Genomic DNA, 66153 nt, shown 5'->3' with positions numbered 1-66153 from the left:
TCTTCTTGGGACAATCCAACCTCCCTCTTGAGGCCATAGAAATGTCAATAAAGTGCCTTTTGCAGTTTGTCTGTTGTTTGATGTCTCCAATCTTATTTAATAGCTAATGTAACATTTCATATGATTTCCCCTTATACTCTAAACTACTTACTGTCCCTCAGAACCTCCAATGCTATCCTTCCTCTGGGCCTTGCTTGTGTCACACCTTCTAATGGGAATCATCCCATTAGAGATGTGCTGAGCCATATCTAATTGGCCTGTGAGAACTGAGTGTTAAATTTTCAGTGTGGAAGGCAGATAGGCAGCTCAGTGGGTTGAAGGCCAGGCCTAGGGATGGTCTTGGGTTCATATCTGGCCTCAGACACTAACTAGCTGTGCGACCCTGGACAAGTCACTTAACTTCCATTGTCTAGTCATTACTGCTCTTCTGCCTTGGAACCAATACACAATATTGATTCTAAGACAGAAGGGAAGGTCTTAAATTTTTTCTTTTAATGTGAGTGTTTATATCTTGGAAATTGGTAAATGATATGAATCAGAACTTGATTGTTTTATTGATTGTTTAGATTTGAGAGGAATAGAGAAAATGTTAATAATATATATTAAATTTAAAAGTATGGATACTAGGGGCAGCTAGGTGTTACTGGATAGAGTGTCAGGTTTGGAGTCAGGAGGACCTGGCTTCAAATGTGACTTCAGACCCTTCCTAAATGTGTGATCCTGGATGAGTCACCTTTCCTGTTTGCCTGGATGAGTCACCTTGCCCTTCTGTCTTAGCATTGCTACTAAGAAACTAAGACTTGAAATAAAACAAAACTATATGTACTTTAAAAAAAATAGAATTGACTGTTAAATATTTACCAGCACATCACTTTCCCATCCCTTTACCCTGTTTCTGCCTGCTGAAATTATATGTATCTTTCAAGGTTCAAGTCAGCTGTCAATACCTCCATGAAGTTTTCTCAGAATTCCCCAACTAGTAATGATCTTGCCCTCACCTGATTTCTGAGCACCTTGTGTTTGTGCCTCTCATAATCTTGTCATATTTAAAATTGCATCACATCTGATGCAACTTTATTTATATACATCTATCTCATTCCCACTCGATTGTTAACTCTAAGTGCTTCTTTGAAGTCAGGGACCATATCTTGTTTATCTCTTTCTCTTCCATTACCTAGAACATAATGGGTACTTAGTGAACATTCAATTAAGCTATATTTCAGAGTTCTTACTGTAGATCCAAGATATGGCCACTTTCTGAAGCTCTGGCCCTTTTCCCCCCAAGTTAGCAAAATGGAATCCAAAGTGCAAGTACACGAGGGCTTTCCTAGCCCTGCAGTGAGGAAGTGGGTCTTTTCCAGACTGATCCCCAGAAGCAGCATTGTTCATTTTGGTTAAGTGTGGGCTCTGTGTGATGAGTGATCCAGTAGGTGACATTTCCAGATGAATGTCCACCTTCACTCTGGAGCTACCTCTAGAAAGGGTGGGGGGAGGGAGAGGCATCAGTGATGTATACATTGAAATGGGAGAGGAGCAAGACTAGGAGTAAATGCTCTGTGTGGCTCTTTCCCTTCTGTGCCTGTGGACATCTGTTGCACATTATTTTTGTTTCTGGCTAAATGGATTGGTGCTGTGATTTACTTGGATTAAATACTTGGACTGAAGTGTCTCATATATTTCCCCATCAACTTCACGATGCAGCAAATTTAGTTTCAGTCTGGGATGCCAGATTGAATTAAATGCTTTTTTAAAGCCTGAAATCTGACAAAAATCTTTCCCTCGTCAGCTCTTTTAGTCTATTTTTTAATGAGCATCTGCAGAGTAATGGTGTGGTCTGTGCTTTATTTTCTAGAAAGGAATCCAATTTGGCTTTTGAGGATGATGTCATAATTGGTCAGTTAATATATTATGCTTTAAGTGAGGATAATGCTGAATGATGGCTGATAAGCCTGCAGACTCGGGAGCAGCTTAGCTTCATATGTGCCTCCTGTGATATAGGACCTGCCTCAGTGGGTGGAGCTGGTGAATTCTCATCTCTGGGCACCTTTCATTTCATCCATGCTGTGTTTTGGCCTTTTCTTTGATTTCTTCTCAGAACCACACTCTTTTCTGGGTCAGAGGATCCAAGGCCTTTTCATTTATTGTCATTTTGGACTTACAGAAAGGGAGACAAAGTCAGAGGATGACACAGTAGTTGGTGGTATTGAATGATTAGAGTTCTTTGTCCCTTTGAAGGCCTTGGAGGAGTTTATGAAGTAACCAGATTTTTCTACATAAAATTTCATTTTCATTAAAAAACAACAACTTTACCTTCCATCTTCAAATCCATATCGTGTATTGGTTCTAAGGCAGAAAAGCAGTAAGGGCTAGGAAATGAGGATTAAGTGTCTTGCCCAGGGTCACATAGCTAGGAATCCAAGGCCAATTTTGAACCTAGGACCCCTAGTCTCTTGGTCTGGAAATTTCATTTTCTAGAAGCAGAGTCCAAATGGAGTGGGTTTCAGACATGTACAACTAGGTAGACTCATTTCCTGTGACTTTATCCATAAGAAGGCTTTAGGGACAGGTTTTGTTTGCAGAATTGTACTGCCAGCATTCATTTTGATGTATAGGAAAGGTCTCCTCTTCATAATCCTATGGCATGAGTGTGGGCTCAGTGTTTCACTCTGTGGCTCTCCCTTCTCACCTACTCCATACGCACACTCTGTTCCAAACATACTTTCTGCTCACAGACCTAATTACTTCTCTCCACAGATGGACCAATCACTTTTTATGAGCTCCCTAGAAAAGACACCAGGGGATACTCAATATAATTTGATTCTCGTGACTGTTTTGACTTCAAAAAAACCTAGTGAATTGGTGGAACTTGGTCCAATTGAAAACAGAGAACCTGGAAAGAAGTATCTGTGGCCTCCAAATGGGCCAATGAAAATTTGTAACAAAAAACCAAGGAGACCAATGACAGAGATCAGAGAGATGTTACTCTACAAAATGGTATATATAGTCTTCAAGTTAGTTACATCTTTTTAAAAAACCCTTATTTTCCATCTTAGAATCAATATGTGTATTGGTTCCAAGGCACAAGAGCAGTAAGGGCTGGGCAATGGGGATTGTGATTTACTTGCCCAGGGTCACCCAGCTAGGAAGTATCTAAGGCCAGATTTGAATCTAGGCCTGGCTCTCAATCCGCCAAGCCACCTAGCTGCCTCCAATTATATTTTTGAAAATTTATGTGGTGGCGATGACACCACTGTGTAAAATCTTAAAATGAGTGATATGCCAGACCCCTCCCCCAGCTCACTGCCCTGCTACATATGGCACAGGGACTCAAGAAGCTCAATGAAGCTATTTCTATTATTGGGCTCAAAGATTCCTCTAGAGCAGGGGTCGGCAACCTTTTTGGCCGTGAGAGCCATAAACGCCACATTTTTTAAAATGTAATTTCGTGAGAATCGTACAGTGCTCACAGTGCGCTCCTGTAACAGTGCCCGAAAAAAAAATGGACTTTATGGCTCCCGCAGAAAGAGCCATACGTTGCCGACCCCTGCTATAAACGTTAACTACAACTGCCATGAAAGTAAGATGTTTGCTCCTTGGAAGGAAAATTTGACAAATCTGGCCAGCATACTGCAAAGCAGAGATGTCACCTTGCCGACAAAAGGTCTGTATAGTCAAAGCTCTGTTTTTTCCAGGAGCAATGTATGGCTGAGTATGGACCATAAGGAAAGCCAAGCACCACAGAACTGATACTTTCCAATTGTAGTGCTGGAGAAGACTTTTGAGGGTCCCTTGGACAGCAAGGAGATCCAATCAGTCAATATTTGAAATTAATTTAGACTATTCATTGGAAGGCCGAATACTAAAGCTGAAGCTTAATACTTTGGTCACATAATGCAAAGACAGGACTCATTGGAAAAGACCCTGATGCTAGGAAAGATTGAAGAAAAAAGGAGACAACAGAGGAGATGGAGAGAGAGGGTCATGGATATAATGAACAAGGAACAGATTTTGAGAGATAGTGGCAGATAGAATAGAAGGTGTGCTATGGTCTATGGGAGCACAGAAGTTGGACACAATTGAACAAGAATGTTAAAAAAAAAAAAAAAGACAGCCAATCATTGAAAGCAATGGAATCATGGTTTTATTAAAAGCGAATCAATCTGGTGGGTATGCTGACTGAATTAGCAGATGAAGAAAAACAGCAGATGTCATATTTAGACAACAGTAAATCAATGGTGACAGCATCTTGGACTTTTACTGACCAAGTTTTCAAGCTGCCTTTGATAAGGAACAAGTGAGTAAGAGCTTTGGGTACAGTAGGATTCAGTGTAAAGCCCAGCCTTATATGCATGCAGAGGAATTAGAAAAGCCGTGTAGTTAGTAAAGTTGTATCTTGTTTTAATTTAGAGTCGCACAGAACAGCATCAATTGTGTTCCCAGGCAATAGGGAGATAGACCCCCCTACAAAGTAAAGTTCCTAAAACAAATGAAAAGCAGAGGGTACAATTGAACCCATTGTGGTCTTAGGGCCGTTTCTAACGTCTGCTGATGACTCTTCCCTGACTGATGGGAGCTTTGAAGGTTTTGCTGTGTCCAATCTAATGCAGATAGGCTTCCATCTACAGTGTGAATCATGGGTCTGGAAAAGATGGCAGAGAAGTGTGGGTGGGAACCCCAGGACACGGAACTCCATATTGGCATTTTGACTAAAGAAGTTGCTGCCCCTTGCTGGTGTACAATGAAGAAGCAGGAACAAAACTAAATGTCACCTATGTAATCTTGAGGGAAGAAAAAATGACTGTTCACCTGTTTTGACGGCCAAGAGAAATGCCCTCTCCTCTATCAACAAACCTCTAAAAGCCTCGGGGTCAGCTTTCTTACTCTAATTGGAGTACTCCCTAGTGCTTCTTGATTGTTTTCTTGTGAGCCAGATAAAACAGACATTATTTCTTCATTTATGAAAGGGTTTGAGTGGCTTGGTACAAAAGAGGAACCTGAGGTTTGTGAGTCAGAAGACTTGGGTGCAAATCCTGGCTCTGGTACATGAATTTGGGTAAGTCACTCGACCCACTGGGTCTCAAGTTCCCTATCTCTGGAGTGGGGATGTTGATACCTGCACTTCCAGCCTTTGTAGATTGTAAAGCAATACAGAAATGGGATTTCTGGTGATGGAAGAGTAAGGGGAGGGGAACTATGCACAGATTCGTCGAGGAGGAGGTGTCAAGACAATGGGAAGCAAACTGCAAGATGGACAAGGAGAAACAGATCAAGTACAGCGAAGAGGGAAGTCAAGTTTTCTAGCTTATTGTCAGAGAACATTCTGGGCCTGACTGTAAGGTTGCACCAGGCTCTTTGTGAACAATTATAGAGAAGGGACGAAAGAGCTAATTATATGTCATTTTGCTGAGGGCAGACAATATGATCGCAATCTATCCATCTGGGAGAGAGTGGGATGGGGACGTTGAGCAGGACGCCAACAGGGCAGAGCTGGGATCATTGATGGAAAAGGAAGAGAAACACTCTGGTGTGAGTTTAGGTAGGGTTTACCGAAAAGGAGTTTCATACTGGGCACAGACAATTCTGAAGTGAGTGCAAAGGCCCAGTGGGGGAGAGATGCTTTTGGGAAGAAAGCACTTGACATATGAAATGGAAATTCAGAGAAGGTCTCTGGAGAGAACAAGCCCATTTCCCCCAAAGCAGAAGCACAGAGTTCAGTCAAAGGTGTCATGATTGGGCCAGTTTGTGGCTTAGTGATTGTGATTGGAGGTGGGCATGTGCTGGACCACCGCTCAGACCCCACAGAGGCCCAAATAGAGATATGCCAGGTATCCAGAGAGGGTAGAGGGGGCACCACAGCCTGCATTTCTGCCACTTCTTGTCCTCCAAATTGTTTTTTGTCCTATCACTTACGATTGGGGAAGGTCTTTGGCAATTGCAGCCTGTGGAAGGGGTTGGGTCCCCCCAGGCTTGGAAAGACAAAGGACAGATCGAGCTTGGGCCTGGGTAAGGCCATCCCTCCCTAGTCTCATGGATCAGAGCTCTTCCTTAATGCTGGTAGCATGCTGGGATGGGTGATTTGGGATCCTAGGGACCCCTGGCTTCTGGTCAGCTGGCTGCTCATCCATGGTGGTGTAGTCCTCCATGAGACCACTTTCGATCCCGTGGCGCCTCAGTCTCTCATTTCCCATGAGCCCCTGCATCTTCATGTACCCATGCTGGCAGAAGGGGGGCAGCTTCTGGCGTGTAAGAGCAAACAGGAAGCAAGACTCTGTCCAAAAATAAGAGTGAGAAAGGATTTCCATGGGTTAATAACCAGTCTTATGAACTGGTGAAAGCATAACACCTTAGCAGGAACCAAGAAACACACAGATAAGGGAAGCATTGGTATTTCACTATGCAGGAAGGTGAGACCGGAGTCAGCCCACTAATGGCCTGATTAGACCACCAGGCTTCTTGGCCACTATGTCTAAAGAATAAAAATCTAACACAGCTTCCTGAGAGGAAAAAAATCCCTCAAGCTAAAATCCACTGTAGACAGAGCTGAGCCCCTAGAGCACCGGGCCCAAGCTGGGTACTTTGCCCAGCCCGGAACAGGACAGAAGAGCCTGGCAAGTACCAATGGTTCCTTGGCTTTGCCAAGCTTGGCTGAGAGCAGTGGGGGGGCCCATCCCAGGCTGAGCTCACGTGGCAGCTGTGGGGGGGCACAGCCCCCAGACTCTGTTGGGGGAAAGGTGTTGCAGCAGGCAAGGGTGAAGGAAGTTGAGGATGTAGGGGAGGAATAAGGAGCAAGAAGGCAAGTTTCCATGTCGGAACAATCTGTGCTGCTGAGGATGGCCCACTTGGCCTCCCTCAGCCTGGACTCCCTGGTTACCTGCATAGAAGGCTCGAAGGTCAGTATACAGGCAGTTCTCCAAGAAGCGCCTCAGAGGGAGGATGTGGGAAAGAGGGGCGGTCCATTCCGTGAGGAAGTCCTCCACGATATGGTGGATGGCCACTGGGCGAGGCAGGGTCCAGCCTGGGGTCGGGAACATCACTTCCATGTCTGGAGGGAGAAACAGAGCCTGTTCTGGGCTGAGCGGTGAGATGAGGGGCCTCCCCTCCCTCTGCTGAGAGGCAGCACAGGAGGCCTGGCCAGGGCCCACCACTTCCTTGCTGCTGCACGGCTGGTGTTGTTAATAGGCCAGGCTTCTGAGTTTATTGCTTTCCTGAGAGATGAGAAAGCATTGGTCTCACCTCTCCATGCCTTTCTCTCAACTAGTACCTCCTACTGCGCTCCCAGAATAGTGGGGATCTTGGAGATCTTGGTTAATACTTGAACAGTGAGGCAGCCTCATGGAGTGGAACAAGGGATAGGCTTGCAATCAGAAAGACCTGGGTATAAACACAGCCTTAGTTGCTTCCTGGCTGTGTAACTCTGGGCAAGAAGCAGCATCTCCTCTATACCTCAGTTTGCTCATCTGTAAAATGGGGATGATGACACTAAAGACTAACAGTGCCTGCTCTCTAGGGCTATTAGGGGAGGGGGGAATCCCGTGGAATAATGTGTGGAAAGTTCTCTGCAATTCTTCAAGCACTCTTCAGGGGCCAGATATAATCCTGCAAGTTTCCTATCTGGAATCCCTGAAAGGTGTTCTTCCCACCTCTGCTTGGACACATGGAGGAGCTTAAGGGTGTGGGAGTGCCCCCTACTCAGGCCTCCTCTTCCTTTAGAAAATGTTAAGAAATGATATTCTGTTGGTGTCCTGCTTTAAGATTTTTGGTCTAGTTTCTCAGCAAACTCCGGTAAGAGACCATCTCTGTGGTTGTTGGGGCAGCGGTGGCTTAATGGGACGCATCACTGCCCCTCAGGAGTCCCTGCTGCCTGGAGCAGGGACAGGCCAAGGCCCAACTCACCTGTGGGGAGGCACTGATAGTAGTAGATGACTGGGTGCAGGAAGTTGGACTGCCAAGCATCTTCCACCTCCCCTACAGCCCGGTCATAATAGAAGACGTCCTTGTCCGGTCCTGAGAAGTTCTTGCCATATTCCATGGTGACCACGAAGAGCCCATGCTGGGCTTCCCGCCCACTAAGGGTCTCCAGCTCTGCCAGCATCCTGATGGGATACTCCTCCAGGTACTCGAAGCCTGTGGCGTTCCTAGGGAATGGCAAGGCAGGTGAGGCCTCTGGGACAGGGCAGTGGGGCATCCAGAGGGCTACAGAGAGGCACAGACCTTATGCTTTCTGTTATTATTGAAGTAAACCCCAAGTTACACAAGGTAGATGGTCTGAAAAAAACACTTCTGTAATTTAAAGTTGCATAACTAATGACATTAAGTCTATGGAAAATTGAGGGTCAGGGCCCTGTGAGCGGAAGGTTACAGTCTGAGTGTATTTCTGCACAAGCCATGCAGTAGAATTAATAGCTGGATTAAAACTTGTCCTTGCCTAGGAGAGAGAAGATGCTGGTGGAGCAGGAAGGGCCATGGTAGGAAGCCAAAGATAAACGTCACCTCCTTCATACACTGCCTAGGCTCCTGGTGGAGAGGCCTTCTCCAGCTCTGGCCCCTCTGAGGCCTGATCAATACTTGATCAGGAAGCTACTCTGCATTGTACTATGACAGTTTATTGGGTTGTCCCATGTAAAGTGCTCTAAGGTGCTAAATGTGGGGCACTGTGATCGCCACTGCTGTTGTTACAGAATGAAGGGAAGGTTTTTTTTTCTTATCGTTCATTTTTTAAGTGAGTAATCTTATAAAACCCCAAAACATAAACCCAAGTAAACAAATGATAAGTCATCCACTTTCAACTGCATTCCGATTCCAACAGTTCTTTCTCTGGAGCTGGATAGAGAGCATTTTTGTCATAAGTCAGATTATTTTTCACTTGTTTATTTGGGTTTATGTTTTGAGGTTTTGATTTTATAAGATTGCTCACTTATAAAAATGAACAATATGGAAATATGTTTTACATGACAATACATATATAACCCAGATCAAATTGCCTGCCAGTGCTGGGAGGAGGAAGGAAGGGAGATAAATTCAATCATATAACTTAGGAAAATCTGCAACAAATAAATAAATAAATACATAAGAATTGTCCTGGATCTTTGTATTGCTAAAAGTAATTGACCATCACATTTGATCATCTCACAATATTGCTGTTACTGTGTGTAATGGTTGGGCTTGTTTCACTCTGCATCAGTTCACATAGGTCTTTCTAGCTCTTTCTGAAATTCTGCTCATCATTCCTTATAGCACAATAGTATTCCATCCTCAGCATATGCCATGATTTGTTTAGCCATTCTTCAATTGAGGAATATCCCTTTAATTTCCAATGCTTTGCCACAACAAAAGGAGTACCTATAAATATTTTTGTACGAGTAGGTCCTTCTCCCTTCCCCCTTTTTAAAAATCTCTTTGGGATACAGACCTAGTAGTGGTATTACTGGATTAAAGGGTATGCTTTGTTTCATTGTCCTTTGGGCACAGTTTCAAATTGCCCTCCAGAATGGTTAGATCCATTCATAACTCCACCAGCAATGCATTAGTTTCTCAGTTTTGCCACATCCCCTCCAACATTTATTATTTTCCTTTACTGACATATGGACTAATCTAATAGGTGTGAGGTGGTACCTCAGAGTTGTTTTAATTTGGATTTCTCTAATCAAGAGGGATTTAGAACATTTTTAATATGATTATTAATAGCTTCGATTTCTTCATCGCTTATTCATATCCTTTTTTTTTTTTTGTTTAAACCCTTACCTTCTGTCTACACAGTATTGGCTCCAAGACAGAAGAGTGGAAAGGGTAGGCAATGGCGGTCAAGTGACTTGCCCAGGGTCACACAGCTGGGAAGTGTCTGAGGTCAAAATTGAACGTAGGACCTCCCGTCTCTAGGCCTGGCTCTCAATCCACTGAGCTACCCAGCTGCCCCTGCTTATTCATATCCTTTGACCATTTATCACTTGAGGAATGACTTGGATTATTTCTCTATATGTTTGAGAAATGAGACCTTTATCAGAGAAATTTGTTATAAAATCTTTTTCTCAGTTTATTTCCCTTCTAATCTTAGTTGCATTGGTTTTGTTTGTACAAAACCTTTTAAATTTAATGTAATAAAATGATTCATTTTATGTCTTGTAATGTTTTCTATCTCTTGCTTGGTCATAAATTTCTTCCCTTCACCATAGACCTGATAGGCAAACTATTCCATGTTCTCCTAATTTACTTATAATATTACCCTTTATGTCTAAATCATATGCCCATTTTGACCTTATATTGGTGTAGGCTGTGAGATATTGATTGAAATCTAATTTTTGCTGTACCATTTTCCAATTTTCCCAATTGTTTTTGTGAAATAGTGAGTTCTTATCCCTAAAACTGGGATCTCTGGGTTTATCAAACACTATATTGTTCAGGTCATTTATTTCTAATCTATTCCATTGATCCACCATCCTATTTCTTGTCAGTACCAGATTGAAAGGAAGTTTTGAAATATCATGACAGTTTTCCTGAGAGAAAGGGATGTGGGTGATTGCAAAGGCAAGACAAGAAATAGAGGGCTCTGGTAGATTTGGGGAAGGATGTGCATTAAGTAGGGACTTACTCCTTCAGAAGGATGACGTCAGCCAGTACACCAAACATCTGGTACAAGCCTGAGGCTTCATTCACTCTGCGAATGATGGCATTGGTGAGCTGTGTGATGGGATGCACAGTAGAGGGCCAGGGGATGCCATGATGGCGATATTCTAAGAGTCGGTGAACTGCTCGGGCTGAAAAACAGACAGAAAGAAACACTGTCAATCTGGGGTGGGCAGGAACCAGCTAGACCCTGCTTGAGATAGCCCTCTAACCTGTGGTCACTCAATCCCCATCTCCTAATCTGCCTTCACTGCTCTCCAGAGGCTTGTCCTTCAGGCCCAGCCCAAGGCTGTCCTCTGTGATATTTTGTAGGAAAATAGGTATAAGAACGGAGGGACCTTAGAGATTCTCCAGGATCAAACCCTCATTTTAGAGATAGGGAAACTGAGGCATAGAGATTTATGCAACTTTCCTGAAGTTGTATGGGAAGGAAGTAGCCAAGAGCTGGAATTGAAATCAGCCTCTCTGGCTTCAAGTTACCTTCTCCCATGACTGGGCTGAGCTGCCATGTCTATCCCCAACTCTCACCTCTCTCTCACTGTCCTTTGTATCTGGAGAATGTGGGCGGGCATTTGCTTCTTCACCTTGTGTTTTGTCATCTCCCCATCTAGATTAATAAGGTCCTTGTGAAAAGAATAATGGGATCCCAGATTTTAGAGATGAAATGATACCTTGAGACTCCCGAGTCTAACCTCTTCGTTAGAGTGGGGAAGTGATTTGCCCCTGGTAATACAGCCAGTGAGTATCTAAGGGAAGGATGTGAACCCAAGTCTTCCTGACTTCAAGTTCAGTGCCCTCTTTGATGCTATGCTGCTGCCTTCTCCATCAGGTCTCTATCTCATTTGGCACTGGGATGGGCATATGGCCGCCAGCCAATAAATAATGACCGAATTAGATCAATCGGATTACATTTTTTTTTAAACCCATACCTTCCGTCTTAGAATCACTACTGTGTATCACTTCCAAGGCAGAAGAGTGGTAAGGGCTAGGCAACAGGGGTCAAGATGACTTGCCCAGGGTCACACAGGAAGTGTCTAAGGCCAGAATTGAACCCAGGACCTTTTGTTCTCTGGGCCTGGCTCAATTCACTCAGCCACCCAGCTGCCCCCAGTCAGATTGCATTTAAACACACACACACACACACTCACTCTCTCTCTCTCTCTCTCTCTCTCTCTGGTACTGGGAGTCACTCTTCTTTTATGCCAGGCAAAAACAGAAGAATGTGCTGATTTATTTGAATGTCTATGTACTTCCTGGGAGAAGAGCTGGGTGAGAAGAGGAAGGAGCTTCACATTTATAGAACAGTTTGCAGTTTCTAAAGTGCTTTCTTGTGGGAAGGTTGAGATGGGGGGGGTGAATTTTTTGACATTTCTATGAAAAGGCTGCTCTGTTTGCTTGCACATGCATGTGGGTGGCATCTGATTGCTGGCTACCCAGCTGCTTCAATTGTTCCTTTGTGGGTGCAGTATTTTTATCTTCTACTACATATTTGATCAGTCATCAAGTCCTGTTGATTCTTCCTTTGTAGTGTTTTGTTTTGTTTTTTGCATCTCATTTTATTTTCTATTCTTACCAGTACCTTAGCTGCATCCTTATCACTTGTATTTTTGACTCTAAGAGCCTTCTAAATGGTCTCTTTGCCTCTGGCCTTTTCCATCTTTAACTCATTATGCACATTGATACCAGATTAATCTATTTTTTTTTCTTTTAAACTCTCATCTTAGTGTCAATTCTAAGAGAGAAAGCAGCAAGGGTTGAGTAAGGGTTAAGTGACTTGCCCAGGGTTACATAGCTAGGAAGTGTCTGAGGCCAGATTTGAACCCAGGTCCTCTTGACTTCAGGCCTGGTGCTCTATCCATTGTGCTGTGTAGCTGCCTCCTAGATTAATGTTTTCTTTTCTTATATATCATGTTTATATCATGAAAGATGACAGAGTTGGTAGTTCTTAGAGCAGCACTCAGGATCTAAAAAGATCCCGACGGGTTAGAATGAAGTACCATAGGGGCAACTAGGTGGTTCAGTGTTTAGAGAGCTAGGCCTGAAAATGGGAGGTGCTGGGTTCAAATCCACAGTTACTTCTTAGCTGTGTGACCCTGGGCAAGTCATGAAAACATGAAAACAATGACTCTAACATGATGTAATTTTCTAGTGAGATGATAAAGACTAATAAAGATTAATTATAATAATAATTAATAAAGATTAAGCTTTCTTAAAGAAAGCAAGTTTTCATTAGTCATCTCTGTATCTAAAGAGCAAATATTTTCACTCTGGCATTCAAGGCTAAGCTGATGTCAATCAACTTTGCCAACCTTGCCTCCTACTAGTTTTCTACAGGAACCCCTCACTTGAGCCGGACTAACCCACCATCATGTGTTCCTTAAATATACAATGGGAATATCTATCTCTATACCCGTCTTTGCCTATGTCTCACCTGAAATACCCTCTTCTCCAAGTAAGAAGTCTACTCATCTTGAAGGTTCTGTCCCTCTCCCTCATGACAAGCCTGGTACCTTAAATCTTGTTCTTTCCCTCAAACACACTCTTCTCTTTCCTGGGGCCTATGCTGTCCAGGATGAGGATGCTCTGTCCAGTGCTTCAGATTACAGCCCTTGCAGGCATTCTCAGCCTGCGATTTGTCTTTGTTGTCTCAAATTCTTCATGGGAGATCTGCCAATGTGCCGAGATCCCATTCTTCTGTCATCTCTGGCCCTTCATCCATGAATAGTACTTTTCTGGTCATATGTAGTTATAATGATCTCAATATCAATGATGCTGGGCTTTGAGCAATTAATGTATTGTTTCATACATTGGCCTTAATGCTGTTGTTAATGATCTACTTTCCAATTAAATTGTAGACCCATATTTCTTAGTTTCCTCCTTAGCACAGAAAAGGCTTTAGACAATCTCAGCCCTAGTAGGAATTTAGACAGTAAGAACTCCTCCAGCATCCCCAGTAAGTTATTGTCCAGCCTCCATGTCAATGCCTCTGGCTGCAGAGAACGGTATAACTTCTAGAGGCATCTCAGGCCATTTCTGGACAGCTTTTCTTATTAGGAAGTCTTTTCTCATATCAAAATGAGTTCTGCCCTTCTGCCACCTTCACCCATTGCTCCTACTTTTGTTCCCTGGGGCCAGGCAGACCAAGTTTAGTGTCTCTTTCACATTCCAACCCTGTGATTATTAAAACAGCTGATGTCTTCTCTAAATCTTCTCCAGGGTGAAACTTTCCCAGTTCCTTTGAACCATTTTTGTTTGGCATGCTCTCTGGTTCCCTTGCCACCTTTGTGCCTTCTGAAGATTTCAGAACCCAGCCATCTGCTGCTTTATTTAAGCTATTACTAAGGATGTTGAACAGTGTAAGGCCTAGGCCAGTGATGGCGAACCTTTTCAAGACTACAATCTTCATGTTGCATGTGAGACAGGGGAGTGAGGAAGTGCTCCCATTGAGCTGCTGGGTGGTGATATCGAAAATGTCCTCAGGCACAGTGGAGAGGGGGGACAGCTCCCTTGGGTACATATACCACAGGTTTGCCAACATGAGTCTAGGCTATATACCTGGGGAGCTCCACTACAGAACTCAATCTAAGATGGTATGATCCATTAATTACAACTCTGGGGCCAGTCATTCAACCAATTTTGAAGCTACCTAACTGTACTATTATTGATCTCTCATTTCTCTGTCTTATCTACAAGCATAGCATGAGACCTTGCCAACAAGACAAAATCTTATATGGAATTTTCCTCAACTATCAGTCTAGAAAACATGATAAAAAGGCAATGAGGTTTAGTCTTGGGGAACCTAATGGGGAGTCCTTAATGACTACAGATTCTTTTTCTAAATCTTCACAAATTATTCCTTTAAAGATACATATTAGAATTCTACCAGTAATTGAGGACAAGTTCATTTGTTCATAGTCTGAAGATGTTACCCCACCCTTTTTTTAAAAAATGAAAACCATTTCTGTTCATCGCTAGTGATATGGAACTTCTCTCTTTCACATGATTTTCCAAATGATTACCAGGAACAACTCAGTAAGCACATGTGTTAGTTCTCTTATTGTCCTGGATTGACTCTGTCTGGGACTGACAACTTGAATTCATGAAGGGTAGGGAGGAACCCTATTGTCAGCTCCTCCTTTTTTTGGGTTTCAATTTCTTGTATGTCGTTGGTTTATTCTTGCCAGCTTAAGGACAGTTCTTGGTAGAGAAGGAAGAAGCAAAATAATGAGCATTGATTTCCACTCCTCTCCCTATCACCTCTTATCATCATGCTATTCACCCCAATTCAGCATACTTTTTAAAAAGCCCTTACCATCTGTACTGGTTCTAAGGCAGAAAAACAATAAGGGTTAGGCAATGGGGGCTAAGTGACTTGCCCAAGGGCACACAGTTAGGAAGTGTCTGAGGTCAGATTTGAAGCCAAGACTTCCTGTCCTCTATTCACTGAGCTATCTAGCTGTCCCAACATAAAAAAAGCCTTGTTATCATCAGCATTCAGTGTCATCCCCAGATTATTTTGAACTTTAATTCTTTTGATAATTTTTTAGGATCATGCTACTGTTCAGTTCTCTGCTTGTATCTTCTACTCAGGTCTTTGTAAAATCTAAGTTGTTCCATGAACTCCCTATCTTTTTCAGACATGTTGCTCCTTCTTGGGCCCATGCCCACTGAATAGTGTGACTTTGTGCCATCAGAATTTTATTTTATTTTTAAGTGCTTCCTAATCCTCTGAGTCCTATTGCCCCTGCAATAGGATCCAACCTATCCTTTTTCTTAAATCCTTAAAATCTATTCTCCCCAAATCCAAAATATGCATTTAATCATGCCCATTATCCATCACACATTATAAGATGGAGAGACCACTTCCTTTCAAGGTACTAATCATTTCTGTTTTGGCAACCAATTCTTTCTTATTAGTTAGAATCAGTTCCAACATAATAGTTCTCCAATCAAGAAGTTATCATCAAGGTCGAGTCAAGAATCTATTTTCTGCTTTTCTTGTCTCCTTAGAGAACACTTCAACAGCTAACTGGATAGTTTCTATCTCCTATTACCAGAATATTCTACCTTTGGACCAGGTTTCTGACCTGTTTTCCAAACTCATCACCCATGAATTCATTCTGCTCAGACAATCTATCCTATCTTCCCACACTCACATTTCTTCTCTTCCTTCTTCCTCCATTGGCTTTTATCTATGAGCTCTTCATTCATGCTTTTCATGTCTGGGACAGAGATCTCTTTGTTCTTAATAGACTGTGTAATGCAACCCTACCCATCTGCTCCTTTCATCTCATCTGTTCCTTTTGAATACATTTTCTGTTTCTAAAACCATATGGCTTGTGAACTGGAAAGACTTCCAGGAACTGATACTGAGTGAAAGGAGCAGAACCAGGAGAACCTTATACACAGAGACAGATACATTATGGCACAATCAAATGTAATGGACTTCTTTACTAGTAGCAATGCAATGATCGAGGACAATCCTGAGGGACTTATGAGAAAGATGCTATCCACATCCAGAGAAAGAATTGTGGGAGTTGAAACGCAGAAGAAAAACATATGAACAATCATGTGGTTTGATGGGCTTATGATCAGGGATTTTGACTTTAAATGATCATTCTACTGCAAATATTAATAATATGGAAATATATTTTGAATAATGATACATGTAAAACCCAGTGAAATTGCTTGTCAACACGGCGGGGGGGGGAGAAAAAGGGAGGGAATCATGAATCATGTAACCATGGAAAAATATTCTAAATAAATAAATGTAAACAAATAAATAAATAAATATTAAAAAAATAAAACCATATGGCTCTCATGAGTCACATCCCACCAATTCTTAGGGATAAACTTGTTTCCCTCCTTTCATTAAGATTGTCTTATTTATTGCCCATTACTTTATTCTTTTATATTCTGACATAGAAAGCCATTAATTTTCTTCTTTCTTTCTGCCCTCCTTCTTAGATGTAGTTTTCAGAGAATTCTGAGTATCTCCAATCATCATCTTCATTTTTTGTTCTATCTTGTGTCTGTGTATCTGCTTGGGGATTGGCCATAGATGGGCAGTTGTTTCCTCCTCTGTTTTTGGTCTGACTTCCTTTTTTTTTTTTTTTTAAATCCTTACCTTCTATCTTAGAATCAATACCATGTATTGGTTCTAAGGCAGAAGAGTAGCAAGGGCTAGGCAATTTGAGTTAAGTGACTTGCCCAGGGTCACACTGCTAAGAAGTATCTAGGCTAGATTTGAATCCAGGACCTCCCATCTCTAGGCCTGGCTCTCTATTCACTGAGCCACCTAGCTGCCCCTAGGTCTAACTTCCTTTTGATCAGATCTACACATCTCCAGGCAAATTTGTTTTTATGAGGTCTCAGTAAATATACTTCATTCTTCTTCAAGAACCTATCATTCTTATGCCTTAAACTGAGGATGAGAAATCTAAATAGTGTTTATAGATCCCATTTCCTAAAGAGTTGTTGACTGCCTACATCTGTCTCTTTTCTTTTCTTTTTTTTTTTAAACCCTTACCTTCTGTCTTGGAGTCAATACCGTGTATTGGCTCCAAGGCAGAAGAGTGGTAAGGGTAGGCAACGGGGGGTCAAGTGACTTGCCCAGGGTCACACACTGTCTGAGACCAGATTTGAACCTAGGACCTATCTGTCTCTTTTAAAGTGGTAATGGGCACCTTTTTTTTAGAAAGGTTATTGACAAACTGGAGAACATTAAAGAGGGTGACCAGAATGGCCTCAAAATAATGCCACTTGAGGATGAAGGAAACGAGGGCAGGATTATCACTGTGAGGAGCCCTTTTGGTGAGATGTAGCTAATTTCAACTATCAGAAAGGCTAGCAGGTAAAGAGAGATTAGCCTTGTTCTTCCAGGCCTTTAAGGACAGACCAGGAGCAAAGGGAGAAAGGTCTGATGTTAGGAGAAGCTGCCCAACAATTTGAGGTGTCCCAAAATGGAATGGGCTGCCTTGGGAGGTAGTATAGTGAAGAAAAGGAGAACCCAAGAGACAGACAAGCAAGAAAGGCAGATATTAATTTGTATACTTCCTAAAAATAATGTCAGATTCCAGAAAGCCTTCTTCAGCAGAAAGCCAGTCCTATAAGGACAGGCAGACAATGGCTATAGGATTTACATGCATATAAGCATTTCCTATACGAGGTGCCCCAACCAAGGTGTTTTGCAATGCCATCATCCACTTATTATAAAAGAGTTTGTGAAATCCCACTGTAATGCTCTCTAGATCATAACCCATTTAAAATATTTTCTCTGTTATGACATACTCATATAATGTGATTTTACAGAATGTCATCTTTTTCCAAAACCTACCAAGGGAGTTAAGTAGTGTATGCCCTTACAGCTCTGCATGTGTGTGTGAGTGTGCACAGAGGGGCACAGTTAGGAGAGAGGCTGAAAAACACTCATCAGACAACTTCCCTGACAACATGCATGTGGATATAAAATAGTTTGGAAATCAATGGAAAAAAAGGATGAACCTTCCTTGCCAAATTGGAGGAATAATGAAATGTAAAAGCTACCATATTAAGGCAACGTTGGGCTCCAGATTTAAATACAGAGATGTCAGGATTTAAGCCCTTATGGTTTTTATGGCAAAATTAATTGGCCCCTGCCATGTAATAAACTACCCGTTCAGCAGGCAAATGGGTGCTACCCAGATTTGAGGCTTGTGTTGGCCACCATCGCTAATGAGAACCATAATTTTTCCCTTCCCTGTTGGTATGCTCCTGCTCAGTCTTCCATTGAGGTGGGTTTCTGTATTTGACTTCCAGGGGGTATTTCAAATAGTTGAAAAGAACACCACCACCACAAGAAAAGAGCCTGACAGTCATTCCACAGAACACATAGTTCTTCAGTGTGGCAATTACGACTCCATTATACTATGATGGGTATTTTTAAGCCTGTGTAAAGAGGAACAGAAGGCTGGATTCTCTCTTAGGTTTCTTTGCTAATTTGACTCACCCTGGGACATTAGCCCTTCTCTGGGGCTCCCAAGCTTTACTCACAAAATGAGGGACTCCAAACCCAAACAAATGGCAGACTGATGAAATATCTCTTTACTGCAGCCTTGGCTAGAGGTGAATTCAGGGAATGGGGAACAGGAGTCAGGGAGAAGAAGGGAGAGGCTAGAGCTTCCTCCAGAAGAGAAGGATTCAGTGAGGAGAAAAGGGAGAGGAGAACATTTTTTTGGGTAACATTTGTAGGTTTTTAAGAAGTAAGGTAAGGGGCCAGTTGGGTGACTCAGTGGATTGAGATCCAGGCCTGGATACTGGAGGTCCTGGGTTCAAATGTGACCTTAGACACTTCTTAGTTGTATGACCCCGGGCAAGCCAGTTAACCTCCACTGCCTAGCCTTTACTGTTATTCTGTCTTGGAACCAATACACAGTACTGTTTCTAAGGCAGAAGATGAGTTAAAAAAATTTAGAAACCCCAACTCTTACTATGAGTCAGCAGTGTGATGTTGGCCTATATTAAGAGGGCCACAGCTTCTAGGGCATAAGAGAGCCTCTCTGGCCTTTGCCCTGAGCAGATCACATGTGGAATACTGCATTCTGCTTTGGGGACTCTGACTTAGGAAGGGTCCAGAGGAGAGCAACCCAGAGAAGGATGGGGCTTGAGGCCATATCCTCTGAGTATCAGTTGAAAAAAGTAGGTATTTTTAACCTGGAGAAGACACAGAGGAGACAAGTAACTGTCATGTAGAGAGATGAGATTTGAATTGGGGATTCTAGCAAGCAGATCAGGAATGATTGAGGGAAAACTCAGAGGCCAACTAGGGCTTAAGGTAAGGAAAAGCTTTCAGGCAATCCCTGCTGTCCCAGAGTGGAGCAGGCTATCTCAGGAGGTAGGTGAACTCCATGTCAGTCACCTTCTAGCAAAGGCTGGATGTTCCCATATCAAGTGGGTTCTAATGGGGGGATTCCTTTTAGGGATGGACTAGACAAGTTGGCTGCTCAGATACTGTATAACCAGGAGATCCAGATTCTCTACTGGAGAACAGGTAGTAATAAACCTGGAAAATCAGCTGGCCATGATGTCTTGCAAAGAAAGATCCAGAATGTACTTATTCATCAGCTCCTCTGACTACCCCTCCCTCTTCCATTATCATCTGAACCATAAAAATATCTTTCTTAACCTCATGCAGAGAAATTATGACTATTTATAGTAGAGATCATAGATTCATTGATTTAGAACTGGAAGGAATCTGAGAGTCGGAGAGTCCATCTCATACAACCCCATTTTACAGATGAAGAAACTGAGGGTTAGTGACTAATAGTCTAGTACTAGAAGAGCTAATAAATGTCAGAAGCAGGAATGGAACCCAAAACTTTTCTGACTCCAAGGCCAAGATGCTCTCCCTTCTAAAAAAGGGGGCATATGGAACTGAGCAGAGGCCATTCTATTGTCCCTAGGTTAAAAATTGTTATAATGAACTGTGGTTGTATAAATCTCTGGCTAGAAAGAGAGAGGGAGGAGAAAGGGGTGACTCTAGATAAGATCTCACCCTAAGCACCCCCAAGGGAGTTATAGGGAAGGTCAGGGAAGGATTTGGCTCTGTTTCTATCCAGCAGGAGAGGAATGGAAAGGATGGAGGATAAGTCACAAGGATCTGCCCCTCTACCACCAACTAACCACCCCATGACCCTGTGAAATCTGGGGAAAGAGGTAACTCCATAGCCCAAACTTGTCACTCTAGCACTATTGACATTATCTGATGGTTTGCCAGTTGCTCACCTGTGTATCGGAATCCATGGATGAAACCTCCAGCAGATTTCCGGTAGTCCACGGAGTGGCTGGCAGTGCCTAGAACAAAGAGCCCACGAGTGGCTTTGGACTCATAACTGGCTTTAATCCATGGGTACTTTTTTTTCCGCCCTTTCTTTGGGGCCAGTCCTAGAGCTCTATAAGGAGAAATGATGGAAGTTTAGTTGGGCCTGGAAAGATCAAGTTTCTCCCAAACAGGAGGGTAGCCTGTTCAGGAAGCCGAAGCTGGGAATGAATTGGGCCTGAGCTGCCCCATATGCAAAATGGACAGTGGCATCCTTTGTAACTTCTAAGCCCTGGGAAGGCTTCAATTTGTGGTGAGTGGAGGGAATGTCTCACTCAAAGCTCTTCCTAGAGGATAAAGATGACTCTCCTGGGCAACTGGGCAGTTGCCTTCCTAATTGGAGCTGTAAGCTCTATAAAGGTCTGGGTCCACTGGAGAACCATCCCACCCATCCCTAGAGGGCCCCTGGTTTGGACTCACTTGCTGAAGATAGAGAAGTCAAATTTGTAGCCCAGACAGCGGATGACACGATCATAGGGCACCCGCATGGCAAAGTTGTCTATCTCATCCTCAGGGAGGGAGATGGCTTCGGCAGTAACATTCTTAATGGGTTCATCCATAAGGACTGGGAGAGTGATGTGCAGTCTTCCCTTACTGTCCTTCACAATGGCCAGATGCTTCAAATCGGTCTCCAGCAGGCCATCCAATGACTTCAGTTGATAAGTGTCCAGGAGGCCGTTGTTGACTGCTCTAAAGTCCAGAGAGAGCCCAGAGAGAGGTACCCTTATCTCAGTCCTAGCTCATAGTAGAGGGGAGAGAACCAGGTCCGTCTCTGATGAATTCTAACTAGAAACTTGTCCTAGGCACCCCATGGAGGTCTGAGAGCCTATCTACGCTTTCTCCTCCTGGGTCCTTCAAGACGTGGATAGCCTGTGATTTCACTGGGGTTGGGATCCTCTCCACTAACTCTGATCTCAACTCTTCTCTGACTTAGTGGAGGCTTTTTGAAACCAGTAGAATGTCTCCAACCTTTTCTAGGCTGGTCCTCATGTTGAACATGCCATGGTTCATCATGGAGTTGGTTCTCAAAACCTTTCCAGGGTGGTACAATCTGTCCAGACTTGGGCTAAACTGGTCATGGCTTTCAAAGATCCAGGGCCACACCCAAGCAATGATGACGCCTCAGAGGTTGACTTTAGGGAACATTAAACTGAAATTCCTGGATATATATATATATATATTTTAACTCTTACCTTCCTTTAGGAATCAATATTATATATTAGTTCCAAGGCAGAAAGCTATAAGGGGAAATGGGGATAGTGAGGTTTAAGTAATTTGCCCAGGGTCACAAAGCTCGGAAGTATCTGAAGCCAAATTTGAATCCAGGACTTCCTGGCTTTCAATCCATTGAATCACCTAGTTGTCCCCTTCCCCAAATCTTTTTAACCAGTGGACATTTTCCTTCTGGACTCATGTATGCATTTGTACCCATAGTACAGAATCCAAAGAAAGCTTTTCTCTTGCACCATGATATCAAATAGCTGCCTATTCTCTGTATGCATATGAGACAGACAGTGAGAGAATGAGAAAGAGGGAGGGGAGAGGGGGGCAGTGGGGGAGAGGATTGGAGAGAGAGAGCTAGTTCTTTATGAAATCCCTGCATCCTTTGACCCTCCAGGTACCCTTACCTCAGGTCTCCAACATAGTGGGTGGCCCAGGAAAGGCGGATCCGGGAACGACCCAACATATGGATGAAGTTGGTATAACCAAGAATGTTTTCAGCTGTTTCAAAAGCCGAGTTTCCACGGCCCAGGATCAGCACATTTTGGCCCACAAAGTCCTCTGGGTTGACAGATACTGACTCATACCCCTCCACAAATTCTGATCCAGGAAAGTTGATTTCATTGGGAACGGACACACCTGTAGCCACAAAGAGCACACTGCAGGGAAAGAGTGAAGGATGCCTCAATTAGTCCTGGGTATATAAAGTACGGAGAATACTTTACCAAATTAGTCTCTCATCTATACAATTTGGTGGCATGCCTGCTTCAGTCAATCACCATTTAATCTTTACTAAATGCCCACTGTATGGTGGAACTCTTTCAGGGGCTGAGGATACAAGTACAACAGAACAATCCCAAATCTAAGGAGCTTGCTGCTTCAATGGAGGAAGCAGGAAATACCAATGTAAATACAGAATCAACCTCAGATCTGGAGAGAAGGCAAGAGATGGCTAACTCCTCATTTTAAAGATGAGGAAGTTGAGGCTCAGGCAGGTTAAGTCACAAAGCAAATAAGTAACAGAACCAGGATTTTTTGGGTCCCCAGCCCAGGGCTCATACAAAGCTACAGGCTGGGCCTTTATTAGGATGGGAGGTTTCCCCTACACTCTTGCAGTCATGCCTGAAAGAAATCCCTGCACTCTAACAAGCATGCCTGACAAGTGGTCATCCTGTGTCTGCTGGAGAATCTCCTATAAGGAAAGGGGAGCCCACTGGCTCTGGAGGCAGCCCGTTTTATTCCTAGATGCCACTGCTTGTTAGGAAGCTCCATAATTCCCATTACTCTTTAAAAAACAAAACAAAACAAAACAAAAAACCCTTACTGTCAATCTATGTATTGGTTCCAAGGCAGAAAAGGTAATGGAGGTTGAGACTTGCCCAGAATCACACAGCAAGGAAGTTTCTGAGGGCAAATTTGAACCCAGGACTTCCCATCTCTAGGCCTGGCTGAACCAAGTAGCTGCCCACAATTCCTATCATTCTTATCAGTCCCCACAGGAGTGACTCATTCAGGAGGGAAGGGCTCTTATTTATTTGGGATGTTCCCCCTACTCTACCCAGAACACAAATTGAATCTGATGTCTGGGTTACTTTGTGCTTTTCCTGGGCTAGGCCTCCCTGTGCATAGTTCTCCCAGTTCTCTGATTTTTTATCCCATGGCTCCTGCCACTCTTAGTCCTGGGCCTTCACAGACACCCCTCTCCCTCCAGTACCCCTTCTATTCATCTGTGGCAGATCTCCAACGATGCCACTTCAAGGCTGAATTTCAACACTAATAATAGCAATGGGAGCTTCTTCCCACCTTGTGTGTCTCATACATGCCACGGAATGCCTGACTCCCTTCTCCTGCTTAGCAGAAGGCTGGGTCTTCTTCAGAAAGATGGGCCCTGGTTCCTTGGGCGGACAGGACACTGTGTTCCATGCCCAAGGCCTGGCCACAGTAGAAGGCAGGGCCTTTTTCAGGATGGCATGCTCTGGTTACTTGGGTAGACAGGGCACTGTGCTCCATGCCCAAGGCCATAGTTACCTGCACTGGTAGCTTCGGCCCTTCTGGTCAGTGAGGATGAAGAAGTGACCATTCCAGGCGTGCTGGTTCTTGCTGAGTGTAACATGGACGATGGCTGTGTTGTAGCGCACCTGCAGGCTCAGCCTGTCTGCGAAGTCACCCAGGTAGCGCACCATGTCATTGGCGTGGGGGAAGTAGGCTTTGGAGTAATGGCGGAAGAGCAGGTGCTCGTCGTGGCTCAGCAGGGAGTTCCAGTCATGGCGAAGGTTGAACTCGCTGTTGACCTTGCCCGTGTACCTCTTGTTGATGCTGATGAGCTTTCGGTGGCGGGGGTATCGGGTGAAGAAGGAGCCTGGCGCCCCTGCCTTTTCGAACACCACATAGTTCCTCCCAGCCTGCCCCAGGAAATAGGCCATCTGCAGGCCTGAGGGCCCTGCGCCCAGGATGCAGTAATCCCAGTGAGGGAAGAAGGAGGCATTGGGGAACGGGCTCAGAGACAAGGCCACGTGCAAGGTCAAAGTCAGGAGCAGCCCTGGGGCCCCCTTCAGCAGGGCCATGGCAGAGAAGGGTATATAGGCTAGGGGAGGAGAGCAATGTCCCACAGCCTCTCTGCCCTGTCCTGGGGGTAGGTCAGTGGTCACCTAAGGGGACCAGCCACCCCATCACTGCCTCCTGGTTGCCATGGCAACAGCTAGGGATGCTGTTCCCTGGGCTGAAGGGCTGAGGAAGCCCTCCACACTTCTGCCACTCAGGCTCAGGGTAGGGTTCTAGGATGTACTTGATGGGGGGGGGGGGTAGTCACTCCTCCCCCAGCCCTGGGAGGGGGTAGGATGGGGGGGGAAGGGAAGGGTAGGGTGGGACGTGGCCCTGCCCACTGCTGTGAAGGAGCGTGGCCACCCCAGGCCCCGCCCGGTCACGTGTCCCGCATGAGTCCAGCCTGCTCCCAAGTCCCGCCCGCCCCCGCCCCAGCCCTAGCCTTCCCAGGTCTCAGAGCGAGCGCGAAAAGCTGCTGCTGGCGGGGCCGCCGCGAACTCAATGAGAGCGAGGCTGGCAGGGGCGGGGGCGGAGCAGCGCCAGCCCCGCCCCCAGAGGTAGGGGGCGGGAAGGAGGCGGGGTAGGGGGTGGGGCGTCACGTGACGGCGCGAGGCACGCTGGGACTGTACTGCAGCTGCGTGCACGTGCCACCTCTAGTCCCGAGTCACGTGTCAGGGGATTCGCCAAGATTTAAAGGGACATAGAGCAACTGGGACTTCCTCTCAGTCCAACCTTCTCCTATTTCCTCCAATTGCACTCCATGGGAGTCCTGGTCAGTCATAGAAGGGCTAGGAAGCCTCAGGGAGGCACGTTTTCACAGGATGCCAGGAAAAATGCCAGAGGAGAAGGGGCGGGCCGCTTTGACAGATAGTGAGCTCCCCATCACTGTGGGGCTTCAAGAAGCTGCCTGATCTGTGATAGAAGGGAGTTGCACTGGGAAGGGCGGTGGTGGGAAAACACTTTGACTTTGGAGACGGAGATTCTGGGTTCAGATCCAGCAGCTAAAGGCCGTCCAACACAATGGATAGTGCCTTGGACCTATGTTCAAATCCTACCTCAGAGCCACTCATCAGCTGTGCCATCCTGGGCTCTGCACTGAGGGTCTCAGATCTCTGACCTACTTCTTGCCCAGGTGGGTCATCAGAGCCCGGAGTCCTGCGTTCCAGGTTCTGCCCCCATTCTCTGTGCCTTGGACTCCCCATCTAAAGAATTGGGCTAAACCATACCTTCCTCCCCCTCTCCAGGATGATGGGGGTGTTTGCATTGTTCTTAAAAAATAATTCAAGGTATGCCCATTCCTGCTGGGCCAGTCCAGGGACATGAAGGCTGGGAGAAGCCTGGGCAGGGGCAACCTCAAGCTAGATGAAACAAAGCAGGGGTGTTGTGAGGGGAGGGCAGGTGGGCCTGTGTGCCATAGGTAGCTAAGTCTGGTTCTTGAGCTGGGGAGGAGAGATGTCCAGGCTCTGGTTGATGAAAGGACTCCCCAGAAGAGCTGAAAGACCCCCCTGGTAACATCTCAGGTTCTAAAACTGGCTGGATTGAACAGAAGAAATGGAAGCTCTTGAACAATTTGGACACATACACACTGGGTGCTTTGGACTATTTTATAATATGCTTAGTTTCTTTGTCTCTGATATAGCTTTAGGTATTTAAACACTCAGTTCTGGGAAGGGTCTGACCAGCAAATCAGAGTAAATCAGAGGTCCCCAACACTGATGCAGAGACCTGCTGGAGGCAGGATCTGAACCCAGGGTTCTTCCAACCACACAGTGCAGCCTGTCTCACCAGCCCTCATTCATGTGCACCTTTTGTTTGTTGTGAGCTTGGGTCTTACCTGGGTGGGATTTCTGGCATCTCACTTATTTTTTGGGGGGTTCAGATAAGCTCAGACCAGTGAGTGGTGCCCCTGAATGAGCCAGAGATGGGGAATGAAGGTGGGAACCAGCAGAGGCTACTGTGGACGGAGACCTTCTGGGTACCATTGCTTGGGCTGGCTGGTGGGCAGATGGCCTTGACTGTTCTTGCTTCCACACAGCCTGCCCTATGCCAGGCTCCCATGTTTCTCAGATCTGGCCTGGCTGGACTTGCCACATAGACAAAAGCCTCTGCTGGCTTGGCCTTCAGGAGCCCAGGGAACTTCTTTTGAGGTCCTTCTGCTTTTTGGGGTCTAATTTTTGCTAATGGGGACCCCTACCACTCAGGCCGAGGTGTAGGGAATGGCCTTGAATGGCCCTCAGATAAGAGGTGCAGCAGGGCCTCCAGTCCAAGCCCCAGATGCCTAGGATGACCTTTCATAACTCACCTTCCCTTGACATAGCCTAAGGAGGGATGGGCACCTTCCCACTGCAATGAGGTGGCAGAGTGAGACCTGAAGAATGGTCAAGAGCAGCCAGGGGAGGGCCCTTGGTATCTTAGAATGGAAAGGACAAGTCCTAAGCAGACCTAGGTGGGCTTCCAAGGCCACCAAGCAGCTACAAAGTTTAGGTTCTTTGGTCTCGTAAGGTTTTTAAGAGAATATGATAGCCTAGGCTGGGGAAATAGCTTCTGGGCTGGTAGAATTGCTCCAGGTGTGGATCAGGGTTTGTATATTAAGGGTCTGGAGGCTCATCTCCCATTCCAGGAAAATCACCTTTTCTCAGAATGGATCAGCTCTGGACCTTACAGGCTCAAATCCTGGAAAATGGAACTGGGGAGGGTCCAAATTCAGGTGGAGGTATGGTTTTGGGTCTGACCCGTCATGGGTGATCTTGACAGCAGAAAGGGAATAAGGAGCCAGTGCAGGTTTGGAGGATTCCCCTGGTCTGCCAGAGCCCTTAAGTGTGCATGTCCCACGTTTTCCCTGCATTGTTCCACCTATTTGCCAGTGTAGGAGAGGTCTCACTAGCCTTCTGGAATGCCTTCATCAAAGATGGGAACTATAGTATAGTTGATGACCACTAGGAGTAATTAATAATGGCTAACAGTTCAGAACTAAGACAAATACAGAACAATATAAACAATAATACAGAACAGCACAAAGCTGGAGTACAGAACTATTGAGTGATTAATACAGAATGGTTAATAGATTTTGCAATTGATGCTGAACTAGTGCTAACTGGTGAGAAATACAAGATGTGTGTCCTGCTGCCACCACTGCCCATCAATGGCATAAGGTGAACAGAGAGGAGTGGGCTTGGTCCCCACACCCACGCAAGTTGGTCCTGGGTGCCATGTTCAGAGAAGGTTGAAGATGTTCTGGAGAAGGATGAGCAGTGAGGAATGAGGGAGGGAGGACCAGCCAGACATCAGCTGGTTGGAATTACTGAAGATCTAGTTTGGAGACTTACTGGAAAGAATGTAAGGGAGAGGGATTGTTGGAACTGTTCCATGGGATCCTTGAGGGTAGAATTTGATTGGAAGAAAACCTAATGGTACCAAAAGGACCTGGGCACTACCCTCCAAGTCTTGGGAATGGGGGTTGGGAAAGTTCCACTCCATCCGAGCTTCCTTTCCTAGAGCCTCCCTCCCCTGGGCAGTGCCTACCCTCATAGGGTTAGTTGGGAGTTGAATATTCTGTATGCCTAAAAGGACTCAAGGAAGGCTTGGTCTGAGATGGAGAGGGGGTATGAGTGCACTGTGTAGCTATGCATTTCTTCAGTCCCTCTATTTCTCTTATTTGCATTCAAAGACCCTCCACAAAAGCAGTCCACTCTCTAGCCCTTCAAGCACTGTCCAATCATCTAGAATAAATAGACTCATCAGGCTCCTCCTTTATTTCTTTTTTTAAACTCCAGTTTGGGTGACCAAGGCCAATCCCCAAGGAGATCCCTGGGCCCTCCCAGACACAGGGGCGTTATGATGGCAGCGGTGTGCTTGGTCTCAACTGGCCTGCTCAGGCTTCTTCCTCTGAAAGAGAGGGACAGGGAGGTAAATGCATGGCAAAGGGCAGCCCCTTTCCCTACTGCCCCCAAGGACTCTCAAACAACTGGATGTTCTTTAGCTTTTGATGGGGCCATCATCTTTCTTTTTGGTTCTTCAATAGGTGGTCAGTGAGTAACAGTATTACCACACCTGTGGGCGGCACAGGGCCCTGCTGATGGCCAGTATCTAGTGTGGGATTTCCCTAGTGGTTGGCCCAGAGCTTTATCTGCTGTGTCAGGTGTTCTCAAGGAGGATTTTGGTGGTGCCCACCCAAAGGCATAATGGACATCTTTTTAGGTGGCTTGCTCCAGGGGTCTTTTAGTTCTACTGTCTCCCTTAAGGAGGTGATGGGGCCATGGGCCCAGAGTTGGAAGCTCAGGTCTGTCACTGTTCTGAGACCCCAAGGAACTCTCTTGGGCAATAAAATGGAGACTGTGCCTGAGACACTCACTGTGGAGGGTTTTATGCTAGATGTGAGCCACTGTCCATCCTGCCATGCTCTATAAGTCTCTCCTCAGCCTATGATCCCAAGAGGAGCTCCCTACCAAGCCCCACAGAGCCAGCGGGGGAAATAATGTGGATGAAGCCCACATACATTCTAGTCTCATCCCCAAGGACCAAGGGGGTCTGGGGCGCCTGGTATGTGTCCTTTGACTCACCTTCTTCTTCTTCTTCCTCCTCCTCATTGTCCTCATCCTCATCAGAGCTGAAGGTGCCATCTGGCAGGCTGTACACGCGGATCACCTGCTTGTTGGGGTCCTTGAGGATCAAGTACTTGCCCTCATCCAGTTTCATGCAGATGTCAATGACACAGCGCAAGATACCCCAGGCATTCTCCACACTCAGGTTGATCTGGCTAGCAAACTCATTGGGCTTGAACTGCTGGGTGCCCAGGATAACATGGCGAGCGGAGTCTTTGACATGGTAGCGGGACACGTACCTGTGGGCAGATGTGGGAGATGGGTGGAGGTGGGAGTGGGGGAAGGATGAGGCCATGCACTGACTCAGTAAGAAGTCCAGTAGAGCCTTCACTGAGGAGATCCCAAAGGGGGCAACAGAGGGAGCCTGCACCCTCCAGCCCTGCTTCAGGCATCCTTACCCAAGTTTGAGGTACTCTGACCCAGCCAGCAATGCACAGCAGGTCCAGCGGGCCAGCTTGTAGCTATTGTTCTTCAGCTCTGTGGCAATGACTGCCCCTCGCTGAGAGTCCAGCTTCTGGCGCCAATCTACACCATTGCAGTGCTGCAAGGGGAAAGAACCACCAGTGGGCGCTTAGCATCCTGAGGCCAAAGCCCAGCCCCTATCCTAGCCATGCTGGATAGACTATAGAAGGCACAGGGTCACCCAGATGGTGCAGGAAGCCACAAAGGAATCCTCATGGACAGGGAGTATTTTGGGGGCACTAAGAGCCTCCAGTCAAACAGAAGGAAGGTGGCAGGTGGGCTCAGGGGTCCAAGGCTGAACCAGCAGGTTCCCCTCCCCTTGAGGGGTGGAGGGTTACACTGGAGAAGGCTCAGAATGCCAGAGTAAGAGGAATGGATGTGATCCTATGGGCAACAGGCACTCACTCCAGACTTATACATAGGAATGACCCAAGCAAATAATCTGAGAGTTGGGCAGGGCCTCATACTTGAGATTTGTCTATGAAGAGGACAAGTCAATCACTGACCAGGATACACACACTCAGTCTCCAATGATGGAGGAAGATGAGGCATACTGAGGTGCAGGACACTTTCAAGATTGGTCATTTTGAGAGGAGGTAAACAAAAGATATCTAAGTATCCCCTCAGTCCAAGGCAAGTATTTAGATACCCCCCGAGGATAGAGAATGATGATGGAGAAAAAGCTCCATTGGATGAGGTGGCAAAAAAGGTAACTGAGGAAGACTGAGAATGGGGAATCCACTTTGGATCAGAGCAGAACCAAGCCTCCAAGGGGAGGCAGCAGGCCCAGCCCAAAGGAGCAGCAACTCAACCAGATGGGTTCCAGTCCTGCCCTGTCCTTCACTCCCCAAATGGACTGGAGAGATCATTTCACTGTACATCAAGGAGTCTGATGGAAGAGGTCTCTTCCAGCTCTACCTGGAATGGTCAGGGGATGGGGTTAGCTCCCAATTTGTGAGTTCACTGGCAGAGAAAGCTCCTTCTAGGGAGGAAACTCCTTCTGTCCATGCCAAATCACAACTTAAAAGTCATACTCTCTCCCCTTCCATTCCCCTGTTCCCTACTGACAGGTGGAAAAAAAAAGAAGCTTTCATCATAGCATTCACAGTATACATACAGGCCAAGTACCATCCTAATCCTTCCCCAAACACTGGACCTCACTATCTAGAGGACCTCTTGTTCTGGCCTTGTTAGGTTAGTTTTGATCACCTTTGCTTTCCTTTCTCCCTCTGTGGTCTAGGTTCATGTCTCATCATTCAACCCAGACCACTCTTTCCAAAGTGGCCAAACCCAGAGGCTTCCTCTCAATCCTCATCCTGTTGGACTTCCTGGCAGCCCTGGACACTGCTGCTCTTTTCTCTACTCAAGTTTTCATGTCCCTTTCCTTGCTGCATTTGGCTGGATCACTCCTAGATCTCTAGTGAGGAATTTGGCCCACTAAATAAGAACATCCTCAAGGCTGTCTGGGACTTTCTCCTCTTTCTTACTTGGGGATCTCATCAGACCCCATGGGCTTAATGTTCATTTTTAGACATCCCCAGCTCTAGCCTTTTGGTTGGACTTTTTCAAACTAGACATCCTATAGGTTCTTTGAACTTGACATCTCCAAAACAGAACGCATTCTTTCCTCACAAACAAACAAAAAAACAGCTGTCCAGCTGATGACATAGCAGATAGAGCACCTGGCCTAAAGTTTGGAAGTCCTGAGTTCAAATCAGGCCTCAGACTCAAGTTGAGTGACTTAACCTCTTTTCTCAACTGTAAAATGAGAATAACATCACCACATAGGGTGGTTGATCAAATGAAATAACATTTGTGAAAAATACACAGCACAAAGTCTGGCACGTGGTAAATGCCATATAAATGCTGGGTCCCTTCTTCAAACTGTTCTGTTTTGAATTTGGGTAGTATCAGTCTCTAGATATTAGATACAGAATCTGGGGTCTTACTCAACTCCTCTAACTCACCTCCCATAGCCCCATAGTTGCTAAATTCTAGAGTTCCCTTTTCTACATTCTCTCTCTCTCTCTTATAAAGGGATCCATTCACACAGCCACTGCACTGGTTGAAGCCCATTTTAACTCTCCCCTGGATTATTTCAGAGAATTTTCTAATTGCTCAGAACTGCTCTCTCTAGCTTTGTAAGCCCATGATATTCTTTTGCCCTTCAGGTCCTATACAACCAAACATAGTCACTAGTCTACCTGCTCTCCCTCCCAGAATCCCTGGATTCCCATGAGACAATGGGGGTGGGGTGGGGGCAGTGGAGGTTCTTGAGAGAGTGCTCACCCTGGAATCCCACTCATTCAGGGTCTTAATGTTGATAAAGGACACTTCTCCATTGGCCCCTGTCATCACTCCATCGTGCTCACAGCGGACAATGAGGTCGATGTCTTCTCCAAGCTTCCACCTTCGGTACCTGGGATGACCAAGAAAGAAGACTCAGCAGCCCAGACACAGCCTTGAGCTTCTAGTCCATAGCACTGATGGACCATGCTGTCTGCCCCAAAAGCACAACCTACCGGTACGCCACTGAGGCAATTTCGTTCTTGTCCATGTCATCTTCCACAAAGGGATTTGGGTTGGGAAACTTATATCTTTCCTTTCCCTACAAAGAATAGGGAAGAAGTAGCAAATCAGTATGAAGCTGATAGCACAAAGAACATTTCCTGTGGGCACACAGCCTGATGCTCAAGGCATTATGGGGCATGGGGGCCAGGTCCAGCCTCCAATGATGTCTAGGGTACACAGTCACCCCCAGCCCAATTTACTGATGAGAAGGCTCACCATCCGCAGGCACTGCTGGGAGAAGTTGTGATTAATGTAGGTGGCTTCCATGGCGAGGTTCCGAGGCGAGTTGAAGGAGTTGCCTTCATCCTGAGGTGGCTCATTAGCAGTCTCACTCACTGTCAGGAGGTCTATGAGTTAACAGGAAGGTGAGTGATGAAGAGCTAGGCAAGTAGAGGGGCACCCATCATGCTTTCGAGAGCAGCAGGGCTGGAGCAGAAGCCCTCAGCAACTATGGGGTGGCATTTCAGACCGCCTCCTACCTGCTCTAGAAGACATTGAGGTCCCAGCAAGTAACAAGGGCATAGGAGGGCAGACAATGGGCCAGCACCCTCTAGTAAAACTCACCAAAGTCCGAGCTGTCCCTTTTGTCAAAAAAGAGTTTGGACCCAACCCTCTGGACAACAATGTCCCAGGAATAGACTGAGCGAGTGCAGCTCATCAATGTGGCCAAAATGGCGTCCGTAGCAAACACATTGCCCTGAGTTTTTGCCAGCTGCCAAGAAAGTAGGAAAAGATCAGTCACACACAAGAAGGAGCAATCTTGCCCCATAACTGGGACCTAAGCATGGGCTAAAGCTGTTTGCTGTGGTGTCCAGTAAGCTACAAAACTAGCCAGAGCAAGCAGAGGATCCCCAGTCACATAAGTCTTGACCTAGTGCCTTAGCACTGATCTGGTGGGGAAGAGTATCCATGGAGTTATGTCATGAGTGGCAAACTATTCTGATTCCAATGTGAGCCATGAGGCCTTACTTTTATTTATTTTTTAATAAACTGTTACCTTCTATCTTAGAATATATACTAAGAATCAGTTCCAAGGCAGAATGAGTTAAGGGCTAGGCAATGGAGTAAAGTGACTTGTACAAGGTCATATAGCTAGGAAATGTCTGAGGCCAGATTTAAACCTAGAAATTTCTGTCCTCAGGTTTGGCACTTTATTCACCAAGCCAGTTAGCTGCCCCTGGGGTCTTACTTTTAAATCTTGACTTCCATCTCTTCTATGTGCCTAAGGGTCCCAGCTGATCTGGTATCTGAGACCCTTTAGTTCAATATGGAATTTCTAAATCTCAGGTCTGTGCACTCTTCTTTTGTCTAGGGTGTTTAAAGACTAGCAGGGCAGAAGCAAATGAGAGTACCTTTCGGATGACGGGGTCATCCGTGGTGGTGACAGTGTGGAAAATGCGCTTGATGCTCCTCAGAGGCTTCTCATTCCTTGTGGTGATGCGGTCAAAGGCTTTGTCGTAGTATTCCAGGGCTCCACAGCACTCACTGCAGGAGAGGGAGAGGGTAAGAGACAGGCAGGAAGGAAGAAAGTCAACCCAATTTCTCCCTTAGTGGCCTGGGCCCTGGGAGCTCCTCAGCATAGGGGATAAAGGCTGGGCAGGGGCTGCTTACATGTCCTGTGGCTCTGACACCTCCAAGTAACGCATTTTCATCAACTGAGGGAAATCCATTTCTTCTTTCACTTCCCAGTCACTGCGGACTTCAACTGAAGAATCCCGTGGCTTCTGTGGAGGCAGGAAATGGGGAAGAAAGAGGAGCGTGCACCCATCAAGGCTGGAAGGTCAGCCCCTGAGGTCTCCAAGGACTCTGTACAGATTGAGCGGGTACCCTGGGAGTTGGGGACATACTGGAGTGGTGTGGGGATAGCAGGCCACACCCTGAGCTTAGGGATGGCTCCTACCTGAGATTTCTGATCCCATTTCTGCCTCACTCCAAACTGCTTCTGGAACTTCTTCTGCAGACGTATACGGTCTCTGAAAAGCAGAGAGAAATGGAACTTTAGCAGGAGGCTGGCCCTGAACAGATGACCATCCTTCTCTGGTAAAGCTCTGAGATGCCTCCTTCTCCTCCATCTTTGTCAATGGGGCAATCACCAGAGAACTGAGGTCAGAGTCACTGTGGGAAGTACGAGGAAGGTGTGGTAGCATCCCTGCGGAGCCCATGACGTGGCCCTTACTAATCTAGAATGACTATAGTGAAGCAAACCCTGGAATTACTGAAGGAGCAACTAAGAACAAAAGGAAGGCAAGGCCAGGCCAGGGGGAGCAGGCAGCGTCCTATTGGAAGGAGCCCTTCCTCACCTCTCTTTCTGCTTAGCACTCTTGGGCAAAGTCTGTAGGTTGAATTGGAGCATGTTTCTCCGGTCCTTGTCTCTCCGAAGATTCCGCTGAGGACCAGGGAAGAGAGGATGGTCATGGCATTAGACAGGGTCTAAGAGGGGACAATACTATTGGGCTGCTAGAAACAAGGCCAGAGTCTGGGGATGCAGGTGGGAAAAACCTGAAATTAGGAGGCATTGCTGTTCCCTTCCCCACTTTCCCAGAAGCAATACTATATCTTATTGTAGTCTCTTTCTTTGCTGCTTGAAAAGAATTGATGCGGCATGACTAGATCATCTGGTCAATAAAAACCACCAAGAGTAATTAATTGGGCTAATAAGAACAAATGAAGCCCAACTCTAAGAAAAGGCATCAGCATGGAGTAGATTTGGCTGACAAGCACTTTTGGAAGTTTTCAAGGTTTTCCCTCATGGCATTTGACCTAATTCAAGGCCATTCTTTAGGAATATGTTTCCCAAACTGTGTTTCTAGTGATTGTTTCATCAGTCCCCATTAATGAGTCAGGCTGTATACAGAAAAGGAGCAAAGGATGGTTTAGAGTGTTAAAATGTTTCTATTTTAAACCCACTAAGATTTAACTCTGGTTTTACTCCAGGGGCAGCTTTCTCAGGAGCACACAGCTAAAATAAGTGGATGAGGCCCATTAGGGACAGGTCTGGGCAGCCTCCACCTCTGCCTGTCCATGGATATCTTCTATGGGAAATGTGACTAAACTCCACCACACCAGGCTGGGCCACAACTTCTTCTATCTAATAGTGCATTGCACCCTTGTTTGATTCATCTGTATTCTTGCTCCCTACTGTTTTTGGATTTGTACCAAAGCTATGATTTCAAGTGTAAGTAGCTTCTGCCAGGGCAAGTAGGCACCTATCTCCCAACCCACTCTTAAAGAGTTGTTCGGGGCCCTCAAAGAATGAGGAACTTCCCAAGGATTAGTCATGAAAGCATGTCCAATACCAGGGAATCTGACTGCAGAATAAAATCCTTTTGAGTACCATCTGTTGGGGCCTGAAACTGCCTGGAATGGTAAGCAACGGCCCATGAGCCAGTCCAAGTCCCAAGGAAAGACCCAAACATCTTTAAGCCAGTATCTTTGACATTACTTGGATCCTAACATTAAGATGGTTCAGCCCTACCTGGGCAAACCTCATCCTATTCCTCTGGTAGGCAGTCTTCTGGGTCCGGGCTGTGTCCACAAGCTGGAAGCTGGTCTCATCCTCTTCATGGAAATAAGCATACTGGCTTCCACCACCAAACTGGGAGGAATACTTATCTGAAGAGACAATACACAAAGCCAGTGATTTAGAGCTTAGAAGGGCCTTTGGGAGCCCCCAATCTAATCCCTTCATTTTTGCTGAGGAAGAGATAGGCCTGGGTCACAGGGCAGAACGAATCCTTTCCGTATGACATTTTGCTTAGTCCCAACTTCATAAAGTCAATGTAGCAACACTTACTGGTGTACCTCTTATCCTGGTAGGTGGCTCCTGTCCAATCTGCAACCTAATCAGGGTGACAAAGAAAAAGAAAACTGAGGGTCAATGGGCCAAGTATCTGTTGTCTCAGAAATCCCCAGACAGCACCAGACACCAAAGCCACAACCCGTGGAGCCTGGGGAAGTATCTTGTCTGTCAGAGACTCTCCAAGGGTCATGGCCCTTCTCAGCAGGCATCTCAGAGGAATACTGTGTTGTGCTTCTGAGACAATGGAAACTCCAGCACTGAGGGCTTGAAAGATGGGAATCTCTGCTGACCCACAATTACCTTTCCCAGTCGATCTCCCTTACTGAAGGGCTGATAGGGCATGTCCCGAAACTGCTCAGGGACAGCACAGGGGCCCCAGCCCGAAGGGTTATCCTGGATCACTGGAGTCACGAATTTGGCCATCTTCTGACACCTTAAAAAGACAAGGAAGGTCACAGTCAGGAGTTGTCCAAGGGGAGAAGGCTTCCCCAAGCCCCAGGGGTGGGGCGCTAGGGCAGCCATTAAAACAAGCATCAGGGCATACAACTCCACCCAACTTTAGGGTAGCTGAAGCAGAACTTGGAGACTGGAGGTCTAAGTCCTACTGGTGCCTCCTTCATGGGCTCCTTCTCAAAGGTTCAAGGTGGCTCTGAGGGGCAATGGCTGTCTTTGGGTCTCCCAAGGATTTTCGTTTGGGCAGTATGAACCTGAAAAGGGGGGGTTGGGGGAAAAGAGGACGACTTTGTACATAAATCTAGCTAAGCCTATAGAGCTGTCACTCAGACCCTATTTATTTCTTTTTAACCCTTTACCTTCCATTTTAGAATCAATATTGCATGAATTGTATGTATATGTAACATATTGTATGTATGTTGGTTCCAAGGCCGAAGAACAGTAAGGGCTGGGAAATAGACATTAAGTGACTTGCCCAGGGTCAAACAGCTAGTAAGTGTCTGAAGTCACATTTGTATCCAGGATCTCCAGTCTCCAGGCCTGCCTCCTTTTTTTTAATCCCGCTGAATGTTGACTGGAATGGACCGCGCTAGTCCCGGGCAGGCAAGACAAGGGTTCCCGTGGGGGGGGGAGGGGGAAGAGATCCGCCCTGGTCCGGTTCCCTCCCGATTCTGCGCATCTTGAGTCCCTGCAGGGACTCAAGAACATGAGTAAAATGACTTGACTGAGAGCTCTCAGACCTTGGGGGTGGGGCGGCCCTGGCGGGGGTTCCTGCGCCTCAGTCTCTCCAGCTGTAAATATGGCCAGTGGCCCCTCGTAAGGAGACAAGCCAAGTTCTTTCCTGGCCCCATTTTATAGGCGGGGAAACCGAGACCGGAGACGGCCCGGGCAGCCGGGGGCCAGGTCCGGCAGGGTGCCCAGGCGCCGGGCCCCGCACGCGCCATGGAGCTTCCATGGGTTCCCTGGCTCCGGGGCCGGCGCCGCTCACCTGCTCCAGCCTCAGCCAGTCCCGATGGAGACGGATGGTTCCGGGCGCAGTCACAGCGCCCGATTTCACTCTCTGGCGGCCAAGCAGGAAAGGGCCCGGGCTGCGTGCGCAGCGCCCGGTGCCGTAAAGCGGCGCGGCACGGCCAGCCCTGTCGTAAGGCAGCGGGAAAGCGCGCAGTCCGTCTCTCTTAGGAGGGGGGAGGTGGAGGGTGGGGCGGGGCCGCAGCGCCGTAAAGGGAATTGAAGCCCGGAAGTGCGTTCGGCCTTGGACGGAGAAAAAAAAGAGCTGAACCAAAGCGTGGCCATGGTACGGAATCGTCACTTCCGGCTAGGCGACGGGACCACGTTTACGTCTGGAACGAATCGTGACGGGGATGATGACTCCTCCCCATCCCCCCCAGTATCCCATAATTCCCGCGGAAAGGTACGGCGCTCTCTCTTTCCCCTCTGAATTTCTTAGTTCCTCACGCAATGCGCGGTTCCTTTCTCCTGCCCCTGTATATCCCACAACACCCCGCGGCATCTGCTTTTCCATCTTTCCCCTCACTTTTCGCTGCTTTTGGTTATCTGGATCTCTCGGGGCTCTTTATCGTGGTCACTCTGCCACTGTGGTGGACATTAAGATCATTAGAACCACAGCTGGCCTTTATATGGTGCTTGAAGGTTTGTGAAGGACTAGACACTGTCAGTTCTGGGGCTGGGAAATCTTGGGTTCAAATTCTGCTGCAGGTACTTATTGGCTGTGTGACCCTGGGCAAGTCACAACACCTCTCCTTGCCTCAGTTTCCTCTTCTGTAAAATGGTAATAATAACAGCTCCTTCCTTCCAGTGAGGTTCCAAACGACATAATATTTTTCAAGTGCTTTGCAAATATATTAAAGTGCTACAGAATGTTATTATTATTGTTGTGGTCATTGACATTTCAAGGCATAATAAGCACTTTGCTGAAACAGCAGCATCCTTGACGATCATGATTATCCTCTTTTACAAATTAAGAAACAGGCTTCAGAAAGGTTAAGTGATTTGCCCCTAAGCAATGAGGTGAGATTTGAACCCAGGTCTCTCCTGACTAGTTCATCCTTTTCTAGAGAGACCTATTTACAGCTGCCTCTGGAGGCACATCCAACTGGTATCATTCTTTCCCCCTCCCAACCTCCCATTCCATATAGACATTTGTCATCCTATTTTTCCCCATATGAATTCCCTTCAGGAAATCTCAAAACCATTTTGTCCTTTAAGGGCTGTTCATACCCTCTGTCTTTGAGAGACATGGTAGCATACGGTAGAGGTTCTCCAACTTGATGGTCTCAGGTCCCCTTTCTACTCTTATAAATGAATGAAGAAGCTTTTGTTTACAAGGGTCATCTCTATTGATACCATATTAGAAATTAAAAGTTGTTGTAATTACCAGAATAGTTTATACCTGATGGATCCCCTGACCCTTTGAGATCTATTATCTCATTTCCCATTAGTGGGGTGGAATGAAACTGGGCTGGGCAGTCAAGGCCTAGACTGAATTCCTGTTCTGACATTTAATTATTTTGTTACCTTGGACAAAAGCAATCTGAGACTTGTTTCCTCACCTTTAAAATGGGGGTGAAAATAATACCTTTTGTACTTACCACCCAGGGTGATTAGGAGGGTCAGTGAGATAACACATTCAGAGTATTCTGACCTGGAGCCATGAGAAATATTAGTTGTCTGACTCTCATGACCTCATTGGGGTTTTCTTGGCAGAGATACTGGAATGGTCTGCCATTTCTTTCTCCAGCTCATTTGATGGAGGAGAAAACAGAGGCAAACACGGGGAAGTGATTTGCCCAGGGTCACATAGTGTCTGAGGCTGGATTTGAACTTAGAGGCCCAGCGCTCTGTCTACTGCACCACCTAGCTTCTCCTAAGTATTAGTTACCATCATTACATTTTTTGAAAAGCAAGAGTTGGGATTCTAGGGTCTTCCCTCTGGGAGAAATGGGATTCCATGTGAAAATGAATGCAAAGCCAAAGGCTGGATGTAGAATCTGGACTACATGATGGGGTCTGAATCCTGTGTCTGACAACTTCCTAGTTGTGTGACTCTGGATAAATCACAGCCTCTCTAGGCCTCAGTTTTCTTTTCTGTAAAGTTCCTCCCAGCTCTGAAGCTATTTCCTATGGGTTACAGGATCATAGCAATTCCAGTTCGAGATCATCTAAATCAACCCATTAACAAGCCTTTGTTAAGTCCCTTCTGTATTCTAGGCTCTGTGCCAGGAGCTGGGGATTAAAATACAAAGAGTGAAACCATTTGTGCCTTGAAGGACTTTCCATTCCACTTGAGAAATGGGCACAGAATAACTATTGATGGTTTAATACAAAGGATGTGGGGAGGAAGGGGGCTAACAACTGGAGAGGAGGAAAAGTTTGATGTGGAATGTTGTGTTTGAACTGTAGCTTAAAAGAAGGGGTGAAGGTAGGGGCCAGCTAGATGGCCAGGCTCAGAGACCAGAGTCCTAGGTTTAAATCTGGCCTCAGACACGTCCTTGCTGTGTGACCTTGAGCAAGTCACTTAACCCTCATTGCCTAGCTTTTACCACTCTGCTGCCTTAGAATTGATACCCAGTATTGATTCTGAGCCAGAAGGCAAGGGTTTAAAAAAGTAAAAGGAAGAGGGAAATTCAGTGGTACATAGATGATGAGGTAAAGCATTGCAGGAAAGGAGAGATGACCAGTGTTAAGTACAGGTAGGAGATGGGTGATGTGTGGCAGGATCAGAGATGGGGGTGAGGGGATGGGATCTGACTAGTCTGTAGAATGCAGAAAGGGGGAAGAGATGGACAAGAGCCTGGAGAGATGGGCTAAAGCTAAACAGAGGAGATAATCATTGATTCTAAACCCAGGTGGGAGCTCCTGCGGTTAATAGGGGAATAATTTAGCTGTAAAGGCCAAGGGCAAACGACCTCTTTGGCAGCAGTGTTGGGGAGTAAAGAGAGACTGGAAGCCTGGGGCCCAATGAATAGGCTGTATGTACAGTAACCCAGGCAAGAGGTGAGGAGAGCCTCCGCTAAGGGGGTTGCTGGTTGAGTGTGGAGAAGGGGTTGACTGGAGAGATGTTGTGGTGGTAAAAACCATCCTTTCATTTTTCAGGTGAGGAAAAGGAGGCCAGACTAGCCCACAGTGAAAAAGCACAACATCAGGCTGGGTGATCAATTCTGTGTCTCTTGAAGGAGGTTGTGCCAGCAGTCCATGAGGGCGCCATATGATCCAGTCTTACCTGTTCTTTAAGTAGGTCAGGGCCCAGGTTCCCTAGGTAGCTGGAATTTGTGGAAGGTTGGGGACTGGGTGCTCTGTTTTGATCCAGGAAAAGATCGAATTTTGTTGATTGCTCATGGCTGACTTTGGAGCTTTGTGGGGGGAAAAGACTTTCCCAGAATTCTAGAATGTCTGAGTTGGAAGAGATCCCCAGCCCTTGCTGTAGATCTAGGGGGAATATACTTTTGGAGTCATTCCATTTTTCAGGAAGTAGCTGAAATCAGACTTTTTGTAACTTCCCTCAACTGATTCTTGTTCTGCCCTTCAGGGCCAAAGCAGAGCATATCTGACCCCCTTCCACAGAGCAGCCTCCTAGGGGTCAGGCTCCCCCATTCCTCCACTGTTCAAGCCCTCTGTTCTCTAGGATAAACAATCCCTGTTCTTCTTTCCTCATATGGCATGATTTAGAAGAAATTCTTCATCTTGGTTGCCAATAGAGTCTGCTCAGGGCAGAGAACAGCAGGTCTGGGATGCTGCTTCCTTGCATGAAGTGACACTTATACTATTAGCTTTAACGTGACACAGACTTATGGACAGATGTGGATTGGGCCAAACTCATTAGAGGAGAAGGATGTCAAGCAGCATCTCAGGGGAGAGCTAAGACTACCCAGGCCTCAGGAAGACAAGAGGTCCCAGAGCCAGGCACAGCTGAGGGCAAGCCTTGCACTCAGAGAGATAGACAGGGTCAAGGAAGGGTTAAACAGGAGGCCTTTGTCAGTGTGGATGGCTTCAACTTTGGTGACTTCTGCTTTATTTCAGCCTTTCCCCAAATTCCCCAGTAGAGCTTTTTAAGTCTAAGAAAGTCTGGACAGAATTAGGAGAAGGATTTGCTGACAGTGCCCAGTAATGTTGGGAGAACAGGAGGGAAGGAACCTTCTGGGCTAGTGGCGAAGCTTTTCCTGACCTCCCAGGAGGCATTTCTCTGGCCACATACCCTCTTTTCCCTTCTTTACCTAATTTCCCCTGCTAAGTAGGACCTTCTTTCTTTCTTTTTTTTTTTTTTTAAACCCTTGTACTTCGGTGTATTGTCTCATAGGTGGAAGATTGGTAAGGGTGGGCAATGGGGGTCAAGTGACTTGCCCAGGGTCACACAGCTGGGAAGTGTCTGAGGCCGGATTTGAACCTAGGACCTCCTGTCTCTAGGCCTGGCTCTCACTCCACTGAGCTACCCAGCTGCCCGACCTTATTTCTTCATATCTGTCCTTTAACCCCAAGGAGGAGGGTGAGTAATGTGGCATTCTAGGCACTTTAGCAAGGCCAGTGGGTTGTGAGTGTGTGGAAGGTAAGGGAGAGGGATTTTTTTCAATGCTTTTGAGATGCCAAACAGGACCTATATTACATGGATCTGAGACTTTACAATGGTGAACTTTGGAACTTAGGATTTTATTTAGCCTTATTTACAGAGTCCCAGCCATTTAACAAGGTGATGGAACAGAGGAGAGATTTTGAGGTCCATATTATAGCTGAGGCGCAGAGGGCATGGTTGATAGGGAGTACATCTGGTCTCCTCCCTTCCTGTTACAGGGAGCCATAGTTCCTACGGTGATCATCTGGCCCCTCGCCTCATATTATAGGGAAGGAGACTGAGACTCCAGGGTTGTCAAAGGTGATAGAGCTGGGACTAGAAGCCAACCCTTCTGGGGACCTTGTTTCATTCTCCTTCTCTCATGCTCTCCTTACTCACAGTGACTTAATATGGGCCCAGAGATTTCTTGCTGGATGGGACCTTAGAAGTCATTTAGTCTCATTAATTTGTAACAAGTCCTTTAATTACACAGATGAGGAAACTGAGGTCCAGGGAGAGGCAATGATTTGTACAGGGTCATAAAGGCAGAACATGAAGAGGCTGGATTCCAACCTAATGCTTAGCATGGTACCCAGCGCATGCTTAGTAATTGAGTGATTGATTGAATGAATCCTGGCACCTCTGACAGTAGACCCTGGACTCGTGCTGAATCTCCTTTGGGATGCTCAAAAAGCTTAGATGTTGTAGGGAAATATGAAGAAGGAACATGGAAAGGAGGACATTGCATCATTCTGCTGCTGTGGGATGGGGAGGGGGCCAAGTGGGGAGGAGAAGGGAAGCCTTTGACTCACCATTCTCCCCCTGCCTCCCAGGCTCTTGTCGCCCCAGCAGGTTTTAAAATAGAAAAACCTGGGAGGATTCAAGCCTTTAAGAGTCTCGAGATGAAAGGCATGCCATCCATTCAGAGTCTCCAGGATTCATAATCATTTTTTATTTCAATTGAATGTAGACTCAGTCATCATAGGACCAGTTCTCAGAATAGAGAGAGGTAGGCACCTGTTGAATGAGCCAGCCCACTTCCTGCCACCCTCGGGCATGTCTCCAAGTGCTGAGCCATCATCCACTTTCTGTTAAAGCCTGAGATAAATTGAGATTCATGGCCCTGGCTACAAGAGGCAAAACAGATTTCCATTCTCCATCCTTTCCTGCTGTCCTTAGCACCAAATCACTTTGCCAGTTTGGAACAATCGTGTTTGTTTCTCTCAGACGAATACTCTCTAGACTCTTTCCCTCAGATTTCTCTGCGATAGGCAAGTGGGGTGCCGGCTTTGGGGTTAAATTTCTGGGATTAAATTTTAGCTCAGCCACATTCTCCCTGGGTGACCTTGTCTTTCTTCATCTCTAAAACAGGAGAGTTAGAGGCAGTTGAGGATCTCAGAGGTCCTTTCTAGCTAGGACAGAAGCTGATAGATAAATAGAGATCATTTTATGCCTAGCACAGTGCCTGGCACAGGGGGTTGAAGGAGCTTAGTAAATACTTGCTGATTGTCTGATTGACCCATTTCCTTACTAAAGTTTGTTGTACTCCTGATTGATCTCTCCAAAGGCATTGCTGTAATTGACTTATATGTAATTTTTTTTCTTGGGCCTTCTTAATTCAAGTCTGTATCATGCCATATAAATCTTCCCATTCACAGTGTCTGAAATTTTCACATTTCTCATCATGGCACAGGCATATTCTATTACATTCCTCTGGCATAGTTTTTTTCAGCCCTTTCCTATTCACTGGGCACCCTCTTTGTTTCTAGTTCTAAAAAAGGGGGCTAGGAACTGTTCTGAGTCCTGAGGTTACAAATAAAGAAAAGAGAAAGATTAGTCATGACATGTTTGAGCTGGAAGTTTCCTTTGTGCCTTGGGCTAGGCACTGTGGCAGGCACTAAGGATGTAAAGGTGAAAATAAAACTGTCCCTGCCCTCCAGGGGCTTGCATTCTACAGAGAAGGAAGTTGAAACCTTAAGAAGCAATGGAACCTGGTGAAGGTCACCCAACTTTTCTGATGCTTCATTTGGCATTCTTTCTGAGATACCATTCCTGAGTACACCAGGTTGGTATTCAAGACAAAATCTTCCCTTCACCTTTCTTTCCTTGAGATAACCCTTCATCTTGCACACAACGGAGGTAAAAAGAGGCCTTTTGGGGAGGATTGGAATTTTAACTGATGTTGCTATGTGTAGACAAGAATAAGACAGAAGGGAAGGTGTGTGACCCTTGCATTGGGGCCCACCTATGGTAGCAGCTCACATCTTGGCAGTGAGGGATTTAAATTTTACAAATTGCTTTCCTCCCAAGAACAATTATTATTAACAAATACTATCACCTCCATCTTACAGATTAGGAAACTGAGGCTCACAAAGGTTGTAACATGTTTATAATCACTCAGTAAGTGTCAGAGCAGAGATTTGAACCTGAGTTCTGGGCTGCCAGGCCCAGGCTCTTTTCCTCATGGAATCTTGCAAGGCTCTAGGGGCCTTGGGGCTGTTCTTCTCCACTGACAGATTTTGGGACCATCTGCTCAGCTCTGACCTTGGAGATATTACCTTGGGCTGATGGAGGTTGTATCTTGCCTAAAGAAGACATTTGAGGAGGTTCCTGCCTTTTTCTTCCCTGCCCAATGAGGTACCTGAGGGTAGGGGCAGCTGATCAGTGCCACTTACTCTGCTGCCCAGCCAGATCCAGAATCCGAATCATGGGCTTTCAGATTCAGAAGGGATTTATTGACCCCTGGATCTGTTCAGGAATCCCCTCCGAAGCATTCTGAGAAGCAGATATTCAGACTTTGTTTATAGTCAGGCAATCTCCAGCTTGGGGGCTTCCCAACGTTAGAATGGATGCTAGAGATCAGAGTAAGCAGTCATTTTGGGATAGAAGACAGATGAATCTTCTTGGGGACCGTGAGACTATAGGAGGAAGGCAGGGATGAGGAGCTGTTCCTTCAGAACCTCTCTTTACTCTCCCTTGCACCTAGCACTCTGCTAGGCACAAAATCTCTAGAAACTGGATGATTGAAAATAACCCCTAGAAAGCCAGAGCATGGATTATTGGAGGTAAATCCTCAAATACAGGACCTAGACTGTTAGAGCCAGGAAAGACCTTAGGACATGGAATGGCAGCCTGAGAGGAACCCTAACATATTGAATGTCAGAGCTGGGAGGCACCTTAGAGTACAGAATATTGGAACTAAAAGAGGCTTAAGACATTAAATGCAGGAGTATTCACCAAGGAACTTTGGCATAGGCTATGTCAGAAATGGGAGATGCCTTAGAATATGGAAAGTCAGATCTGGAAAGGGAACTTACAGGGAATTTACTTTTTTTTTTTTTTTTTTTAAACTCTTACCTTAGAGTCTTAGAATCAATACTGTGTATTGGTTCCAGAAGATTGGTAAGGGCTAAGCAATAGGGGTTAGGTGACTTGCCCAGGATCATATATCTAGGAAGTGTCTGAGGCCAGATTTGAATCCAGGATCTTCCACCTCTAGGCCTGGCTCTTAATCCACTGAGCCACCCAGCTGCCCCCAGTTTACTTTTTCTCTTTTTAAAAACCCTTACCTTCCGTCTTAGAATCAGTACTAAATATCATTTTTAAGGCAAAAGAGCTATAATGACTAGACAAAGGGGGTTAAGTGACTTAACCAAGGCCACACAGCAAAGAAGTGTCTGAGGCCAGATTTGAACCCAGGATCTCTTGCCTCTAGACTTGACTTTCTTCCACTGAGCCACCTAGTTGCTTTGACATTACAATTTTTTAAAACATTTATTAATATTTATTTTTTAGAAAAGTTAACATGGTTACATAATTCATGCTCTTTCCCCTTCACCCTCTTTGTCCCCCCTCCCCCCATGGCTAATGCGTATTTCCACTGGTTTTAACATGTGTCGTTGATCAAGACCAATTTCCAAATTGTTGATAGTTGCATTGGTGTGGTAGTTTCGAGTCTACATCCCCAATCATGTCTGCCTCAACCCATGTGTCCAAGCAGTTGTTTTTCTTCTGTTTCCACTCCTGTAGTTCTTTCTCTGAATGTGGGTAGTGTTCTTTACCATAAATCCCTCAGAACTGTCCTGGATCACTGCATTGCTGCTAGTACAGAAGTCCATTACATTCGATTTTACCACAGTATATCAGTCTCTGTGTACAATATTCTTCTGGCTCTGCTCCTTTCACTCTGCATCAGTTCCTGGAGGTCTTTCCAGTTCACATGGAATTCCTCCAGTTCTTTATTCCTTTGAGCACAATAGTATTCCATCACCAGCATATACCACAATTTGTTCAGCCATTCCCTAATTGAAGGACATACCCTCATTTTCCAGTTTTTGCCACCACAAAAAGCACAGCTATAAATCTTTTCGTACATGTCTTTTTATCTATGATCTTTTTGGGGTACAAACTCAGCAATGGTATGGCTGGATCAAAGGGCAGGCATTCTTTTATAGCCTTTTGAGCATAGTTCCAAATTGCCAGCCAGAATGGTTGGATCAGTTCACAGCTCCACCAGCAATGCATTAATGTCCCAATTTTGCCACATCCCCGCCAACATTCATTATTCTCCCCATCTTTCATTTTAGCCAATCTGCTAGGTGTGAGGTGATACCTCAGAGTTGTTTTGATTTGCATTTCTCTAATTATAAGAGATTTAGAACACTTTCTCATGTGCTTATTGATACTTTTGATTTCTTTATCTGAACATTGCCTATTCATGTCTCTTGCCCATTTATCAATTGGGGAATGGCTTGATTTTTTTTTATACAATTGGTTTAACTCCTTGTATATTTGAGTAATTAGACCCCTGTCAGAGTTTTTTGTTATAAAGATTTTTTCCCCAATTTGTTGTTTCCCTTCTGATTTTGGCTACATTGTTTTTGTTTGTACAAAAGCTTTTTAGTTTGATATAATCAAAATTATTTATTTTACATTTTGTAATTTTCTCTAACTCTTGCTTGGTTTTAAAATCTTTCCTTTCCCAGAGATCTGACAAGTAAACTATTCTGTGTTTACTTAACTTATTTATAGTTTCCCTCTTTATATTCAAGTCATTCACTCATTCTGAATTTATCTTGGTGTAGGGTGTGAGATGTTGATCTAAACCTATTTTCTCCCATATTGTTTTCCAAATTTCCCAGCAGTTTTTGTCAAATAGTGGATTAATGTCCCAAAAGTTGGGCTCTTTGGGTTTATCATACACTGTCTTGCTGATGTCACTTATCCCAAGTCTATTCCACTGATCCTCCCTTCTGACATTACAATTTCTTAACAGAGGAAGAAAATGTATTTTAACATCAATCATGTGGATCCAGTACTGGTATTTGTATTTCACTGGATTCCTTCTCAAAGGTCCAACTCAAACATGATCTTCTATTTAGACTAAGTCTTTCCTGATCCTCCCAAGTGCTAGTAAGTGCCTCCCTTCTACACCATCTTGGATTTAACTGCTTTGTCTATACCATTTATTTTCATTTATTTGATATTTATGCCATATGCACTTAGACGTGTGTGTTGTTTCCCTCATTAGCACAGCTGCTCCTCATGAGTTGGATAGTTTCATTCTTCTTCTTCCTCTTCCTCTAGTGTCCCTCCTGGCTTCCTTCAGATCTCAGCTAAAATTCCACCTTCTGCAAGAAGCCTTTGCTGATTCCCCTGAATTCCAGAGGCTTCGATCAGTTCTGTCTGTGGCTTCTTTGTCCAGAGCTGTTTGCAGACTGTCTCCACCATTACTAGACTGCAAGCTCTCTGGGGGCAGGGACTGTCTTTTACTTTTTTCTTGCCTCTCCAGGGCTCTGTATAGTAAATGTGTATTGCTTGATTGTTGTTGTATCCCCAGCTCAATAGCAAGCGCATAATCATTGCCTAATAAATACAGTTGACTGACTGACTGATACTGTGTTAATTATTGCTGTCTGTTCTCCTACTCCAAAGCGGATAGCTCTTTCGGACCCTCTCTATGGCGCCAGAACCAGAAGGCATTTGGAGTTTTGAATCTGATAGAATCCTAAAAATTGCTCCGCTCCATCCATTCCTTTTACAGGTGTGCAAATTCAGGGAAAATGGAGTGCCTTGCTTTTGTCTTTGAGTCCCCAGTGCTTAGAACAGTGTCTGGCCCAGAGCAGGCACTCAATAAATACCTGCATGTGGTCAGGATTCACATCTGGTTCCTTTGATTCCATACTGCTAATCCAGAGGTCCAGGGCCCTTCGGAGGTATCAGAAACTGTTGCAGTGGGTCTGAGAGGTTGGGTTTATTGTCATAAAGGAATTTTCTTTCTAATGGTCATTATCATTAGGTATAACTCATGTAAACCAAAGCTCTTCAGGGTCCTCAACAAGTTAAAACATTTTATCTTCTATCTTAGAATCAATACCATGTATGGTTCCAAGGCAGATGAGCAGTATGGGCTAAGCAATGGGCATTAAGTGACTTGTCCAGGGTCACACAGCTACAAAGTGTCTGAGATCGGAATCCTCAACAATTTTTTGAAGGTAGAGGGATCAGGAAATTACAAAGTTGGAGGATCCCTGATTTGGTCCAGTGGCTTTATTTTACAGATGAGGCCCGTTAGGCCCCAATGGTCAGTTTGGTTTTTTTCCAGGTCACACAGGTGGCCAAGTTGAGGTTCCACATTCAGGTTCTTGGAATCTGAGTCCAGAGCTATTTTCACTACACTGTGCTACCTTCTTTGAGCGCGGAGAGAACGCATTATCTGTGGGGGCATTGAAAGCCGTAATATTTCTACTTCCTCTCTCGAAGTGGGATGCTTCTACTACAACCTGCTTTGGGCAAGCTGGACCCATTGCCCCTTCTCGCCCCGACTCGCCTGCTCAGCGCTGCCCGATCGCCACAGGGTGGCGCTGTTTCCTAAGTCATGGGTGGACAGTGACTTCGGACTGGGACCTCAAGACTCCCCTCCCTCTTCTGCTGAAATGTGCCGCAGTTTGGGGGCTGGACTGCGGCAGTTCCCCCTGCCGCACTGGCCTCTCAGTTCCCCGGGGCTGGTCGCTGGGGTCGGCAGGGGCCATGGCTAGGGCCAGGGATCCGTAGTCTGGCTGGATAACACCACCTGCAGCTTTCCTCCCAAGGATGAGCCCCCAACGGCCCCCTCCCACCCCATCCCAGAGATCCGCCAACAGCGGGACCCACGTGCTGCAGAGCACTCCTTCATTGACAGTCCAGGCTTTCCGCAATCTGGTGCTCGCTTGCCTTTCTAGACCAGCTTCTCTCACATCCCTCCTATTACACAACTCTCTCTCTCTCTCTCTCTCTCTCTCTCTCTCTCTCTCTCTCTCTCTCTCTCTCTCTCTCTCTCTCTCTCTCTCTCTCTCTCTCTCTCCCCCCCTCTGTCTCCCCCCCCCCTCTCTCCAGTTCCCTCCCTCCCTTCCCTCCCAAGATTCCTTTGCCGGCAATGCCCTTCTCTCTCCTATTCTCTGTTCAACCCCTTCTCATCCTTTAAAACACATGCCACCGTCTCCAGGAAGCCTCCTCTGATTCCTCAAGTTTTTAGTGCTGTCTGGCTCTTACACAACACTATGTTAACCCACATCCAATAAACTTACCATATGATAATATCCAGCATCTTAGTTATTACTCACAGGATCCTAGAGCTGGAGCTGGGAGAGGGTCTTAGAGGTCATCTCCTCTGATTCCCCTCCACTGTACTTGCCTAGGATCTTGGCTCTAGACTTGGATGGGCCCTGGGAGGTCCTCTAATCCAATGCTTCCATTTTAGAATTGGGGAAACAGAGTTGTAGAAAAATGAAATGATTTGCCCAGATCACACAGGTTCTAGGTGGTTAAGACAGGATCCAAACCCAGATCACTGGACCTCAAATTTGGCCTTTTTTTCCATTTCCCTACATCTTCGTTGGTCTCTTTCCCCCACTTCTATTTCTAATCTCCATAAGGTAGGAATTGTGTCTTCACTAAACTCTGGGTTTCTCTCAATGCCTGGCTCAATGCTCTGTGTATAGGAGGAGTTAATAAATGTTTGGGGAAAGATGCCTAGGGATAGCTAGGTAGCACAATAGATAGAGCACCAGTCCTGGAGTTGGCCTCAGACACTTTCTAGCTGTGTGACCTTGGGCAAGTCACTTAATCCTGATTACCTAGTCCTTGCCTCTCCTCTGTTTTAGAATTGATACTAAGATAGAAGGTGAGAGCTTAAACAAACAAACAAAAAGACATTGAATGACAGGACAGTGGAACAAGAGGAAGAGGATCTGGGTTCAAATCCAGATTCTTGGACAAAATCATTTTTTCTGGGCCTCAGTATCCTCATCCTTACAACAAAAGGGTTTGATTAGATAACCACCATGATCTCTTCCAGGAATCAGTTTGGGTCCTGTGATCCTCATGTCATTCATGAGGAAACTGGAGCCTTTTCAGACAAAGATTGAGCCTATAAGATCAGATAATTGGTAAGTAATGGGGCCAGAATTTGCCCAGATTATGTATATACATTTTTTGTAATCTTGAAGTGAAATACATTATTACAGTCCTAGGAGTTTACAATCTGGTTGGGAAGGCAAAGCATCTCTGAAAAACATACCAAATGGCAAAAGATAGTATATAATTAACAGTTAGACCAAGGTGAAGAGAATATGGGTTAAAATCCCATCATGTATTGGCCATGTGACTCTGGGGAAGTCACTTTCCTTCTCAGGGTCTTAAACAACCCTCTCAGACCATAGAGTTGCAGAAGAAACTGCAGTGTAAAGCTCTCTGCATCATTAGAGAAAGTGTCTCTTTTGTGAGTTCCCCAGATCAATAAAATCACAAGTCCAAAACAAGAACAACAACAACAACAACAATACAGATTGTTTATGATGATGGAGGTTGAAGGAATGAGAGAAGGACAGGAAACTTCATCATCAGACCTCTGAAATCATGATTGATCATTGGATATTGATCAGAGTTCTCAACTCTTTCAAAGTCATCCTTAGAGTGTTAGTACATAAGTTGTTTTCCCAGTCTTGTTCACTTCCTTCTGCATCAGTTCACACAAGTCTTCCCATTTCTTTGAAACCATCCCATTTATTATCATTTCTTATACCTCAATAGTATTCAATCACATTCCTATACCATGATTTCTCAGTGAATGAACACATCCTTAATTTTCAGGTCTTTGCCACTGCAAAGAAGAATTGCCATATGCATTTTGGTACAAATAGGTCCATTTCCTTTTTCTTTGATCTCTTTGGTAGACCCACCAGTGGTATTTCTGGATCGAATAGAGTTGAGTAACTTTTGGTGTGTACTTCCAAATTGCTTTCCAGAGTAGCTGGACCAGTTCACAGGTCCACCAACAGTCTATTAATGTGCCTATTTCCTTACAACTCCTCCATTTGTCATTTTTTGGTCATTTTGGACAGTCGTTCAAAGTCTTCCTAATCTCTCATACCCATTCACAACAAAGAGAATGACAGCTTCCCTCCCCTGCCCCCAAATATACAGGCTGTTTCTCTTATTAGAATTGAAGCTCCTAGAGGCCAGGAACTTTTGTTTTTGTTTTGAAAACCCTTATTTTTTTTCTTAGAACCAACACTATGCATTGGTTCTAAGGCATACGGGGGTAAGGGCTAGGCAATGGGGGTTAAGTGACTTGCCCAGGGTCATACAGCTAGAAGTGTCTGAGATCAGATTTGAACCCAAAATTTGTTGTTGATAGGCCTGGCTCTCATTCCACTGAGCCACCTAGCTGCCTCCAAAGGACTTTTGTTTGTATCTTTGTATCCTCTACACAAAGCACAATGCCTGACACCTAATAGATGCATAATAAGTGGCTATTAATTGATGCAGCTTTTAAAGGCGCATCACACTTTATCTTCAGAGAGATGGCCTTAAAACTTGGGTTCAAGCCACATCTCTGAAAGATCCTGGTTGTGTGATCCTGGATTAGTCATTTAACCCCCATTGCCTCAGAAAAAGATCATAACTTTTAAATGAGTTGCCCATCTTTTGGGAGGAGCTTTCTTCCACTGATGAAATCACAGGTCTAGACCAAAATAGTTCATATTTATGTTTTACTTCAAAGTTTACAAAGCTCCTTCTTTAGGCAATACGTTCAGGCTAACAATTTTATAGATGAGACTTAGGTTGCTGAAGGGAATAACCAATTGTGACTCAGCAAACAAATGGGAAAGCTTGCATGTCCATCAATTGGTCAGCAACTTAACCAACCCTTGGCACTATTGTTTTACCTAAAATCTCATTTTAACAAGAGCAATTAAAGACATTAGCAGGATATGCCTGGATTAGAAATAACTTTTCTGGCCTCAAGTGGCACAGTATAATTGATCTTTCCAAAATTATATCCTAATGTTAATAACATAACTGGTTTTTCTTTCCTCTCAGATTTGGCTTTGGGTGCCTGTTAAATGTTCCTGATTATCTGTTTTGGACATAAAACTCACTAAATCCATGAAAGGAATCTATTTCCCCTTTCTGTAGCTAGAGGAAGGGAACAATGAGGGAAGGGTGGATGTGGCTATACCACAAAGATATGTTGACCTCTGTGGCCAGATTAAGGCTATGCTGGGCTGATATTTCTGGGCTGTAGAACCCAACAATTCTGGGCTCTGTAAATGTGCTTCATTTTACCTTCTTTCCCTTAGGTGCTAGTAAAATCCTTTTGAAAACCTGGCCCTTTGTTGGAGGTTGAGGAAGGGAAAGAAGGGCATCCATGGGGAGACCAGGTATTACCCCAATAATTTAGACAGGGCAGTTGATCTGTGGGATAGGATGAGGGCAGCAGCTGCTGCCTGTCAGTAGTGTTAAGGAGACTGCTAGGTTTTATTCTTCTATGAGAGGCTTCCTGGAGGCAATATATAAAAGCAGAAAGAGTGTGAAACTCAGGGATGGTCCATTGTAACAAGAAAGAGAGCTGGAGAGAAAGGTAAGAGTCTTTTGTGACTGAGCAATGGGTTTGGGGTATTTAGACTCCTAGGTAGCTTTTCCTGTTTGTGTCTGCAATATTCTATTATATTCATGGGCCACAAAAAAGGGAAAGACTCTGTCCTCTAAGATAATAATGACCCTGTGTCCAAGGTCAGTGGTAGTTGTGCCCTTGACCATGTCTGCTGAGCCCTTCCTTCTTTTTTTGAGCAAACTGGTATCAGATATCATGGATCCCTGGCAATTAGAGATTGTGGGACCATAATGCCAGGCACAGGCTACTAGAAAAAGTAGAGATGGCTAAAGGAAATACTAATCCCCCAGTAACTTTGGGGATATTGGCAAGGAAAGATTGAGTTAGAGTAGAAAAAGAAAAAAAAGCACTAGTGGGGCCCTAGACCTCATTTCATTCCTGCCCAGAGTCCTCTAGCCCAGTTAGAAAATGAAGAGAAAGGCTGAGGCCAAATGTGAGAGAAATACTGGAAGAAATATAGGAGGGGGAAAAAGAGCTTGAGCTATTTGAGTAGAGGGTGGAAACAGGATGAGAAGGACAAGACAAGGAGAAAGGGGAGAAGAAACTTCCCAGCCCCCAGGATGAGTCGTGTTTAGCTTCATACTAGAAAAATGAGAGCATTAACTGAGTAAAATTCAGTATTTTTGTCTCAGCTTCCCTGATGTGACATGTTCCTTCCTTCTTCCCCCATTAAATCTGTGGCTGGTTAGCTCAATCGTTAGCCTCGTGCCCCTGAGGCTCTGGGCTTGATCCTGCATGGACAATTAACAGCAGGAATGTACTCTTGACTATCTGACCTGGATGATGAGACTGAGATAGAAACGCTCAGGGAAATTGGAAAAGTTACAAAATTAGGACATGGAACTGATTTAGAGAGAGGAAACAAAGAGTTGGGGGTAGGTGGGTGCTTTTGGGGATGAGGCAGTGTGTACAATATGCTGCATTCTTCAGGCAATGGGCAGTATGAGACCTGGTCTTTTTCAACATTTCTTGCAAATGACCAGGAGGCTATGAGTAGCCAACATTATTTTCTGGTTTGCATAAAACACAGAAATCGTTTTAGGGAGTGAAGAGCCAGTGGGGACAGATTATAGGAAGTGACAATGCACTGGTCAAATGGGCAGGTGAATTTTAACATAGGCAAAGGCAAGGAAATGCATTTGGAGTCACCCTTCCCTCATCATAGAATCACAGATTTAGATTTGGGGTAACAATGAATGTCAATAGTACAAGCCCTTCATTTTATGGATGAAGAAATGGAGGCTGTGACTTAGCCAAGGTCACAGAAGTGGTAAGCATCAGAGGCAAGATTTGAATCCAGGCTCTCTGACTCTAGGGCAAATTTTCATTCCATCATACCACACCTCATCCAGGCCCATACTGTCTGCAGAAAATGAAGAATTCTTATTCATTAGTCAACATCTAGGAAGTCACCTTAGCCTGCATTCATTTGTTCAATCAACAAAAATTTATGTGTTTACTTGTGCAAAGGGTTGAGTAAATGAATAAGCTAGTCCCTATGCTAGGTACTGGGGACATAAAGATAAAGATGAAATAGTCCCTGCCATCAAGGAGCTTACATTCTATGGTGGGACAGGGAGGAACAATATATACAAAGATAAATTCAAAATATATAAAAATATTTTAAAAACCTCTCTGAAGTAGGTTGTTCATTCGATTAGTCATGTCCAACTCTTCCTGATCTCATTTGTGGCTTTTGTGACAAAGATACTAGAGTAGTTTGCCATTTACTTCTGTAACTCATTTACAGATAAACTGAGGCAAACAAGGTTAAGTGACTTGTCCAGGATTACATAACTAGTAGATATCTGAGGCTGCATTTGAACTCATGAAGATGGGTCTTTCTGATTCCAAGCCCAGTGCTCTATCCACTGAACCATCAAGCTGCCCACACTAGGTGCCAGAGATGTGCAAAATGTAAATAAGATGCAGTCCCTGCCTTCACAGAGCTTACAGTCTTAGTAGGAGGATGACACCAACAGAGATAATTAACACCCATTATTACATTACAAATGCACCAGAGAGAGAGAAGTCATAGTGCTCTATGAGTTCCGAAGGGCAAGGACTAGAGTGACAGGAAAATGGGGAATGCTTTCTGGAGGAGGCAGATATTATTTTGGTCTTTAAAGGATGGGTAGAATTTCTTTTAAAATCATTTATTAATATCTTAAAATATTATCTTCATTTCCAAATATACTCTTCCCTTTTCAGAGGAACATCCTTTGTGATAAATAATAACAAAGAGAAAAAAGATAACAAACAAAGGAAACAGTATAAGTAAAGGTGCCAAGACAGCAAAGCTTGGGATATAATCAATCACCTCAGAGGATTTAGGGGTTAAAAGCACCATAAAGATCTACTGTTCCCAACCCTTTCTTTTACAGATGAAGAAAATGAAGTCAGAGTAGGCTAGTGACATGTTCCATTAGTAAGCAGCAGAGAAAGATTTGGAAGTTATGCCCTTTGACTATTTCCTCTGCACCATGCTGACTCCTGGTGTTTGGGATAGGGAGCTGTCTGGTTGAGGCTTCGAGTACTCTAAACAGAATAGTGAGACAAAGTTAGAAAGAGAATGCCATGGGGCAACTAGGTGGCCCAGTGCTTTGAGAGCCAGTCCTAGAGATGGGAGGTCCCGTGTTCAAATCTAACCTCATATACCTCCTAACTGTGTGACCTTGGGCAAGTCACTTAACCACCATTGCCTAGCTCTTTCCACTCTTCTGCCTTGGAACCAACACACAGTATAGATCCTAAGATAGAAAGTAAGGGTTAAAAAAATAAAAAAAAGAGTGAATGCCTTTGAGCCTCATTCAGAAGGCACTTCAAGGTCATAAATATAAAGGAAGGGAACTTAGAGTTATTCAGTTAATAATCATTTATTAAGTTCCTCTGTGTGCCAGGCACTAGGCTAAGGGCTGGGGATTCAAAAGAGGCAAGACAGTCCTTGCTCTCAAGGAGCTTATAATCTAATGGCCATCTCATTCAACCCTTTATTTTGCAGCTAAAGAAATTGTGAACCAGAAAGGGTAAGTAAATTAGCCCAAGGTCACACAAGGAGGAAGGAGGTATCTAGAAAGAATATTGACTCTAGAATCAGAGGGTTGAATTCCTAACTTTTCCCCTTCATGCTATAGTCCTTTCCCCTTTCTGAGCCTAGTTCCCTTATCTGTAAAATGAGGGGATGAAGGTGGACTGGATGACTCTTAGGTTTACATCTATAAGGTAAGGAACAGAGCTAGCATTTGAATCTAGGTCTCCAGATCTCAAATCTAGTGTTTTTTTGGCTGCTAGGTGGTACAGTATAGAGTCTAGGACTAGAGCCAGGAAGACTTGAGTTCAAATCTAGCCTCAGACACTTACTAACTGGTGACCCTGGGCAAGTAATTTAGCCTCTATTTCCTGGACTGTAAAATGGAGATAATAATAGTGCCTACTTTCCAGGGTTGTTGTGAGGAGATGACATTTGTAAAATGCTTATCCGATTGCCTGGCACATAGTAAATTATTATCCATGATTGTTATCTATCCCTAAATTATTAATTAATCATTATTATCCTAATGGGATGGACTCAACAGAATATGGATGTCCCAGGGCCAACCTATCCTGACTAGTGGAGAAATAATTCAAAAGTGCCCAGGGTTAATTCATGGGACTGTTTTCAGGTCGAGGGGTATGCAGTTGTTGGGTCTTTTCTCTTTCCCAAATAAAAGCCATTTTCTAGGTCTAAGAGGCAGATGTTAAACTAGGCTGGCTTGGGCTGTGAGGACAAAGATGTAGCACTCCAAGAGTCAGAGGTTTTGAACTGTAAGGCTTCTTAGGGGTTGTCAAGTTACAGAATCACAGTCTCTCTGATTTGGAAGGGACTGTGGTAGCCATCTGCTCCAACCCATGCCCAAAAGGTATCCTACCTAGGGGATATCCAGGGGGTATCTAATCTCTGCTTGAAGACCTCCAATGAAGGAGAATCTGCCTTCTCCCCAGGCTTTGGATTAGCCCTGAAAGCCAAATAGTTTCTTCTAAACATCAAACCTAAATTGGCCTTTTTGTAGTTTCTATCCACTGCTTTGGTTTTGACCTTTGGGGTCAAACAGAATAAGCCTAAACCTAATTCCTTATCCACACATCAGCCCTTTGGTACTTTGAATGAGTGAATGAAATGTATTTATTGGCAGCTTCCAAAGTGCCAAGCATTGTGCCAAGTGCTGAGGATACAAAGATAAAAGCAAGAAGTCCAACCCCTTTTGTTGGCCCTTAGTCTGCTGAGGGAAGTTGGTTTTTGGCACATGGGGCCCTCTTTTGGCTCCAGGTCTACCCCTGGGAGAAGGGAGCAAGAGCCTTATTCTTGGCCTTGATATTAATCTTGTCCTTGTCCTTGGTCCTCTCAGGAAATGGAGGTCCAGAAAAAAGTGATTTGGCCACAGCCATTCAGCTAACAAGACTAAGGAAATAACCAACCTGGGGTCTTCCTGATCCAAGTTCAGTGTTCTGTCTACTATGCATCCTTCTTCTTGAGCAGGGAATGGAGACTGTGGGAATTGATGGGAGTCTGGGCTGAGCATTCCAAGAGGAGCATGCAGGCTTATTTTGTACATATTTAGAGAGGAAAGAAAAATCATTGACTAGAGAGAGGGGATGAGCCTGGAGCAGGCCGGAGGAGAAGGGATCAGAGAAAGCCTTGAACAAATGACCAAGACTCACAGGGAGTTGGCAGAGGAATCTTAATGAGAGTTTCTTAGTATTGATCGTTGGGAGATATAGCCAGCAAGAGAAAGGCAGACAGAGGGAGCTGCTCTGCTCTTAATACCCAAGGACACACTATAATTTATCATTGTCAGCCCAGAGGTGAGCCATCTTACCCTTAACCCCTTCCCTTCTTGCCAGCCCCAGGCGGAATGGTCCTTGGCTTTATCCAATTCCATCTCCCTTCTGTAGGAGGTTAGAGAATCATAGATATTCCTGATGGAAAGTTCCTAATAGTCTAACCTTATGCCTTTATTTTTTTTAATCCTTATCTTCCATCTTAGAATTATTGCTAAGTATCATTTCCAAAGTGGAAAAGCAGTAAGGGTGAGGCGATTAGGATTAAGTACTTATCCAGGGTCACATAGCTATGAGGTCAAATTTGAACCCAGGACTTTCTGTCTCTAGGCCTGACTTTCTATGTACTGAGTCACCTAGCTTTCCCCTATGCCTTTATTTTTTGAAATGAGGAAACAGAGGATAAGAGTCGAGTCTGAATTTGAACAGAAAGTAAACAGCTGACCTGAAACTCAAACTTGTCTTTCTTGACTCCAAGTTTGAGACATTTTCCATTCTACCCTACTTGCCTCAATACATCTTCCTTGCTCTTCTTTTATTAGCCCATAGCATGAACATTCCCTTCAGGGAAAATGTCATTCTTCTTGTCTCTTCTCCATTTGATATCTGCCTAGCATGATCTCCTGCTTCTTCTTGGTCTATCCAAGATTTCTCCACCCTTTAAGGACCAGCTTAAGTCTCATGTCCAGGAAGAAGCCTTTTTTGACCATTCCGACTTGGAAATACTCTCTTTTTGCCCTGCCCATGGGATACCCACAGATCCCTTGGGCATTCTGATAGAGTATATATACCTTTTCTCAGAATGTTTTTAGAAACATCAAATAAAATACACAGGATTACCCAGTAAACAAAGTTCATTGGAATGAAATATAGTTGTTGATATATATTTTAAAAAGTTCACAGATCCCAGGTTAAAGACCTCTTATTAAAACACTTACTTTTTTTCTACTCTTATCTTTTGTTTTTATATCACCTACATTTCTTATTGTATCTCTCTACCCATTCTCAGAGAGCCACCCCTTATAATATAGATTTAAAAAAGGGAAAAAAACCCCAAGTCAACAAAATTAACCAAAATATTGGAAAAAATTTGAGTCAATATAGCATTCCATATTCATAGCCTCTCACCTTTACAAAGAAGGCAGAAGGGAAGGAAATTGGGGAAGTTTTTTTCTCATAGATCTTCTTTTGGGGTCAAACTTGGTCATTATAATCTCACACCATTCAATTTTTGTTTAATTTGGTGATAATAATTTTGTATATTATTTTTCTGGCTCTACTTACATAGCTTTGCATCAGTTCACTTAAGTCTTTTCATATGTCTCTGTGCTTGTCACATTTATTTCTTATAGAACATTAATATCCAATAAATTAATTAGACAACTACTAAATTAACAACTAATCAAATTAATTTAATAATGAATAATTAGTAATGAATAATGATTAATTAGATTAACTAAATTCCATTAACTAGAACATTAAATTTATGGGTATTGACTTTGTTGCTAGTGTTTTCCTACCCCCCAAAGGTGCTGCTATAGATTTTGTTGAGTAGCTGAGATCTTTCTGCTTGTCGTTGACCTCTTCGGGATATGTGACTAGTGTAGCGATTTCTCTGGGTCAAAGGGTATGAACATTTCCGTCATTGTCTTCTGCAGAGAGATGTTAATTAAGCCCTTGGGAGCCAACAGTCTCCAGATGAGAGAATGCAGAAGAACAACTTTTTAACTTAACTAGTAAATGCTTGATAAATATGTGTTGAATTGAATCAATTTTTTTGGGGGGGTGGAGCTGTTGCTATCCCTAAATTCTGTGATGTAGACATCCAAAGGGAGTATTGAGGTGTAATATAGCAATTAAGTTTCCACTGAATTCCTCCAAGCTGTTGTCACTGAAAGCTGCTGTGGTTTCCAAGATGGGGTTTTGCTCAGAATATTTTTCTAGTCATAGAGTATAGTAATGTTGAAAGCCTACTTATCCTTTGCCTGTTATTGCTACTAATACATCATTTTGATGATGACAATATGATTAAAGGCAGAGCAGTGGAAAGACCACAGGATATTGAGCTGGAGAACTGAAGTTCAAATCCTGTTTCTACCACCTGCTACTTGTTTGGGGAAAGTAATTTCATTTTTCTTGGCTGCATTTGTGCAATGGTGAGGTAGGACTAGAAATGACCTTTAAGATTTCCTCCAACCTTACGTCCAGGATCCCATGGTTTCAGGAACCGAATACAGGGCAGGTCTGTACTTTCAGTGGCTCTTTTGGGACATATCAAAATCTTCTCAGGTAAGCCACTGATCTGAGATTTTTATAGAGAGACTATCTTCTGTATATAATATATAAACAGAATCACAGAACATTATATTACAAAAAGACTGTGGCATTCATCTAGTGCCAGTCCTTCATTTAGTTTGTCAAATTAAAAAAATTCTGAATTTAATAAGTATGACATTAAATGAGCCCAAGGTGGTACAGTTGCTAAGTGCTTGAGTTATGAACTGAATTCAGGTCTTCAGTACTGGTAATTTGGTTTCTCTCTTTCCCCTCCCCCCATCCTTTTTGTAGAAATCAGATCAGTTAAATTTTTTTTTTATTAGGCAGCTAGGTGGTACAGTGGTTATAATTTTGGACTTAGAAGTGAGTTAATCTAAGTTCAAATGCTGCCTGAGGCAATTGTTAACTGTGTGATCCTGGATGAGTCATTTTTCTGTCTGCCTTAGTTTCTTCATGTGTGAAATGATGATAACAAAACTACCTCCTTTCTAGGGTTGTTGTGAGGAGTAGATGATATAACAAGTGTTAGAAATAAATAAATGCTTGTTATTATGATTATTATTTTAATATGTTTAACTTCGGCGTTTTGTTAGGTTTTTATTTATTGAGTTTTTAGTTGCATACTCAATTGAACTGTTATTTCTTTCTTTTTTGCTGATGAAAGTATTTGGGATATACATGTTCTCCTCAGTTTTACTTTGGCTGTGTCTTCCCATTTTGGTATGTCTTTTTTTCTGGGTCACTTTCTTTGAATTTGAAGTTACTATTGTAGCTCTGATTAATTCTCTATATTACCACTTCTTTAGGTAGGATTAAATTATTTAACCTCTAATTAATAAAAAAAAAATAAACCTTTACCTTCCATCTCAGAATCAATACTATATCTACTAGCAGCAATGCAATGATCCAAGAGATTTTTGAGGGACTTATGAGAAAGATGCTCTCCACATCCAGAGAAAGAACTGTGGGAGCAGAAACACAGAAGAAAAACAACTGATTGATCACATGGGTTGATGGGGATACGATTGGGGATGTAGACTCTAAGTGATCACCCTACTGCAAATATCAATAATATGGAAATAGGTCTTGATCAACAACACATGTAAAACCCAGTGGAATTGCTCATTGGCTATGGGAAGGGGCTGGGAGGAGAGGAGGGAAAGAACATGAATCATGGAACCATGGAAAATTTTTCTTAATAAAATAAAAAAGAATCAATACTATGAAAAAAATCAATACTATATATTGGTTCTAAGTCAGAAGCATGGTAAGGACTAGGCAATGGCAAGGCAATAAATGCCTTGCCCAGGGTCATACAGCTAGGAAGTGTCTGAGGCCAGATTTGAACCCGGAACTTTAGTCTCCAGGCCTGATTCTCTTTCCACTGATACATCTAGCTGCCCCCTCCCCAATTAATTTTTAATGTTAAAGACCTTTATTGAATGTAATTTTTTATTGCCTCATAGTCAAGAAAATGAGATCTTTAATATTTCTATTTTTCTGCAATTAATAAGGTTTTTATGCCCTACTACACAGTTGGTTTTTTTTTCTTTTGTAAATATACCATTCTCATTCAGTAAGCACCAGGGATTTGTCATATCTAACTTCTCTAAAATTCTAATCAGGTTCATCCTTCAATGTTAAAGTTTGTTTGCTGATGACTAATCACTCTTTGAATCTATTCTTCTTTTTGTTTCTTTGCCCATTTCATTCCCGTTTCCCTGATGAATTGCACATATTTCTATATCCAACCTCTTTTTTTGGGTGTGTTAATATTTGTGTTCTACTTTCCTTTAACAAATTCATATGAAATAAAGTTTCAAGTGACACCTTTCCCACATGTTTATATAGTTTTATTTTTGTGTACTTAGATATATTAGACTCTTAACTTCTACTTTCCCCACCTAGTGTATCAACTTTTTCTCCCCCCTCTTTTCTTAAGATAATATAAAACTTCCATGGCCTTTGTTTTATTTAAAGTCCTCTATGACTTGGGTGACATTAAGATTTTGAAGGGATATTTTTTCCTTCTCTCCCACTGGAATGTAAACATTTCATCCTTGTATAGTCCCTTCCAATTGTTCAAATTTTTATGTTACTCTTGATGGCTATATTTGAATTTCAAAGCATCTACACAGTTCTGGCCTTTTCACCAGGAATGCTTGGGAGTCCTCTATTTCAACTGCCTTCTCCTCCCCATTCCCAACCATAGAATTATACTCAGTTATTCAATATAAATTATTTTTTTTATTATAAGTCATTATATTTTGCTTTTTGGAATATGCTATTCCAAGGTCTTCCCCTTAGGGTATTAGTTGCCAAGTTAGTTAGTTATGGCTTTTTGGAATTGAAATTCTTTCTTTACAGCCATGTGTGGCATTCTTTCTTTGATTCAGAAGCCCTGGATTTTGGTTATAACATTTATGGAAATGTTCATTGTGGAATTTCTTTCAGGAAGTTACCAATGGATTCTTTCTAGTTTTACTTTGCCCTCTTCTTTGGGCAGTTTTAACTCATGTTGTAAAATATACTGTCCAGGCTTTTTTGTTGGGCAATTGTGTTTTTCAGTCAGTTCAATGACTCTCACATTTTATCTCTTTAATCTGTTTTCTAGGTCAAACTTTTTTGATAATAGCTATGTTACATATTTTCCTATATTTTTCAGTCTTTTGATTTTTGATCCAGTATTTATTGTCTCATGGGATCATTGGTATGTTTGGTTCATTTTAATTATCTGGGTGTCTGTTACTTGGGTAAGATTTTGTGCCTCTTACATGAAGCAATTTATTTTCTTACCAAATATTTCCTCTAAATATCTCATGTTGCTAACAATATTATTTTAGAACTCTCGCTTTATTTCTTTTAGAAATTCTATTGACCTTTTGGCCAACCTGTGTTTTTGTTTTGTTTTGTTTTATTTGAGGCTTTGCTTATAGATGGTGTGGAGTTGTCCTCTTTGGGGATTGTCTTGTTATCCCTAGGTCCGTGAAATTTCTTTATTGTTGGTGACTTTTGTTTACTCATTCCCCAGTCTGATCCTACTGTCCGAACTGGGATTTGGGATCAGGACCAGACTTTGTGCTCTTCTGGAATAAATGGTGGGGTCTTGCTCCTGCTTCCTTAAGTATTGAGCACAATGTTGTTGAAGGACTTGAAGGGTGGTTCAGGCCTTTTTAGTTCCCTGATAAGCCTGATCACTGACTGACCTTTGGATCTGAGCATTCCAGGTTCCCAGCCCTTGCTGAAGGCCTCAGAAAGAGCTGTAGGCTTTTCCCTTGTTGGAGCTCTAATAGACAGTCACTGGCTCTGACTCCTGTCATCACACGGGCAAGCTTGGCCAGAGAAACACAGCCGTAGTAGGCTCACTGACCAGTCCCATTAAAAAGCTGTAGGGTGAGGGCAGCTAGGTGGCTTAGGGGACTGAGAGCCAGACATGGAGATGGAGACCCTTGGGTTCAAATGTGGCCTCAGACACTTCCTAGTGGTGTGACCCTGGGCAAGTCACTTAATTCCCATTGCCTAGCCCTTACTACTCCTTTGCCTTGGAACCAATATACAGTGTTGATTCTAAGAGAAAGTAAGGGTTAAAAAAAAATGCTGTGGAGCCCAGCTCTCTCTGGACATTGGAAGGCTATCTTTTGTTGTCAAACTGGGTTGAGAGAGATCCCCCACTGCAATTTTTCCTTGGATTTCCCAATAATCACGTACTCTGGAGCTCTTCTTTGAACTTGTTGGATTAGTTATATGAAAAAACGTGGGATTTCTCTTTTTTTTTTTCCTCACCCTCCCATCTTCATTGGCCTCCCCAAACTCTTCCTTTGAAAGAGGTAGAAACTAAGGTCCACGGAAGGGAAGGAACTTTTCCCAGGTCACAGAGCTAAGTAGTAGAGGTGCAACTTGACCCATTTTTCATGTCTAGTGCCCATTACCTTTGAAGTACAAAATACTTCCTTCTACACACTACAAATATGGGGGCCTTTGAACAAAAATGAATTTGGTTCTGGACAGTCTGGATAGCCTAATCACATGCCACAGCCAGATCCCTTATTGCCCTAGCTTCTCTTAAAAAGGAGACATTTGAGGATCTCGTGGGACTTTTGAAAGCATAATTCTCATTAGACTCCTTTTCTTTATATCTAGCTCAGCCTTGCTAACGAGCTCTAGCCTGTCAGCCCCTGGCATGAAAGAAATCAGGCTACATTGAAATCCTGGGAGTCAGCAAGTAAAAAAAAAATATTAAAAATTGATTACCCAACCCAGAGTTGCTTTATTTTGTTTCATCTGAGACATGGCACATCTACCTATATATTAGCATTTTGTCATGGACAAAGAGCTAGTTGGGAGTCAACAGACTTGGATTCCAGTTCTGGCTTGGCTAATTATTCACCGTGTGATAGTGGGTAAGTCATGCCCCTTTTCTAGACCTTAATTTTCTCCTTTGTAAAATGAAGCAGTCAGATTAGATAGTCTCCAAAGTCCCACCCAGTTCTGGGTCTCATGAACCTATAAACATATCTTCTGATTACAAATCCTGTCTGTCACTAGACCTACCTGAAGCCTTTCCAGTTTAGTAGGAATTGAAAGAGTTCATGCCCAATTGTCAATGCCTTCAAGAACCTAGAGCTGGGTGACTCAGTGGATTGAGATCCAGGTCCAGAGATGGGAGGTCCTGGGTTCAAATGTGGCCTCAGACCCTTCCCAGCTGTGTGACCCTGAGCAAGTCACTTAACCCCTATTGCCTACCCTTATCACTCTTCTGCCTTGGAGCCAATACACAGTATTGATTCTAAGATGGAAGGTGAGGATTAAAAAAAAAGAACCTAGAGTCAGTTCTGATTCATGATGAAGCATGGAAGGACAGCTGTGAAGGATAAAGGAGAAGAGACATGGGAAACAGCTGGGAGGAGTAGACAGAGAGCTGCTGTTGAAGTTAGAGAGACTTGGGTTCAGGTCCTGCCTTTTTCATACACTAGCCATAGAACCACAACTGAGCCACTTAAATTCTCAGTGCCCCAGGCAACTCTCCAAGATTATGAGTTACAAACCAGGGGCTGATCTCTATTGGCAGAGAATGTATCATTCTGGGACTCCCAATACAGAGAAAATAATGAGTCTGATTAAAAACAAAAATACATTCATTTTTTTTTTCCTGGTGCTGGAACACATTTCCCAGAAGTCCATGAAATTAGTTTGTCTCCTAGTTTTCGGTGCAGAAGAAGCCTTCATATAACTCCATGGACTTTATTTTTCCTCTCTTCTCCTTTTCTCTCTGTTCCTTCCTTTCCTCTCCTCTCCTTCTGTCTCATCCCCTCTCTTTCCCTTTTCTCTCCTTTCCTCTCTTCTTCTATTCCTTCCTCTCCTTCCCTTTCTTTTTCTCAGACCTGAGCTGACCTTAACTTTCTCTATTCTCTCTTCTTATCTCATCATCTCTTTCTTCTCTGTCTCCCTCTTTAACTCTGTCTGTCTCTCATTACTCACCCCTCTCTCTCCTCTTCTCTCCTCCTTCCTCCTCTTAACATTGATCTCATATAGATACTAATGTGCCATGTGGGCTGTCCCTTGATTTTGCCATATACCATTTTTTATCTGACCACACATTTTACTCCAGCCTACCATTTGCTATTTGGAGCCCCTGTTTTATTGTTGTTTTACACTCTCACTTTCTGTCTTGATATCTATTTTTCTCCCTTTAAGCTCTTACCTTCCATCTCAGAATCAATGCTAAGTATCAGTTCCAAGGCAGAAGAATAGTAAAGGCCAGGTGATTGAGGTTAAGTGACTTGCTCAGGGTCATACAGCATGATGTGTCTGAGACCACATTTGAACCTAGGTTCTCCTGACTCAGACCTGGCGCTCTATCCACTAAGTCACTTAGTTGTCCCTTCTATTGTTAACAAATTGCCAAACATATTAGAATGTCAGTTCTTTGAGAGTAGAGATTGCTTCATTCTTTTTCTTTCATTCTTGTCAGTGCTTAGCAATTTGCCTAGCACATTGAGGGAACTTAATTAATTCTTTAAGGTAGATGTGGGGCTGTCCCTGATTAATTACTTTGCCCATATTTTATAGTGATTTTTCTATATAGCAGTTGTTTTCCTACAATCGAATGCAAACTCCTTGAGAGCAGAGATTTCTCTTTTTTTTTCTTTGTATCTCCAGTGCTTAGCACAGTGTCTGGCACGAGGTAGGCATTTGATAGATAGATATAGCATTTATTAAGCACTAACAGTATTTTGGGTACAGTGCCAAGTTCTGGGGATAGAAACACAAGGAAGCAAGACAGTCCTTGTTCTTGAGGAGTTTCCAGGCCAATAGGAGAAGAAAATTTAAAAAAGGAGAACTGGAAAAGGGGATAGAAAGATTGTGGTCAGTGGAGGCTTGAATGGGGATGGCCACAAAGTAGATCTAAGCAAGGTAAAGCAAAGCCTATCCTCC

General features: G+C 44.3%; 2 protein-coding genes across 3 annotated transcripts; both read right to left on the bottom strand.

Annotated features, from left to right (window-relative positions):
- Window positions 1–5526: 5526 nt before the first annotated feature.
- On the bottom strand, window positions 5527–24270 carry FOXRED2 (FAD dependent oxidoreductase domain containing 2). Its single transcript, XM_044677455.1, has 8 exons — window positions 23726–24270; window positions 22105–22356; window positions 20897–21166; window positions 20383–20549; window positions 10586–10751; window positions 7894–8135; window positions 6872–7042; window positions 5527–6268 (listed from the first exon to the last, which is right to left on the bottom strand). Exons 1-8 carry the CDS (start codon window positions 24259–24261, stop codon window positions 6033–6035), a joined length of 2040 nt encoding a protein of 679 aa, XP_044533390.1. The 5' UTR covers window positions 24262–24270; the 3' UTR covers window positions 5527–6032.
- Window positions 24271–27967: 3697 nt separating this feature from the next.
- Window positions 27968–37194, bottom strand: EIF3D (eukaryotic translation initiation factor 3 subunit D). 2 transcript variants are annotated; one of them, XM_044679739.1, is made up of 15 exons: window positions 37113–37194; window positions 35972–36104; window positions 35666–35711; window positions 35348–35484; window positions 34173–34258; window positions 33773–33845; window positions 33484–33596; window positions 33225–33357; window positions 32437–32584; window positions 32089–32219; window positions 31824–31909; window positions 31591–31720; window positions 29238–29380; window positions 28798–29078; window positions 27968–28123 (listed from the first exon to the last, which is right to left on the bottom strand). In XM_044679739.1, exons 2-15 carry the CDS (start codon window positions 36092–36094, stop codon window positions 28110–28112), a joined length of 1644 nt encoding a protein of 547 aa, XP_044535674.1. In that variant the 5' UTR covers window positions 36095–36104; window positions 37113–37194; the 3' UTR covers window positions 27968–28109. The 2 variants fall into 2 exon arrangements, with proteins under 2 accessions (XP_044535674.1, XP_044535675.1); XM_044679740.1 differs by having other exon boundaries at window positions 33484–33593.
- Between the last annotated feature and the right edge of the window lie 28959 nt (window positions 37195–66153).

This window comes from Gracilinanus agilis, chromosome 5 (genome assembly GCF_016433145.1).
Source record: "Gracilinanus agilis isolate LMUSP501 chromosome 5, AgileGrace, whole genome shotgun sequence".
In the NCBI taxonomy this organism is placed as follows: domain Eukaryota; kingdom Metazoa; phylum Chordata; class Mammalia; order Didelphimorphia; family Didelphidae; genus Gracilinanus; species Gracilinanus agilis.
Note: the sequence above shows the minus strand (reverse complement) of the source record. Positions and strands in the feature narration are given on the sequence as shown.

Coding starts and splice junctions, on each gene's coding strand:
- FOXRED2 (XM_044677455.1), bottom strand. CDS start 24,261: ATGGCCCTGCTGAAGGGGGCCCCAGGGCTGCTCCTGACTTTGACCTTG. Junction 21,167..22,104: donor CACTATGTTGGAGACCTGAG/GTAAGGGTACCT, acceptor TCTGGACTTTAG/AGCAGTCAACAACGGCCTCC. Junction 10,752..20,382: donor CCATGGATTCCGATACACAG/GTGAGCAACTGG, acceptor TCTGTTTTTCAG/CCCGAGCAGTTCACCGACTC.
- EIF3D (XM_044679739.1), bottom strand. CDS start 36,094: ATGGCCAAATTCGTGACTCCAGTGATCCAGGATAACCCTTCGGGCTGG. Junction 35,712..35,971: donor AGGGAGATCGACTGGGAAAG/GTAATTGTGGGT, acceptor CACCCTGATTAG/GTTGCAGATTGGACAGGAGC. Junction 33,597..33,772: donor AATGGGATCAGAAATCTCAG/GTAGGAGCCATC, acceptor CTGCCTCCACAG/AAGCCACGGGATTCTTCAGT.